Source organism: Bidens hawaiensis, unplaced genomic scaffold (genome assembly GCF_021521415.1).
Source record: "Bidens hawaiensis isolate Kalapana, Puna unplaced genomic scaffold, B.hawaiensis_p1.1 tig00000636_1, whole genome shotgun sequence".
NCBI classification, from domain to species: domain Eukaryota; kingdom Viridiplantae; phylum Streptophyta; class Magnoliopsida; order Asterales; family Asteraceae; genus Bidens; species Bidens hawaiensis.
In genome coordinates this window covers 5565800-5637888 of record NW_027491038.1, presented here as the reverse complement: position 1 = coordinate 5637888, position 72089 = coordinate 5565800, and the positions used below count along the sequence as shown (strand labels likewise).

General features: G+C 34.9%; 2 protein-coding genes, 2 long non-coding RNA genes and 1 pseudogene across 4 annotated transcripts; 1 reads left to right on the top strand and 4 right to left on the bottom strand.

Annotated features, from left to right (window-relative positions):
• Positions 1-45474: 45474 nt before the first annotated feature.
• Positions 45475-47264, bottom strand: LOC143529590 (protein SHORT-ROOT pseudogene; annotated as a pseudogene).
• A 1313-nt stretch (positions 47265-48577) lies between these two features.
• On the bottom strand, positions 48578-51693 carry LOC143529587 (uncharacterized). The gene is made up of 4 exons (XR_013134688.1): positions 51570-51693; positions 50330-51430; positions 49964-50118; positions 48578-49365 (listed from the first exon to the last, which is right to left on the bottom strand). It is a non-coding gene; the product is annotated as an uncharacterized LOC143529587 (long non-coding RNA).
• An 88-nt stretch (positions 51694-51781) lies between these two features.
• Positions 51782-52602, bottom strand: LOC143529582 (uncharacterized). The gene is made up of 4 exons (XR_013134687.1): positions 52390-52602; positions 52109-52313; positions 51966-52020; positions 51782-51890 (listed from the first exon to the last, which is right to left on the bottom strand). It is a non-coding gene; the product is annotated as an uncharacterized LOC143529582 (long non-coding RNA).
• A 2897-nt stretch (positions 52603-55499) lies between these two features.
• LOC143529571 (uncharacterized) lies at positions 55500-59179 on the bottom strand. Its single transcript, XM_077025338.1, has 10 exons — positions 58818-59179; positions 58419-58522; positions 57768-57967; positions 57402-57683; positions 57135-57193; positions 56965-57001; positions 56816-56887; positions 56589-56739; positions 56240-56374; positions 55500-56114 (listed from the first exon to the last, which is right to left on the bottom strand). The coding sequence occupies exons 1-10, from the start codon at positions 58939-58941 to the stop codon at positions 55701-55703; spliced, it is 1578 nt and encodes a 525-aa protein (XP_076881453.1). The 5' UTR covers positions 58942-59179; the 3' UTR covers positions 55500-55700.
• Positions 59180-65856: 6677 nt separating this feature from the next.
• On the top strand, positions 65857-66435 carry LOC143529843 (uncharacterized). The gene has a single exon (XM_077025549.1). It carries the CDS (start codon positions 65857-65859, stop codon positions 66433-66435), a length of 579 nt encoding a protein of 192 aa, XP_076881664.1.
• The last annotated feature ends 5654 nt before the right edge of the window (positions 66436-72089 follow it).

Here is a 72089-nt window from a genome sequence, read left to right as displayed (position 1 = left end):
TAAATATTACATTAAAATAATCAAATAAACATTAATGATAATTACAAAGACTCTAGACGCAAAACCGTGCACTAACAGACACCCCCTCGTCTTGAGCTCTTTGTCTTTAACTTATTTGAAACGCTTTGTCTGCCAATCTCTGCAACTATGAATCCCATGTTCATGGCATACACGAACGACACGTTGGAATTGCATAGCCAGGTCGTAATCTTCTTAGCGTTCAAACAAAATCTGCTTCCTGTGTAGCACGTCATTGTCTGTCTCTGATAAATTAACCAACCACATCGGATCGATTATCTTGATGAGCTCAGTCTGTAGTCCTCGACCACGAACAATAACGGCCTCGCCAGTATGATTGTCATAGTACCAACGGTTGAAAGACAGATAAATATCTTGAGGCATTGTCTTCACAGGAACCCTTCTCATTGTCTTTGGTGGCTTCACTTTCAAGACAAGTTTCTTCCAGCCGGTCCTTGGATCAATCTCATTAGTACGTTTACGTCTAGGAACCTGGGGCTTGAAGAACTTGAAGCCATATTTGACCTCGAACAGTAAGTGTTGATGAAACCACTCAGCAGTTCGGTTGCCCCCACGATTGATAAATGGACGTCTCGCGAGGGTGCGTACATCCCAAAGCGGTAGTGTTAGAACATCCATTATCCTCTCGTAATATTGCACACCTTTTGCCCATTTAACAATACATACCTTAAGTTCTGAATCATAGAGCCAGGAGACAATATCACCATGTACCTTAGAAACAGTCTTGAAGGTAGTCATCTGATTTGCCTCAATCCAATCAGCAGCGGTATCCTTTCTTTCTTTATCTACATACCGAAAAGCGCTGATGATCTTACCCACTTTCTGGCGTTTAAACCATCTTTCAATGTCATCATCAGTCACTTCTTTGAGTGAAGGAACCGTTCACTGCACAATCTTCTCCAAATCATCCTCAGTCTCTTTAATTACGTCTTCATGAAATACCGGAGCACCTTGATCAACATTTGCGTGTTGATACAAGTCCGGGTACTCTTCAGCTGTAACATCCTCCATCTCAATCTCCTCGTTCTCATAAATAAAATCTGTATCCATAAATAACGGATCATCTTCCATTTCATCCTCATTGATCACTTCGACATCGGGCTCAGTCACTAATACAGTCAGCTGATCGTCATTTAGCCCAAGTAGAATCGAGATATGCTCCCTTGTCAAAGATCTAACCACAAACTCACCGATCTGTATCTCATCTCTGTTCACCACACTTCTAACCATCCCCAATTCATCAATAAATATTACCGTGTTAGCCTCAATCATTTCTATCGGCTTGGAAGCTGTTGGATCTTGATATGAAATTATCTACTTGTTCGAATTATCAGCGCCACTTACACCTGCACCAGAGGATGAACCGTGTGATTGTTTAGACTCAACTCCTGCATCAGACTCGTCAGGATCATCATCATCATTTTTTAGTTTCTTGAGGGCATCTTCTTTACAAGTTAATTGTAAAATTAACTCATCTTGTTCTTTTAATTTCACCCCCTGAGACTCAACAATCGCACGCAACGACTTGGTCTCCTTCTGACAGAACGAAATGTAACTCATCATTTTTCGTTGATTCTCCATGAGTCGTTCTTGATTGAGTCGGTCAGCTGCCATTTGATTTTCATATAAGTGTAACAGATTAAGCAGCATTTCCGTTTGACGTCCAGGTGACAAATTGTATACAGATGGATGAACTGGTTGAATAGGTCCCTGAGGCCGAGTGATTCTCATGAAAGAGACATCACTAGGCAGAGGCGGAGGAAAAGTAGTTGTTGGCAGAGGAGGAGGTCCTATTGTAGTGGTGGAAGAAACAGTTGACAGCACAGCAGGAGGCCTCGGCATCTCGGTCAACGCCGTTTGAGGAATCAAGCCGAGCCTCTCATGTGACACCATCGTCGTTGTCAAGGTGAGCATCGGAGTGCTAGTAGTTAGCGGCACCACCGAGCTTTGAGTAGTTGATTGACGAGGTGGTGGTGCACCAATAATTACACCAGCCCCAGAGGACACACGGGCCTTCTTTGGTGGCTCATCAGTAGCTACAGCCTTACCTTTTCGTTTTCTTTCTTGCTGAGCTTTCATGGTGGCAGCTAGAGCAGCATCAACTGCATCTTGTTGTTCTTTCAGAGCTCGCTCACCAGCTCCATCATCACCATCACCATCGTTACCATCATCATCCCCACAATCATTGTTCCCACCTTCACGCTCGGAATCCGAATCATCATGGATCCAGCGCTCATTAGGATGACATACATAATCTGGATTGATTATATGACCAATCATCCTTTTGTCCTGTGGCTTATCCTTTCGATAAATCAAAATCCGATGCACCGTTTCAGCTTTCATATGTTCCATATCAAGAACATCGTTCACCAACGATCGATCAATCACCAAATCCGGTATTAAATCTTGAATAATTAATTGTAGAAAGCGTGGATACATCAAGAACTTCTTTGTCGGTAGAGTTTGCTGAACTTGCTCTTTCAAATGATCAAAGATGAGTTCTGAATAACAGAATGGCTTGTTCAGGATTAAAGAAACAAATGCCGATTGTAAGCTCAGTCTACATTCATCGAAACCACCGCGACGTCCACTCAAGCAATGAAGCAAGACATGCAGCAAATACTTGTAAGGTGGACACAACCCATTCTTATTCAACATTGATCGACGAATATCACCCCCATAATTTAATCTTGTGAATAACCCCCTAACCAGCGTCCTGTCAAATTCACTCGGGTAATCGTCACTGTCGTCAAACTGAAGTACCCGACGAATGACCTCAACATCAATCGTGATCGGAAGCTGATTAGTTGTAGCTTGAACCCAATTACTTTCCTCAACATAAATTGCCGTGTTCCAGAACTGCCTGATTATACTAAGATACACCTTAGGTTTAGCAGTGATTGCATAATGTATCTTCGAACAGCGTAAGAAATTCAACATAGCTCTGAACGTCCTTAAATCAGCCACATCATGATCGACATAAGCACATATGTTGTGCTTCTTATCGAACGGTAATAGAATCATTTCGACTTGTTGAGCTTGTTGTGGTGGTTGTCCTTGTGGTTGTTCATGTGACGGTTGTTCTTGTGGCGGTTGAATTTGTTGTTCTTGATCAGCCATTGTTACTATATAAATTTAAAAACCGTATATAAGAATAGATAACACGCAATATATAAAAAAAATATATGTATTTAATCTAGTTACGCGTATTAGACGAGGTAAATCCTTTAATTAAATTAATTGAATATTCAATTTAGTTAATTAATAAATTTTTTTTAAATGTCATTCGTTAACAATCACACTGATTCGTTATACAAAGATAACGAATCAGGCGATCCGCTATCAAGTAAATAACATAACGAACTGGACCTAGCGAATCACTAATTAAGTTAACGAACTAAACTCTAGTTCGTTATATTTTAAGCGAATCAAACTCTGATTCGTGTGACATCTTATTCGCTAAGCTAGTTCGTGAAAAATCTTAACGAATTGGACACGAAACAGTTCCAATTCGCTAAGACTAACGAATGGTCAAAATTAAGACTTTTTCTTTGACTTCACAAAGTCAAGGTCAAAATTAACATGAACAACAATAGTCAATCATCTTAAACTCAGGTTCAATTAGGCCATAACTATCTTTGAACCAACACGATAATCAACTCGTTGAGCTCGGAAACACATTGGTGAAGGTAGGTGAATGAGATTGTGACTCATTACCTAAGTGTACTAAGGATCAACGAACCAACAGTAACCATCAAGAACACACAACAATAATTAACCCAACAAACAATATTCAAAAGATGATTAGAGTCCACCAAGGGTATCAGAAAGTTATTCCGATCAAAATGATATCAAAATCAGACAAGTAAAAACACAAATTATACACAAATGAGTTTCAAAGGTTCAAAACCTTTAAACCTCTGAAATTTCATAATTTAACAGTCAATACATGACCATTGTTGACGAAATTGATATAGCCTAGATCAGTTATACCTTAGTCACTCAAATTGATCTTTGAAATGTTCAAACTTAAAGATCGAAAATATCAGAGAGAATTTGAACAGTTTCTTAAAGATGAAGAAAGAAGACGAACAGTGGAATCCTATTCGTTATCTTGTCTTATATAGCGATACACGAAACCCTAGGCACAACTTGCACGAATCAGACGATTCGTTTAACTTAAAGTTAGCGAATTAGCTCATTCGCTAACTCAATTCGTTACCTTATGTTAGCGAATCACAACATGATTCGTTAAAATTAAAGATAGCGAATCAAGACACGATTCGTGTCATGATTCGTTAAATATGTATAACGAAGGGATGATTCGTTACAGAGTGCGGAAGCGAATTAGGTTAGCGAACCAGAAGCTAGTTCGCTAACGAATCATCAAGTTCGTTAACCATACATAACGAATTGGATTTTAGCGAATTAAACCCTTTTATTTAATTTTAAATTAAATAATTAAATGAATAAATTAAAGAAATAAATAAAAAATTAAATTAAATCAATAAGTTAAATTATCGAGAAACCTTTATATCCCGACAACCTAATACGTTAAAATTGTTTTAGATTTCCAAACCTTAACTTAAAAATTATTTAAGTATTTGGTATAAAGAAGACGAAAATATTTTTGTTATTTTGTAAAAATTAAAGAATTAAAGAATGTATTTACAGAAAAATATCCGAACTATTAAAGAATAGACAATCTTTTTGTATTTTTCAAAGATTTTTTCAAAACAAGTACATATTTTTGTAATTTTATCGAGTTTGAGCAGAGAATCATATTGACCAAATTGCCTTTCCATCACAGTTTTATATTTCAGCGATATTATGACTGGCGATAAGTCGGTCATTGGTATTGTTGTCCACATAAATCTAATAACACACATTCAAGTATTTTTGTGATATGATTAAATAGTTCAACTAGAGCACAGAATATCAGAAATTATCAGCCTCTAATCTCGGTTCAAGCTTAATTTGATTTTTGCCAAATCACCCCAACTTGACTTAAACCATTATATTGTTGATCAAAACTTTTGATACCAATTGAGAAATTTTAAGCAATGCATCACGTTTCCTTTACTGTGAGTGAGTATGCACGAGTCCATCTGTCGGCTTACATACATTGTATCCCCTGGGGTCCGTTTCTTAATGGTATTAAGACGCACACAAGGGAGGAACAATTGTATGACTAACATCGGATTTTGATCAAGTCAGTAATTTAAATTGTACGAGGTACAGCGGTGATTAAGTTTAATGACTTTGTGTTTGCTCTAGAAAGTGAGTGAAATATTCATGCATATGAATACCTAGATGGTTAAGCCGCATAAAGACTCACAGTGTCCAAAATCTTAACGCTTGTTATTTGCTTTATTTGATTTGTGGGTGATCAACATATATAAGGCTTGAGTATGACTGGTTATTACGTTTCTGCCATCCTCACCAAGACTTTTGCCAGAGACTAACACCCCTTTCAATTTGGCGTTTCTTTATGTTTATATCACATACTTTACTCTACTGGGTTGTTTTAAGACCTACCAATGCACCAATGCAATTAAGCACGCAGTCTTTTAAGCTTACTTTTTACTGAACTTGGGGTCAAGATAATCAATGTACTATCATGTTCCCTTTTTGCTTCAAAAAACTCAAAATTTTGAGGAGCATAAAAACAAAATAAAGATAAATTTAATCGCCCCAGTTAACTTAAGAGAATAAATTAATGGCTAACCTTCAATTCACAAGTGAATCATAGGACCAAGACATGCAAGCACGCTTCACAAACTTAAATAACCAACATAATTTTCAGCGAGAGAATAATCTAAAAATCTTTTTGGTTTTTCTCTGTACAAAACATAAATCACATTCTTTTTGGATTTTCAAAATTTTAAAATGTTTTTGATTTTTCTAAATTTTAAAGGAAAAGACAATTTAAGAACAGAAATCACAATATTTTTTGAATTTTGAAAAAAAAAATTTTAATGTTTTTGGATTTTATCTATTCAAACGAAAACACATTCTTTTTGTATTTTCTATACTTTTCACCCCCTAAAATCTAAAACATAAAAAAATAAGACTAAATCTATAAAGCAATTAAAAGATAATTATCCTAATTTTAGGATCTCAGCAAGGGTCTTCAATCCATTTAAACCAAGCAAAAGAGTAAAACGTGTTTTATCAAACGCTTTGGTAAACAGATCGGCTTTTTGAAAATCAGTGTGTACTTTCTCAAGATCAATTAATTTCTTTTCATAACAATCCCGTATAAAATGATATCGAATCTCGATATGTTTCGTTTTAGAATGTTGTACGGGATTCTTGGTGATACTAATCGCAGTAGAATTATCAATCAAGATGGGAGTAGTAAGAAACTTCAAACCGTAGTCGCGAAGATGTTGTTGTATCCACAGAACCTGGGAACAGCAACTCGAGGCTGCAACATATTCAGCTTCGGCGGTTGAAGTGGAGACCGTTGTCTGCTTCTTACACTGCCAGGAAACAAGCCGGTTTCCTAAGAATTGACATCCAGCAGTCTTTGATTTGAAGTTGATCTTGCATCCTCCATAATCTGAGTCTGAATAGTCGGTAAAATCGAAAGTATTATCTTTGGGGTACCATAACCCGATGTCAGGATTTCCCCGAAGATATTGCAAAATACGCTTGACCGCTGCCAGGTGAGTCACTCGGGGACTTGCTTGGTACCTAGCACACACACAAACAACAAACATTATGTTGGGTCGAGAAGCAGTTAAATACATTAGAGAACCAATCATAGCACGATAAAGGGTCGGATCAACGGTATCCTCCAATTCATCCGGTGATAAATTGTGACCCGCTGGAAGAAGAGTTGAAGGGATTTTTCCGGCAGTTATCTTGAATCGGCTCAAGACATCGTTCACATATTTAGTCTGATGAATGAAGATTCCCTTATCAGATTGATGAACCTGCAGCCCTAAAAAGAAATTCATCTCTCCCATCGAGCTCATTTCGAACTTTGTTTGCATGGATTTCTCGAACTCCTTACATAAAGTGTCGTTTGTAGACCCAAAAATAATATCATCAACATAAATCTGGACAAGAAGAAGATCATCACCAACAGTTTTATGAAATAAAGTGCAGTCAACAGTTCCTCGTTTGAAGCCATTATCAGTCAGATGGTCGGCGAGCGTGCCATACCAAGCTCTCGGGGCTTGATGTAGACCATACAGGGCCTTGTTTAAACGGTAAACACGGTCTGGATAATCAGGATCTTCAAAACCAGGTGGTTGTTGAACAAACACTTCCTCATGTAGTTCACCATTGAGAAAAGCACTTTTAACATCCATTTGATAGACCTTGATATTCTTGTAAGTAGCATAAGCCAGGAAGATTCGAATCGACTCTAATCTTGCAACTGGAGCATATACCTCAGTATAATCAATACCCTCTTGCTGATGAAAACCTTGCACCACTAGACGTGCTTTGTTTCTGACAATCACCCCTCGATCGTCCTTTTTACATTTAAATACCCACTTGGTTGGAATAGCTTTCTTGACCCTAGCAGGCTTGTCTATTAAATCCCAAACACCCAATCGTGCAAACTGCTGTAATTCCTCTTGCATAGCTTCTACCCAAGAAGGATCTTCAAGTGCCTTACGAGCTTTCGTTGGCTCAACTTGAGATAGAAAGCAATTGAATTTAGCAATATTCACAATCCCCGAAGAGTGTAAATTAGTGTAAGCACACAATACGTTATTGTCGCTTGACGAAGCAACTTGATGACGTGTACGAACGCCCACATCAAGTTCACCAATGATATTGTCCTGTGGATGATATCCATGAATCCGAAGAGTAGGATTTTCAGGAACAACAACTTTATCAAATAAATTAGTGTAATGTTCACCCAACTCGGGAGATGAAGCATTATCACTATCAAGATCAATAACTTGAATCTCAGCATGATCATCATCGGAAGAAGTAGAAACACTGTCAATAACAACTGGAGGAACAACATGTGAGTCTTCAGTTGGAGCATCTGGTTGAACGTCAACTGCATTTGAAATTGAAGAGTTTGGAATGTTCAAGTGTTCTTCAAAGTATCCTCTAACCAGATCTTCATCGATGTGATCAGTCGAAGGAGTAAAAGAATTAAATAAACTATCGTAGTCAAACATCCAGTCTGGACCTTTCCCTTGAGAAGAAGTTGTGTACTTTTGAAAGTCCACATGGTACCATTCTTCAACACAGCCAGATGTAAAATTAAATACTCTTTTCTTTGGAGACGCATATCCCAAGAAATATCCTTCAATAGTCTTTTCATCGAATTTACCTGAATCCTTCTTCAATATTGTACATGGACACCCAAATGGTTCCAGGTACTTTAAATTAGGTTTTCTGTTATTCAAAATTTCATAGCTTGTCTTCTTGAGTCGTTTTACTGTTAGAACCCGATTAAGTGTATAACAAGCTGTGTTCACTGCTTCATTCCAAAATTGAATAGGAAGCTTTGAATCAGCAAGCATTGTACGTGCAGCTTCAATCAGAGTTCTATTTTTCCTTTCAGAAACAACGTGTTGTTGTGGTACATAAGGTGCACTATATTCTCGGTGAATTCCCTTTTGAATACAAAAGAAATCCAAAATAGTGTTTTTGAATTCAATACCATTATCACTCCGGATTCTCCTCACCTTTTGTTTGTACAGTGATCTGATCCTAGTAATAAGGTTTTGTACCAAAACAGGTGTTTGATCTTTTGAACTCATAAATAACACCCATGAATATCTTGAATAATCATCTGTCACTACAAGACAATACCAGTCACCAGAAATACTCGCACAATTCACTGGACCAAACAAATCCATATGAAGTCGTTCAAGAGGAGTATTAATGGAATTCAATAACTTAGAAGGATGTGTCTTCTTCTTCTGTTTGCCCTTCTTGCATGCAACACAGTGATCAAATAACTTAAAGTTCTTTAACGAGACACCCTCAACGAAATTATTTGCCATTAAATAATTCATCTTTCTAACATGAATGTGACCCATTCTTCGATGCCATAGAATCGAGTCTTTCTCGGTTGCTTTCGAGACAAAGCATGTTTCGATCGATGTTGATATCTTAGAACTCATGTTTAAGACATAAATATCATTTGATCGTGGTGATCGCATGACAACCATGTCCTCGGGAATAATAAAACCCGGTTTCAAGATAAGACACTCTTTGTCAGTAAATATTGTAGTGTACTTTTTATCACAAATCTGCGATACACTCAATAAGTTATGATCAACCTTGTCACAATAATTTACTTTTTCAAATGTAATATGACCATTTGAAACGTCACCCTCTTGTGTGATCATGCCCCCTGAATTCCCAGCAAACGCTACATAACCCCCTTGAATATTTCTTACATTGGTTAATAGGTCGAGATTTCCGGTGATATGACGAGAACATCCGCTATCCATGATCCAGTTTTCACCAGAAATGGTCTTGGATGAACCCTACACATAAACAAAAGTGATTAGTTCAAAAAGGCAGCCCAGGCCACAGTCTTGGGCATCTTTTGGTTTTCTCTTTGATCATTAACTTTAACAGTTTTCAATTGTTGTTCAGCCACTTGTGAATAAGTTACAGGCTTCCTAGACTTTCGTCTTAAGTACGCTGCTTGAACAATGTTTGAATTTCTGTTTTGACATATAGGTTCAGTTGGAATGAATTTTGGTTGCACTTGACCGTGTGTCTCATTGATCTGAAACACCTTCCGAGGATTCACATCAGAGAATAAAATATGAGTATCATCAGCAAACGACACTGGTCGTTTCAGAATCTCCTTAACCATTGGAATTGACTTAGATTTGTCCTTGATAAAAGGATGAAGATTCTGATAGTTCTGTTGACTGCAATTTCTCACAACATGACCTTGTTGACCGCATAAAAAACACGTTCGCATGTCTACATGATGATGTTTAGAAGAAATTGGAATAAATGATGCAGATGATTGATGATGACTCACATTTTTAGTCATGCTCTTAGCAAACTCATCAGATAATTCATATTTCTTCTTTAAATAAAAATCTAAATTAGAACTGTTTGAAAAACTTTTTAGTGTATCTGTTCCAGTTGACTTAACAAAATTAATCTTCTTAGCTTGTTTTAAAAATTGTTTTGCCTTAGTCAATGGATCACACTGAACTGATGTTTTCGTTTGAGCATACACACGTTCAAGTTCTTGAATTTTTGAACTTTCATTGACAAAAACACTCTCAATAAGTTCAGGTTTGATAATACTTATTGGAATGTCTTTTTCAGTGAACATTGTGTCCATTCCTTTTAACTTAAAAACTCTAGCAGCAGATGGCTTAGAACTAGAAGGATTAATGAAACGCATTAAACCCTCATCAGAAATTTTCGGTTTAACTGACTTCTTTGCCTTCATAGAGTTCACTTTCTTTGAATTTTCCTTTGTTTCTTGAGGTTTGTGTGAACCATACACTGCTTCCTCAAATTCGTGAGGTTCGCACAGAATATGATTAGAACTGGGAATGTTCTTATTCTTATGTATAATCTCTGGTTCAAACACATCCTCGATAATGACCTCGTCATTGTGTTCAACAAACACCTTTTTACTTTGGACATGAGATTTTTTAGGAGCAACTTGGGGTTTAACAATTTCAGGTTTAACTACTTTAGGTTTTTCAGAAATCACAGATTCCTTTTGAATCAAATCTTCTTCTTTTCTTGCAAAATGATTAATTTTATAATCATTATGAAAAGGTGGTGGAATTTCAACAAAACCAATACCTTTCTTAGAATCTTTTTGTTTTCCGGAAACTTCAATAATTTCATTCAATAAAAATGAAGAATTTCGAAATTTACCCAACTTGTTCTTCAACTCAAGTACCTCATTCTCAAGCTCAATTATCTTAGAACGATGTTTCAAGATTTCCTGAAACTTTTGGTCATTAATGGTCATTTTCACAGATAACTCGGCTTTGAGATCATGATTACTTGTCGACAATGCTTCAATCTTTTCTCGAGATTTCGTTTGAGACTCAAGAGATTGTCGATAAGTGTCCTTAAGAGAAGCAATTTCTCTTATAAGATTATCATTTTGATTTTTCAAAGCTTCTAACTTAGAGTTGTTAGATTCACAATCAACACATGATGCTTTAACAAATGAAGTAGAAGAAATATAATTACTAACCTCATTGATCTTAGCCATGCAAGCAAACATTGATTCAGAAGACTTGTCGCAATAATCGTCAGAATCAGATCCAGAATCATTATCTGAAGACATCACACTAGCAGTAGCATCTTGACAATCTTCATGTAGCCCAAACATAGCTAAATTTGCTTGAACATCATTGCATAGTAGCCGTTGTGACCAATCAGTCCCGTCTGCTAACATTGCTTGTGTTGTTGAAGAAGATGGTTTATTTTCAGCATCACTTCCCCGTGGTGAAGAAGCATTTTGACTTTGACCACGAGGTCCAGTGTATTCTTTTCTTGGTTTGTCACATTCCTTTGCGAAATGCCCGAATTCTTGACAATTATAACACTTCACCTTCAATTTGTCAAAACCCAACTTCTTGTTTAACGCTGGAAGATCTTTTCCAGTTTTCTGCATGAATCTTTTAACTTTACGAACGATCATGGCCATATTCCATTTCAAATCCATGATCTCTAGATCATCCGGATCTATCTGATCATAATCCTCATCTGTTAACTCACTCGTGGCAATTTTACTACTCACCAAGTTTTCATATGAGGACATAAATGTCGTCAGAAAAGCAAAGTTTTGCTCAGCTTCCTTCATATTCACACTAGGTGGTGTAGCAAATGGATTGGTACTAGTAGAACTTCCAGAACCACCTGAATTACCAGCAGAATAGAAACAAACTTTTGGATAATTAAATATAGCAGATTCTTTTTCACTTGCGGCATGAGTAAGAAAATCAGTGATAGGTGAAATCGTTGAACTCAGAGGCATACTAACACCATAGAAAGCCGGATCTTGATTTTCTTTGGAAGATTTTTGACACTTAAGATCATATTCTCTAGCTTCGATCTTTTGTAGAAATTCAAGTGCTGTCAAATCTTCATTCAGAAAATAATCATTCTCTTTCAAAACCATGAGAAATGTTGAATAGAAACTAGGAAGCACACTCTTGATAGTGTCAATTTTATCTCTTTCAGAAATTTCCATTTTCATTTTATCCATTTCAGCAATTAAGTGACTAAATCTTGTAGTCATCTCTTCAACTGTTTCTCCTTTCAATAAATTAAAGTTTCGAAATTGAAACTTGAGCATCACTTTCTTACTCTCAGCTGTGTTTCCCATGCTTCTCATCCGCAGATGTTGAAACAAAGATGCACATCTCTTGATACTTCCAACTTGATGAAAAATATTCTCTGGTAAAGCCATAGTCAATGTAGAATATGCTTTTATCTCGATTTCTAAAGCTTTCTTCTCTTCTTGTGAGTATTGAGAGACAGCTTTAGGAGTATATCCAATAGTATCATCACCAATCATTGGTGCAACATAAACCTCATCAAGACAATATGAACAGTCAGGATGAACAGATCCCAAATGTGAACGAAACCGAGGTTCCCATTTGGCAAAGTCACTGAAATTCATCAATCTTGGACATTTAGAATGTGAACCTATCTCGGTATCAAGTTGCAGCATTTGTTGCATCAACATATTTTGAGACGCCAATGCATACATACCAGCCATCTTTGAAAATTAATCAAATAATAAAATAACTTAACGAATCAGTGAATCAGCAATAGCGAACTGTGAAAAGTTGTAGCGAACTGTGAACAGTTGTAACGAATCAATCCTTAACGAAGTTAAGCCTTTAACGAATCAAAAGTCAACTTAACGAGTCAACTTTAACGAATCACAAATAAGTTTAACGAATCACCCAAATAGCGAAACAGATAACGAATGTGATGAAAGTTTAACGAATCACAAGTCAACTTAGCGAATTGACCAAATGAATTGACCAAGTCAACTTAACTAATTGATCAAACGAATTGACCAAGTCAACTTAACGAATTGATCAAGCGAATTGACCAAGTCAACTTAACGAATTACTAAGGAGAGCTTAGCGAATTAACTATAACGAATTATAGCGAATTAAGATAACGAATCAGCTACAGTGTATTAGCGAATCACACTATAACGAATTATACTATAACGAATCAGGTTGTTGCAACCGTTTGTAACAAACTTGATTCATTTCTGCCACGTGGCAAAAAGTTGTTATGACACAAATTCCAAGATAAAAACGTGTCAAACGAATCAGTTATCTAGTTAACGAACTAGATAACACGAATTGATTAACTCACACGAATCAGTTAGCGAACTGATTAGCGAATGGCAAGAACTGATAGCGAATCAAGTTAAAGACATAGCGAATCGCATGAAACTTTATAACGAATCGCATTCATCTTCAAATCTTCAAACATTCAAGAACAATTTTCCAGAAATAAGAAGATCAAACCCAGAAACTTATCAATTCCAGATCTGTAATACACACTCAATTCTTAACCAAACTTAACAAATAATATACCAAACTCTTCGTAATCACAACGTGATTTCAACTCAACACATCTCGTAACCGATTATCACACTATACGAACCAATTTCAATCAAAATCAAACCCATGTTTACGGACTCAAACTGAAAACCCAATAAACATCACAAATCCAATTCACAATCCAATTCCACTCAATTGAACATCAATAATACCTTAACTAAACCAAAATCACTCTAATCCATCCAGATTCAATCCAAATCAACTCAAATTGATTCAAACTCAAACTAAACAGAAAATAAACACAAAAATTATAACAATAACAATCAAACCAAGCGAATTGAGCCCCGAAAGCTCTGATACCACTTGTTTAATCCCATGTGTTATCACTCGTTCTAATCAATATCTTAGATCTGATCCAGATCTATATGTTAATATTAATTATACGGATCTAACTCTTTAATACCTTAGTTTGATTGTTAGGTAATATATATTATCAATAAGATTAACGTGAAGCTTGAGAGAGAGAGAATACTTTAAAAACTTTCTAAATCATGTTAATTCTCTCAGAACTTTAACTATTTACAAGTGAACAGTGGTTCACTATTTATAGAAGACGATCTGGTTCGCTAACATCCCCTAGCGAACCAGCATCCCCTTCGTCAAATAAATTAACTTAACGAACCACCCCAAGATTCGTTAACATCCCCTAACGAATCAGGAGGGAATACATTATAAAGTCCTAGTTCGCTAACATCCCTAGCGAACTAGACTTAACCTTAACGAACTAGTCTTAGTTCGCTAACATTCCTAGCGAACTAGACTAAACATAACGAATTAGATAAATAAACATTAAATATTACATTAAAATAATCAAATAAACATTAATGATAATTACAAAGACTCTAGACGCAAAACCGTGCACTAACAGAGCACAATCTATTAAAACAATATTAGATTATTATTATTATTATTATTATTATTATTATTATTATTATTATTATATATTCAATAATTATTTAATATAATTTATCCATAAAGAAGTTATAAAAAATGTATGAGAAAGCTTTGCTTAATTTCCTAAATGATATATATTAGGAATCAACTATATGTCAACTATACCTGAAAGAAAATTTATTGTTATTGAATATCGATTAAGACTTTATTTTGAATATCAGTTAATTATAGTATTATGAAAGACTAAATTTAGGTTTTAGATTGTCATAATAGTTTGTTTTGTAACATAAATTTAAAATATACTTATCAAACGAAATATCTTAGATATTGTTCATCTTTTAACATTGATGCGCAACAAATATTTAAATTGATGTGTAAATAAACACGGGTACTATCTTCAAGTAATAAACATTATGGTTATTGATGTGTAATAAATGTCTTAGATAAAGTTCATCTTTTGAATCAACATTGAGATAGAAGTTTTGTTGAATCAAAATTGAAAAATCGTTTTGTTGATTTGTAGACTAATTTCTTTGTTTGCTTATTATTGTACTCATGATATAAGTTATAAAATATTTTAATTTTTCATTTATCTTTTTTAGTCTTTGTTTGTTTTCGTATTTGATTCAAATAAGTTATAATGTCTTATAATTCATGTAAAATTATCATTTGTTTATAAATACAACATTTGCATTTCATTATTTATGAATACAACAACGCCATTATAGATATACCAGATGATTTCTTGATTGGAGATTCATCCGATCCTATTTCTGATTTGGTTGATTTTGTATATCCAGCATTATTGGAAAATTTTAATGATATTTCATATTTTTAAGAAAGGGCCATACTTGCACCTTTAAATGAGGTTGTCCAATATATTAATGACAAATTTTTGTCTTTGTTTTCCAGAGAATAAGTTGAATATCTCAGTTCTGATAGTATAGACAAGTATGATAGTGTTGGTCCTGGTTTCGATCCAGCATTACACTCACCGGATTTTCTAAATGGTTTTGAGATGTCTGGTATGCCTAATCGTAGATTGGTTCTAAAAGTTGGTGTGCCAATAATGCTACGTACTAAGGAATATTGATCAGAAGAACGGTTTATGCAACGGAACCAGATTACAAGTAATTAACTTGGGGATGCATTTTATCAACGTAAAGGTTATTTCAGGTACTAGCATTGAGTTTCGCACTTATATAACTCGTAGTGGTCTAACTCCTTCATATAAAAAACTGCCATTCATATTGAAATGAAGACAATTTCCTGTTGCGGTTTGTTTTGCAATAACCATTAATAAAAGTCAAGGCCAATGACTAGCAAGAGTTGGCATATACCTGCGATAACCGGTGTCTACACATGGTCAACTATATATGGCTTTATCACGAGTGAAGAGTAGAGATGGAGTTAAAATGCTTATATTAGACAAGGAAGTTAAAGTTACAAATAAAACTACAAATGTGGTTTATAAGAAACTATTTACTAATTTATAATTGTAAAATGGATGTTATTTTAGTTGAATTTTATGTTTTTACATGATTTATAAACCAGTTGATGCTAGAAACGTGTGGATGTTACATGATTTATATTTTTTCACCCGCGACGCCCACGGGTCAATAACCTAATGTGTGTGTGTATATATAAACACACAAACTCTCTCTCTCACACTCTCTCTCTCTCTCTCTCTTCTACATTTTGAAACCCACCTCCACCTTCAACTTACCGGAAATTAGTCTCCCCCCCACCCAACAAACATCACGACATAGATCTGACAATGGCGGAAATCAAACTGTTGCCACCAGGCCCGTCGGAACCCATCACCTCCACATTCACTTTCACCGAAAATCAAACCGCTGCCACCAGGCCCCATCAGAACCCACCACCTCCACCTTCACTTTCGCCGGAAATCAAACCGCTTCCACCATACCCCATCGGAACCCTAACCCCATACAAATCTGAGACGGGTTCTTGGATTGAGTTTATAGATCTGACAACGACGGCGCTAGTTTCTTAAGGTGGATGAAGTGATAGTGGTGGAGGGTGATGCTGACAGTGGGGAACCATCATCCGATTACATCAACAACCATCGCTGGAAAAGAAAAACGTCGTTCGGAAACATGATATATAGTTTTCGGCAACCCTAATTCAGGTTCGATTTGGTCCATCGCCTTTGATTTGATTATATTCAGGTGTGATTCAAGTTCAGCTGATGCTTTAATTTGAGGTGCATTTCGCTAAGATGATGAGGGTGATGGTTACAGTGATGGTGCTGATAGTGGTGGAGAGTGTTAGCGTTAACAGTAGGTGGTGGTTATGGTGGTCGATGACGGTAAGTTAAAGGTGGAGGTGGTGGGTTGTTGATGGTGGTGGTGGGATTGTAGAATGTAGGAGAGAGAGAGAGAGAGAGAGAGGAGTGTGTGTGTTTATATATATATATGTATAATCTTTTAGTTAATTATTAGTATAATTTAAAATGATTGATAAAAAGACTAATTTTCCCTCATGTGCAAGGCATGTGACCCGAGTTAACGAGAAAAACTAACTGGGTTAGGCTCAAAGGACAAACGATGTAACATTTGGAAACGTAAAGTACAAATTATGTTACTTTTAAAGATAAATGACAACCACTGAAATTTGGTATAAACATAAAGGACAATTTCTATAATTCTGTCTTTTTATATATTTATAATTATTTTTATATATTTTTTTTATTTTACTTTTATATATAACTTGATATATATGTTTTAGTTAGTTTTTCATAACATATACTAAATAATTATATACTATAAAATATAAAATAGCCTTGTTTAGGCTTACGAGCCAGCTCAATAAAAATAAGTGAAGCTCGAGCTCGTTTATTAAATGAGTTTACTTTTAGGCTCGATCTCATTTAAGCCCGACTTGATTAAGTTTTTTCACAAGCCAGTCTCGAGTAGCTCACGAGCGGCTCGACTCCTTTGTACTTCTACATGGAACAGAATAGAGGGGAACGGTGTTCCATTCCCACCATTTCACCATTCGCACGTACATAGGACCATTCTATCCCACCTTTTGATCATACTCCATAGCCTAACATCGGTGATAACTATATACCTATGATCAGAAGTTATACGTTATGATCAAGTATCATCTTTAGAGAAAGATAATTAAGATGTGTGTTTGAAAGCACTCTGTATTGGTATGTTGACTCCCAAGTAGGGATGATATTGATACCGTATCCGTATACGTACCCGTACTCAAAAGTATACGTTTGGGTACGAGTACGGGTACTTTAGGTACGATACTCGCTTTGGTACCACTTTTCTCTCTCTTTTTTTTAAATATCCACTAAACGTGGTATCAATACCGATGCAACACCGACAATCAATTATCAATAATATCAAAACTGTAATACCACAACCAAAACTAAAAATGAAACAAATCAACCATAATTGGTGGTTGTTACCAGTTATTGATTGGAAGAAGAGAAGAGAACTATGGATTGATTAGGTTTTTTAGTACTTAATACTTTGATTATCAATGGTTTTGAAAAGCCCGTTTGAAGCCTTGAGGATATCCCAATAAGAACATTGTTAGAGTTATGAGTTTTGGAAATCCTAATAAAAACCTTTACATATTCCAAATTGTTACCTAGTACCCGTAATACCCGTACATATACCCGAAAATACTCGTACCCTAAATTTAATAAATCTGGGTACCCGTATCGAACAGACAGACATGGATACATGTACGGGTACGGTATGAGTATTCAGGAAAAAAATCTTATCCCTACTTCCAAGCCACGTTTGGCCTTCCCGGGTTAATTTTTTGGACTCTTCTCATTCTTATTCAGGTTTGGACAAGGTAATGTTTTATCTATTTAACGTTACGGTCAAGTCTCCAAATTGTCTAAGGTGTAAATTTCGAGATTATATAAGTCTCAATGAAATATACTCTCATAACATACAAACATAAATAATATCAAAATAAATATCCTAAAATAAAAATTTCTTTTATACATAATGAATCTACTAGAATTGAACATTAAAAGAAAAACCTTTTTTTGGTATATGATTCCGGTAAACGTGTATAGTTTCGGGTAATCAGTATGTTTTGAATGTTTCAGGTATTCCTGTCGGACTAGTTTGTTTATTTATTTATTATGCCATTCATATTCGTGTTATATATAAATTCTTTACCCAAATCTTTATAAGAATAAGTCATTCTGGTACGCATTCATTACAAAATCAATTTTAAATCGAAAATTGTGAGAACCACGTATATATGTTACATATAGTGTTTTATATATAACACAAATTAGAAAAGAATAGAGCAGATATTTACATACCACTTTATTCGTTACAATTAAAGCAAGAAGTACAAGTGTTTATAAAGGTTATTGCAGTTCTCTACTTGTGGTCACGTAATGTAGGGATGTGTTTTTTAACCGTACCCGAATAACGAACCCGACCCGAAGCGACCCGAGACCCGAATAACCCGAACCGATTATACTCCTAACCTGAACCCGAGATAAAATATCCGGGTCAATAATTGGGTTGAAATACCCAAATTCGGCTAGACCCGAATAACCCGAAGTATAATACATCAATTTATGTATCCCTAGTTTTTATACGGTAGTTTAATGGTGAAGTAACATGGACCTTATGTATTCTTGTTTGGTTGTTCTCAAGGCTCCAATTAATATTGGATCTATCACATTCTAATGTATTAATTACAAGAAAACATGTTGAGAATGTATCTTCGATTCAAAACTTAAATAGTATAGTATTTAATTTGAACCAATATGTATTGAGCATGTTTTTTCAATCTACACAAGTATTGATCCATATGCTACAACATTCCTTCATCTCGTCTAATGCGTGTTTGTATGATAAATTTCATGTTGTGCTGAATAATATATGTTATTGTTGAATATGGCTGTATATTATGGTTTTATAACGGCTTAAAATATGGTTTTTTAGTTTATGATATTGTTAAAGGTGGATAATTATTTTTTAATTTGTTAAACCCGAACCCGACCCGAATTTACCCGACCCGTCTAATCCGAAACCCAAACAAACATTTGGTTCGGTTCTTGGGTCAATTTGTTTTGAGCTCAAAACCGAACAACCCGAAACCCGAATAAATAACCGAAGAACACCCCTAACGTAATGTATGTACCCTAAGTAATAAAGATGTTTTATGTAATTGAATTTATAAATAAACCATGTAATATATATGTTGCACATAGTGCTTTATATATAACGCGAATTAAGACGAGGGGTAGATATTTACATACCGCTTTATTCGTCACATTTAAACCAAGAGGTACATTTTTAAATCGAACATTGTGAGAACCATGTAATATATATGTTGCACATAACGTGAATTAGAGAAGAGTGAGGTAAATATTTGCATACAACTTTATTTGTCATATTTAAAGCAAAAGGTACAAGTGTTTATACGCTTCTTATATTTCCCTCTACTTATGGTCATGTAATGTATGTGTCCTAAGCAATAAAGATGTTTTATGTATTTGAATTTGTAAACAAAATAAATCTTAAATGAATTCGTAAACAAAATAAATCTTAAATATATATAAATGAAACCTTCTTACATTCTCTCAAGTCATCAGATTGGTTTATTTTTAAATCGAGGTTTCTCATGCATTTTACCCGACTTCATGGGTATGGGTCTTACCAAACCCTGATAGCATTTAAACGGGTTATAACATCTCATTAAATTAACAAATAATCTCATCAAATATTTGATATGAAAATCCAATGAAATAGGGATATACTAAAAATTAATCTTCGGTTTTTTTATAAAAAAGATATTATTTATTATTAAGAAACAATTTTATAGTTAAAAAAATATGCGGGTCACGAGTCTCACCAAACCCAGATAGCCTTTAAACCGGGTTATATCATCTCATTTATTTATGAAACTCTTTAATCAACAAACCGTAAGTATATTATTAACTTATTTACAAAAAATAAAATTTAAATCCAAATATATATATATATATGTAAGGCCTCGTTACCGGTACCCTACATTGGACATTGAATTTACTCATAATCACAGTTCTAGAAATTAGAGCTAATTAAAACTTGACGCAGAATATAAAACTTGCATAAACAATTCATAGAAATCCATATTTCAACTTAAAACATCATCTTGTCTTTCAAAATAAACTAAACATCAAACATGAACGTCTTGAGCTTTTCCGACGCCAGTCTCTTATTCAATGACACACGTTCCCCTCAAGCGAGCTGCCTCATCCTACTTACCTGCGTGCATACTAAAAGTCAACTACGCTGAGTGAGTTCTAGTTAATCATACATAATACAATACATATACTTACCTTCCATTATGCATCCGAAGATACATAATAATTACTTTACTAATTTACTTTCACTACATAATATCATACATATTTTCATACTACATAATTACTGTCCATTCTATCTCAGATATTAAAAGGGTATATTCCCTCTGTCCTTGTCTATCTCATATACTATTAGGGTTTGATCCCTTTCTTGTCTATCTTAGATATTATTAGGGTCTGATCCCTTTCTTGTCTATCTCCGATATTATTAGGGTCTGATCCCTATTTACTTCTCTATCTCAAATATTATCAGGGTCTGATCCCTTTCTTCTCTATCTCAGATATTATTAGGGTCCGATCCCTTTCTTCTCTATCTCAGATATTATTAGGGTCTGATCCCTTATTTCATCATCTTCGCACATACTATCTTTACATACCCGTAACATACATATACTTTCTGTAATCATTTACATATACTCATATGTTGTACATATATCTACCATGCACATTCATTTTTCATATACATACCTCCCTTATCAATACGTGCAATATCCGAAGATCGTTCCCGTTATGACAAGCTTTCCTCCACATTCATAACATAATAACTAATACATACCTCCCCTATCAATACGTTCAATATCCGAAGATCGTTTACGTACCGACAAGCTTTCCTTCACATTCATAACATATAACTATCACATAAATCATACATGGCATACACTCGCCATTTAAGGTAAGTGTATTAACTATCACATCTAGTATGCACACAGCCCCGAAAACATAGCAAGGAAATGGGGCTAGAAACTCACCTGAATTCTGTTTTATTATCTGTTTATCGTAATTCCCTTCTTTAATTGTGCCCTGCTAACTGTATATAGGGTACATGTATCAATACTCGTCTAATCTAATTTAGTGGTCTAGTATTAGCTTGCTTAGCATTTTTATGGTTTTACTTTATTTTAACGTTCTAGTATTATATCCATACAATGCATGCTATCAAGTGTATACACGTATATGTATACGTATACGAATCGCCATGTATTCGGGTCTCAATGTATGCGAACTTGCTGACATGTATAAGCGAACTTTCATGTAGGCAAACTTACTATAGCGTACTTGTGCGGCGAAGTTTAAACATTAAGCGAACATATCTGTAGACGAACTTATATGGCGAACATGCTTGGCGAACATGCTGCAGGGAACTTACTGCGGGTGAAGTTACCCAGCAGCAGCTAAGGTTTGTTCTTAACCCCCATAATCATCTCTGTTTCAACGTGTAACCCTTTGATATGATACTAACCAATCCCACGAACATTCCCCTGATCATTTTCGGTTACAACTCGGCCCGGAAAAGCATAAAGTTTGGACCTTTAAGCTTAAAAACGTTTAAAGCTAGATCTAGGGTCTTTCTTTAACGAGCCGTTCATAACCGTAGGTTCGTTAAGCTCATTTTAACATCAAGTTTGCTACTTTAATGCTCTTTTATCCGTTCTACTCTAGGTTTACGTTTCGAGACTAACCGTTTATAAGAATGTAACCTTTAAGTTCAAGAACATACCTTTATGCGTTCTTTAGGTCTTGGTTATCTTGGTTATGAACTTTAAATCGTGTATCTACTTGAATATCAAAGATCTATCTATAACCGACGCTTGATCTCGTTTCTCTTTTCCTCTCTCTCTCTCGCGGCCGCGTATGGTATGGGTGTAGGTGTGTGTTTAAGAGTGCGTGTAGAGATTATGAAGGATGAAAATGAGAGTTAGGGTTTTAGGATGGTTTAAGAGGGGTATTTATATCCCCTAAAGCCCATGGACCTAAGGCCAATTACCCTTTAATCCACCTTAATTAATCCAAGTCCATGACCTTTCTTTATTTAATATTAATCATTAACACACGACAACTTAACACAACTTTATTTATTAAATGCTTAAATATTTAGGATGTTACAAGTCTTCCTTCCTTAAAGAGGTTTCGTCCCTGAAACCTAACTATCTACTTAAACAAATTAGGGTAGAACTTGCGCATCTCCTCCTCAGCTTCCCAAGTAGCATCTGATCCCTTGCGATGCTTCCATATCACTTTCACCAAAGGTATAACCTTGCGACGAAGATGCTTCTCCTTGCGATCGATGATCTCTATCGGTTGTTCAATGTAGTTTAGCTGTTCATCGACCTCGATGTCCATCAATGACACGTGGGACGTGTCATCAGCTAGACACTTCCTCAGATGAGAAACATGGAAGGTTGAATGAATTTCCTCTAACTCATCGGGTAAATCCAGCTTGTAAGATACTTCACCCACATGATCTGAAATCTTAAACGGTCCAATGTACCTTGAACTCAACTTTCCTCTCTTTCTGAATCGAATGATTCCCTTCCATGGCGAGACCTTGAGCATCACGTTGTCGCCAACGTTAAACTCAATCGGTCGTCGCCGCTTATCAGCATACGATTTTTGTCTGTCCTGAGCAGCTTTCATTCTTGCCTTAATCTGATCGAACTTTAAAGACGTTTCTTGAACAACCTCTAAGCTTTCCATCTCTTTCTGACCGATCTCTCCCCAACATACTGGGATTCTACATCGTCTACCATAAAGCATTTCAAATGGTGGCATACCAATACTCGAATGGTAGCTGTTGTTATAGGAGAATTCTGCTAGATGTAGATGATTATGCCAACTTCCACCAAAATCTAAAACACAAGCACGTAGCATATCCTCAAGGGTCTGGATCGTCCTTTTAGACTGTCCATCTGTTTGAGGATGATACACCGTACTGATGTTCAGTCTCGTTCCCATAGCTTCATGGAACTTCTTCCAAAACCTCGAAGTAAACCAAGTATCCCTATCAGAGACGATCGATAACGGCACTCCATGCTTAGTCACAACCTATTTTATGAACAAGATTGCTAGCGTTTCTGATGAGATAGCCTCTCGTATAGGCAGAAAGTGAGCAATCTTGGTCAAACGTCCACAATAACCCAGATGGTATCACGATGCTTAGTTGTACGAGGTAGCTTAGTTATGAAATCCATGGTTATGTGTTCCCATTTCCATTCGGGTATTTCCAGCGGTTGCATTTTCCCATAAGGCTTCTGATATTTGGCTTTGACTTGTAAACAAGTTAAGCACTTACTAACATAATCCACCACGTCTTTTTTCATTCCTGGCCACCATTAGTCTCTTTTCAAATCTTGGTACATCTTCGAAGCTCCTGGATGAATCGAGTATCTTGACTTATGAGCTTCATCTAAGATTCGACCTCTAAGATCTCCATGGCGTGGGATCCACATACGGTTGAACCTAGTCTTAACACCATGAGTGTTTTCCATCAACTCATTTTACTAGCCGTAAATTCTTTCTTCCTTCACTAACCCTTCATCTACTAACACCTCTGACTGTACTTTGATGATCTCCTCAAAAAGGCTTGAATTCATAATCAGCTGGTACGACTTCACTGTAGCAATGCCTTCCTCATTCTTACGACTTAGTGCGTCAGCGACCACGTTAGCTTTACCAGGATAGTACTTGATGTCGCAGTCGTAATCTATTATCAACTCCAACCATCTCCTCTATCTCATATTCAGTTCCTTTTGCTCGAAGAAGTACTTTAAACTCTTATGATCTGTGTAAATGGTACACTTAGTACCATACAGATAATGCCTCCATATCTTGAGAGCATGCACTACTGCTGCTAGCTCTAAATCATGCGTCCGATGTCACACCCCAACCTATAGCGGAACATGTCGAGGCGCAACATTGATTGTATCATAGCTCAGAAGACACTAGGTAAAATACACGTGTCAATATCTAAATTATTCATTCATATATCAATTTTTTTTGACAGAGTTACAAATTTTGTCCTTTAAACATTCGCAATTTATGGATCCGGTCCTTTAAAATGTTTTTTTGCAGGTGGTGTCCTTTATGAGACTTGTTTATTTAATTTTCGTCCTTTTAACTAACTGTCATCCAAAATTCCAGTTAAGAAACAACATGTGCATGACATGTGATGGGTAAAATGGTCATTACACTTTTACTCTTACTTAAACAATAAAATAAAAAAAATATTAATTTAAAGTGGGTCCAGCACTCCATCATCTTCATCTCATCAGATTACCTGGTCACCACACCAGCCACCAAACCACCACCACTCCGGCCACCATTACCACCACCTGCAACCACCGCTTGCAATCGCCAGGAAAAACTAGTGGCTGCCAAACTTGCTTTCTTTCCCCCTTTCTCATTTTCCGGTGGCCAAGGGAAAACCATTACCGCCACCCCTTTCGATTTCCTCACATCTCATGTCGATTTGGCTGCCTGACCCTTACCGACACCGCGTTGCAGAGAAGCTTTCAAAAAGTTCAAACCCCCTAACCTAACCTCACCCACATCCTTAGCCAAATATGCCCCAAACTGGCATCAAACCTAAGGCTGATAATTAACGAACGTTTCTGGAATTTGATCAATCTAAAGACAGGGTACACACAGGAACCACATACTCCGGCCACCAATCACCACCGCCAACGTCTTCCAACCGTACGGATTTTAAGATGAATCTGATGTTTGTGGTGGCGAAAAAGAGGAGACGAATCATACATCGATCTTTGACGGATATGGATGATGCAAATAACGGTTTTCCAGCGACCTTGAGTGTTTGCCGGCGAGCCAAGGTAGTTTCCGGTGGATTTGGCTGGCGATTATGGTGATGGTGATGTAGATTGATGATGCTTGTACGACGATGATAACAGTTTGGTGGTGCTTGGCCGGTGGCGAGTGGCGATAATGAATTGATGATGGTGCTTGCCACCGATTATGTTGGGTTGGCCATTCATCTTCTCATCTTCTCTGACTTTTGGCTGGAGAGAAAGAATGGGGTTGGTTAGTGGGTCCCAGCATTCAGAATATTATCAATTTGTTATCTAGTTTTTTTATTTTATTTAGTTATTGTTTTGTATTACAAATAAATTACAATTCTTTAATTTAATTAATAGAAGAAAACTTGAATTTACCTTCATACCCTCATGTGCAGGGCACATGTGGTTATCTAACTGAGATATTTAACATCCATTAGTCTAAAGGACAAAAAGTATGGATACATGTCTCATAAATGACACCGCCTGCAAAAAAAACATTTTAAAGGATCGGATCCATAAAATGCAAATGTTTAAAGGACAAAATTTGTAATTCTGTCTTTTTTTTTAAAGCACAAACATTGTCTTAACAATAACGTTACAAATCGATAATAAATAATTTAAAACAAGAAAAAGTATTCTTCAATCATCAAGCAACCTAAGGTCTCATCTACTTCCAATACTTGATTCATCCGATAAAGCTACCTGAGCCATGCGTGAAAATATATATTTTGTCAACATAAAGTTGAGCAAGTAAACCACGATTTTGAGTATATATAATAATAAAATGACAATTCCGTGCGATAATTGTAAATCATAGCAACTAGCATAACAATAAATAAAAGTTGTCTTTTCACTCGAATCATTTTGATAACGAGCTAATTCGACGGCATATGATAAAACTAATGAGGATGAGGATGAGGATACCAACCAACATAAAGTAAACACATAGTCACATTTACACATATCAACTAATCGAGCAATTTCAATTGCGCATATAGTGGAATCGTAGTGAAAACAATAATTTAATTGTGAACACATAATGTCCCCAAAATTGTAAAGCGGTAAAAAGGGGGATGTGAGTTTACTTATCTTATCAAGTGGATAAACGAGAATGAGATAATAAAAGAAAAGGCTTGGAAGGAAAACGATCAAGCTTCTCGAGGTTCACCGACAAATATTCCTAGTTGTTAATGATAAAGTGAGTTAAATATAAAAGATAAAATAATATGACGGATCTTGGGTCTCGATGAGGTTATTAATGTGTAATTAGTCTTATTAGCATCATTTTACGATTGTTGTATTTTATTAACATTTTAATTATTACTATTATGATTATTAGTATTTAATTATCATTTTTATTAATTATTTTTGATAACTAAGATAAATTTTATGTAATATATATAAATTAACGTGGAGTTTTAAAAGAAGATTTAATAGGAATAATTTAAGTTCGGTTTATCAAAATATTGTAATGTAAAAATTTGATTAAAAAGGTTTAAAGAGATAAAGCTATAAGAACCGGGTTTCGTGAGACTTAGAGGTTCGGTTTTAAGAAAAATAACATTTATTACTTAATATATATGTTTCTTTATAAGCAATATTGGGTATATTAAAAGGTAATATAAAAATAATAAATAAATAAAATAAAACCGGTTTTTAGGATGACGGGAAAACGACAAGACTAGAGGTTCGGTATATTAAATTTACGTTTATTAAATGTTAAAAACATTTAATAAGCATTTAATATAAAAGAAAAGTTATTTATTTATGTTAAAAATAATAATAAAACAAAACCGGGTCCAGGGGGCTCGAACCTGCGCCTGGACCGGTTCTAGTGACTTATCATCCTACGCACCAGCCATTGGGCTGGTGTGTTAATTTGTTGGTTTGTATCGGTTTGTTTTAACATAACCAGTTACACCCAAAACCCTTATTCAACAAACAAGCCCTAGATCTTAAATCGATTCAAATGTTTAATGTTTGTTAAAACTGGCTTAGGGTTATCGATTCTGGGTTAAAAACGAACTGTAAGCATGAATTAATTACCTGAGACAGTAGTGGATTAAACGACACCTTAAGGTTACGGCTCAAACTTGATTATCGAATATGATATTAACGAACTTGTATGATGTAATTAGGTTAGGGTTATGATTTGCGTTGGTTTAAGAAGTGTGTGTGCAGCTTTAATTGTATTTTAGGTGTGTATTTATAGTGTTTAAGGGATTGAACGAGCCGCGGCTTTGATAGACGAGTATAGCTGTCCATTGCCAATTGTTTTCTATAATTAGGGTGTCGGTAGGATCGAATTTAGGTAAGGAATAATATGGTAGTATCAATTTTGTCAATAAATCCGTAAATTTTGGTTCAAGAAAGGTGGGGGGGGTATGTCGGCTGATCGCAAGGAAGAAGAAAGAAAGAAATTTGAATAATATTTTGCAATTTGGTCCCTGAGGTTTATAAGTGGAACGAGAATGAATTAAGATTAGAGTTTGGGTGAAGATTGCAAATTCTTGAAAGCTTAAACATTCAAACTATTAAACAATAAAACTAAAACATATAAAATACTTAGTAAATTTGTCGATATTTATTAATTGTGTGACCCGAACCCTTAAACGGGTCGGGTATAAATACAAGGATATATAAACGAAAACCTGAAATGTTACATCCGGTAAGTACTCTCATGGACTTTTAACTGTCTTGACGCGTAAGCTATTGCCTTTCCTCGTTGCATCAACACACAACCTAACCCACGATACGAAGCATCAGTACAAACAACCAAATTCTCGTCACCATCGGGTAAAGCAAAGATTGGAGCTTGCGTTAGTCTCTTCTTTAATTCCTCAAAAGCTTCTTCTTGAAACTTACCCCAACTGAATACTATCTACTTTCGGGTCATACCGGTCAACGGTGCGGCTATCTTGGAGAAACATTCGATGAATCTCCTATAGTAGCCAGCTAACCCTAGGAAGTTTCGTATATCATTCGGATTCTGTGGAGTCTTCCAATTCGTTATTGCTTCAATCTTAGCTGGGTCCACGGTAATCCCTTCAAGATTTATCACGTGACCCAAGAATTGCACTTCTCGTAACCAGAACGCGCATTTCGAAAACTTAGCGTACAAATTTTCTTTCTTCAGCGTCTCCAATACCTCTCTCAGATGCTCAGCATGATTAGTCTCACTCTTTGAATAAATCAATATGTCATTGATGAAGAGGATAACTGACTTATCCAACTTCGGCCGACACACCCTGTTCATCATATCCATAAATGCTGCCAGAGCATTCGTTAGACCGAATGACATCACGAGGAACTCGTAGTGTCCATACCGCGTTCGAAACGCTGTTTTAGGGATGTCTGCCTCTTTCACTTCCAGCTGATGATAACCTGATCTGAGATCTATTTTGGAGAACCAACTTGAACCTTGCAGTTGGTCAAACAGATCATCAATCCTTGGCAAAGGATATCTATTCTTTACCGTAAGCTTGTTCAGCTCGCGATAATCTATGCACATTCTCATACTTCCATCCTTCTTTTTCACGAACAACACCGTTGCGCACCACGGGGAAACACTTGGTCTAATAAAACCCTTGTCGAGGAGTTCTTGCAGTTGGGACATTAATTATTTCATCTCGGACGGCGCTAGGTGCTTTCACGACGGGCTGGGCTGCTGGTACTAAAACTATCTGAAATTTTATCTCTCGCTCCGGTGGCAACCCCGGAAGATCCTCAGGGAATACTTCTTGGTAGTCTTACACGATAGGAACATCTTTCAATTCTTTCGTCTCGGTCGTAGCGTTGACAACATACGCCAGGTAGGCACCGCACCCTCGCCTTAACAAACCCTCTGCTTTTATCGTCGAAATGACGTTAAGCCCAGAACTTTCCTTATCACCATAAACCGTCACCGCACTACCATCCAAGGACTTTAACCTTATTATCCTACTCTTACACACTATCTGAGCTTCATACTCAGACAACCAATCCATTCCCAAAACCACATCGAACCCTCCTAAGGTCATAACATACAAAGTAAAATGGAACTTGTGTCCCTCTAACTCTATCTTACAGTTCTTAACCATTCTCATTATTTTAACCGAAGTGTCACTAGCGGTTTCTACTATAAAGGTTTCAGACACTCGGCAACATTTCATTTTAGATAGTTTACTAAATGGCGTGGTTACAAAACTTTTTTTCGCACCTGAATCGAATAGTATTGAAGTGGAAATACCGTTTACTAGAAATGTACCTGTCACAACATCTGGGATCTGCTTGGCCTGTTCTTGAGTCAACATGTAGGCCCTTGTCTTTGACCTCGATGGCTCAGCATCCTTCTTCTCGCTCCCTCCAGTTCCACCGTCAGTGCATTCCTTAGCAAAATGCCCCAGCTTACCGCACTTGTAACATGCGGGTTTTGCAGTACAATCGGGAGCATAATGTCCCACTTTTCCACACTTATAACAGGCATTCGGTCCCAGCCTACATTCCCTACCATGAGCCTTACCACACTTATAACAAACATCTGATCCTTTACTCCACTTACACTCACCCCCCATGCATCTTTCCACACGTCTTGCATGATCTTTTCTCCCAAACCCTCGGCTGCTTGTTCTTAGGGTTCCACAACTGAGTACCGGGTCGCTTAGCATGATTGACCCACTTCTTATCTTTCTTCTCTTCTTCCACCACCACATCGTCAATGGCTAGGTCTTCATAAACCATCTCTGCGAGTTCGACAACAGAGTCGAAAGTAGAAGGTTTATTTACCCTGACTAACGTGCGGACTTTCTGTGGCAATCCCCTCACATAGCACTTGATTCTCTTAGCCTCGGTGTTAACCATATCGGGTACCAACCTAGACATTCGGGTGAACTCTGTGGTGTACTCACGATGCATCATCGTTCTAGCTTTCAAGTTCAGGAACTTCATCACCGCTTTCTCAACTTCTGTGTCAGCACAGAACCTCTTCATTACCAACTCTTTCAGATCCTCCCACTTCATTGCCTTGATCTCCTCTAGACTCTTCCTCTGCTCAACCGATTCCCACCAATACATTGCTTCTTCTCCGAAATATTGGGTAGCATAACCCACAGCTTGGTCGGGACGGCGCTAATGCGGATAACCTTGTTCATAGTGGTTATCCATTGGAGAGTAGCGATTGAGTCTCTCAAACCAGTTAGCTTCGGTGGGTCACAGCCTTTGAATGACTTGTAGTTGCACCCACGCCGGCCTCTCCTCCTATCATCCACCTTCACCGACTTAACCACACTAGAGGCCTCCTTCTCTCCTTCATCATCCTTCTTACTCTTTTCCCCAGACTTCTTAGCAGTCTTTGCATGACTTCCAGCGGACTTTTCAGGATTCCAATTCTTCGCAGCAGCTGCTACCGCCTGAGCAATGGCAGCTTGAATAGCAGGGTCAAGTTGATACCCTTTGTTTTTACTCGGATTTCCACCGGCTGCATTTCCTTCTCCCTCGGCGTTAGTAGCTGATTCTACTGATGGTTCTTGGACAACGCGTGGCCTACCAAGACGTCCCGTATGTCCTCCTCTTCCAGCAACTTTCTTGGCTCCAGCCATCGTATTCTATAAGGAAACACAAACGTCATCACTTAAGGAACCATTTAGTACAAGGATATTAAGGCTAACATGTAATAACGGTGGCCAGTTGTGATTAGATGATTACGTTACTCTCCGTGTCCCATACACTTCCCATTGTGAGTCTACTTGTGCTGGTTCTACTTCTAACGGTTAAACAATCAAACAGTTCATATCATCATATACTCCTATCACTAGTATTAAGCTAGCATTCATACATTCTTTATTTAGCAATTGAGCAAACATTCATTCATCATTCTAATTTACACGTGAAATTAATCACATACTTTTCCTCCACTTAGCTTACTTGAGTGGCACATGGCATTCTCGTACTGGCATCTTCTTTCTTTTCTTACTTTAATCTCATTCTCTGTTCGAGTCTAAGCACGTAGGATGCTTAAATCTCTGGAACTTTGCTCTGATACCAACTTGTAAGGCCCCGTTACCGGTACCCTACATTGGACGTTGGATTTACTCATAATCACAATTCTAGAAATCAGAGTTAATTAAAACTTTACGCGGAATATAAAACTTTCATAAAACAATTCATAGAAATCCATATAACTTAAAACATCATCTTGTTTTTCAAAATAAACTAAACATCAAACATGAATGTCTTGAGCTTTTACGATGCCAGTCTCTTATTCAATGCCACGCGTTCCCCTTAAGCGAGCTGCCTCATCCTACTTACCTGCGTGCATACTAAAAGCCAGCTACGCTGAGTGAGTTCTAGTTAATCATACATCATACAATACATATACTTACCTTCCATTATGCATCCGAAGATACATAATATTTACTTTACTAATTTACTTTCAATACATAATATCATACACACTTTCATACTACATAATTACTGTCCATTCTATCTCAGATATTATTAGGGTCTGATCCGTCTGTCCTTGTCTATATCAGATATTATTAGGGTCTAATTCCTTTCTTATCTATCTCAGATATTATTAGGGTCTGATCCCTTTCTTGTCTATCTCAGATATTATTAGTGTCTGATCCCTATTTACTTCTCTATCTCAAATATTATCAGGGTTTGATCCCTTTCTTCTCTATCTCAGATATTATTAGGGTCTGATCCCTTTCTTCTCTATCTCAGATTTTATTAGGGTCTAATCCCTTACTTCATCATCTTCGCACATACTATCTTTACATACCCGTAACATACATATACTTTCTGTAATCATTTACACATACACATATGTTGTACATATATCTACCATGCACGTTCATTTTTCATATACATACCTCCCTTATCAATACGTGAAATATCCGAAGATCGTTCCCGTACTGACAAGCTTTCCTTCACATTCATAACATAATAACTAATACATACCTCCCCTATCAATACGTTCAATATCCGAAGATCGTTCACGTACCGACAAGATTTCCTTCAAATTCATAACATATAACTATCACATAAATCATACATGGCATACACTCGCCATTTAAGGTAAGTGTATTAACTATCACATCGAGTATGCACACAGCCCCGAAAACATAGCAAGGAAATGGGGCTAGAAACTCACCTGAATTCTGTTTCTTTCTCCGTTTATCGTAATTCCCTTCTTTAATTGTGCCCTGCTAACTGTATTTAGGGTATATGTATCAATACTTGTCTGATCTAATCTAGTGGTATAGTATTAGCTTGCTTAGCATTTTTATGGTTTTACTTTATTTTAACGTTCTAGTATTATATCCATACAATGCTTGCTATCAAGTGTATACACGTATATGTATACATATACGAATCGCCATGCATTCGGGTCTCAGTGTAAACGAACTTACATGTAAAAGCGAACTTACTATAGTGTACTTGTGCGGTGAAGTTTAAACATTAAGCGAACATATCCGTAGACGAACTTCTATGGCGAACATGCTTGGCGAACATGCTTGGAGAATTTACTGCGGGCGAAGTTACCCAGCAGCAGCTACAGTTTGTTCTTAACCCCCATAATCATCTCCGTTTCAACATGTAACCCTTTGATATGATACTAACCAATCCCGCGAACATTCCCCTGATCATTTTCTGTTACAACTCGGCCCGGAAAAGCATAAATTTTGGACCTTTAAGCTTAAAAACGTTTAAAACTAGATCTAGGGTCTTTCTTTAACGAGATGTTCATAACCGCAGGTTCTTTAAGTTCATTTTAACATCAAGTTTGCTACTTTAATGCTCGTTTATACCCGATCTACTCTAGGTTTACGTTTCAAGACTAACCGTTTATAAAAATGTCAACTTTAAGATCAAGAACATACCTTTATGCGTTCTTTAGGTCTCGGTTATCTTGGTTATGAAATTTAAATCTTGTATCTACTTGAATATAAAAGATCTATCTATAACCGACGCTTGATCTCGTTTCTCTTTTCTTCTCTCTCTCGCGGCCGCGTATGGTATGGGTGTAGGTGTGTGTTTAAGAGTGTGTGTAGAGATTATGAAGGATGAAAATGAGAGTTAGGATTTTAGGATGATTTAAGGGGGTATTTATATCCCCTAAAGCCCATGGACCTAAGGCCCATTACCCTTTAATCCACCTTAGTTAATCCAAGTCCATGACCTTTTCTTTATTTAATATTAATCATTAACACACGACAACTTAACACAACTTTCTTTATTAAATGATTAAATATTTAGGATGTTATAATATATATATATATTAGAAATGAATAATATAAAACAACCCCGTAATACGGGAATACAAATTAATTATTAATAAATAAGTTCATTTGTAATGTTTGAATGTAAAAGCAATTTGAAATAATGAACTTTGTTTTAACTTTATTTATAAACTCTAAGTATTTTACGAGTTAAATAAATGAAGTATTAAATGGTTATTAATAAAAAAATTATGATTTATGTACAAACACTTTATGTAAGATATGATTTGATTAAATTGTGTAATTTGTATAAGTTACCAACTAATTATAAGTAAATTAGTTTGAGGTCTGTGTATTACACGTGTATTTCTTGAAAATACAATATTTAATAAATAATCAGTATATAGGAAACAAAAAACCCCTTAAACACTATTAATACAACCGTTGTACAATAGTTATTAAAACAATTTTAAAATAAAAAATAGTTATAAATATCAAATGTTTAAAAAAATAGTTTGTAAATATTAAATTAACAAATTTTGAATCATAAATTTTAAGAATGGTAACTATTATTTTACTATTATAAATTTGTTAAAAAAGTTAAGGTTTAATGTAGGAGTGACAAGTGTAAAAACTTGTAACTTTTTATTAGAGAGTATAGATTGCCAAATATCCGATATATATATATATATATATATATATATATATATATCCCATATAACTAATTAAAGTCACTATATTAAAATCAAAATATTTAATATATATTATAACAAGGTTTTTGACCCCCGCGTTGCCGGGTAGATCGATTTAAATAGTCAACAATAGACAACAATTGGCCGGTAAAGCCACTACGACTCCAACGCCACCAAGTAGGGTTGTCACTTTTACCCGAACCTGACCCGATAAAACATGTACCCGAACCCGAACTAACCCGACCCCAAAATACCAAACCCGAGAAAAGACTAACCCGAACCCGAACCGAAGTAATTCGGGTTGGTTCTCGGGTTTGATTTATAAGTTTCGGGTCAACCCGAATAACTCGAATAAACTTTTAGTTTTGAAATTAAATATATTTTTAGGTATAACAGGCTTAGTCTTAGCCACTATCGTTATCAGAATTTGGTCCTAATTGATTGTTGTCATTACAACTATTATAGATCCATTTTTTATTGCTAATAGCAACCGTTATCGAGCAACCAAATCACGCCCGATAGAAAACGATTATGGTTCGAGTTAGTTTTACTCTTCTTTTGAATTGTTTTATCAAGTTATACTGGTTTATTATTTGATTGTTTGCTTACGAGCAAAGAATAATATGTTGTTTTAATTTTAGCATTTTTTTTTTTTTGTTTTTTGGTTTGTTTTCTAGGATACTCGAAACTCGATTAACCCAACCCGAAAAAACCCGAACCCGAAAAACCCGTGAGAGATTCGGGTTGGGTTTCGGGTCAAGATTTAAAACTTTGAACCCCGAAGAACCCGACCTGAAAAACCCGAAACCCGAAAAACGTACCCGAAGAACACCCCTACCACCAAGGACGAAATTCAACTACGATAAATGATCATACTGAAACTTAAATTAAAATATGCATGTCCTAACTGTGTATTCAAAATTTAAGAAAACATAGTATTTTAAAATTTGTAAGAAAAAATAATATATATTAAAAAGTAATTATGAAAAAAAAAGATATTAAAATCAAACTTGAAAATGAATGGAATTAATATTGAAAATGAATATTTTTTTTAGAGAGGTGTCTAACTTGAAAATTAGTTAACTACCATTGAAAAAAGCCTTACATATGTGTGAATAACTAATTGGTTTATTTTTTATACTTTTGCGTAAATAGTACTTATTGCGAGATCACTACCATTTGGTGATATATAAACATGATCAAATATATTTTATTTTTAACATGAAAATTGTGAGAACCAATTTGCTGTTATCATTTGGTTTATTTTTATAGGTGTTTGCAGTTATTTTTTGTTCGTATTCACTAATTTTCGATTATGAGACGTTATAAGTATTTGCTGATTTATAATTTGTTTTTATTATTAGATTTTTTTTCTTTTGCTGTTACAAGTATTTGTTGTTATTATTTTGTTCTTGATTTTGATTCTTTTGTTGTAATTTTTAGGTTTTTTTCTTTGTTATTATAAATCATTGTTTATGTAGATTGGTATTGTAGTTGGTATTATTTCTTACGTTATCAGTTTTTTATAAATTAGTATTATTTCATACGTTCTCATGTTAATATTATAATGTACATGAACCTTCCCATATGTCACACCCCGACCAAAGGTTGCGGAACATGCCGGGATGTAACGATTGCTCATAAGCACATGACACTATTAAAGCGACAATATTTAATAAACTCATTTCATTTCACAAAATCGAAAATGTCACATAATAATATTCATAACAAGTCATACAAAATATAGCAAATCAAATATTGTTCATTTTTGCTAATATCCTAATGGTATTTGTGACGTTTTCTTCAAGCATCCAAAATCAACCAAGATGTAAACCTGTAACATTTCATAAAATAAAGTTTGTCAACACAAAGGTTGGTGAGCAATTCATAAGTTTGAACATATAGATATATAGTAAGAAAGATCCACAAAACTAGTATACGAAACAATAAATAAAAGTCATAATTTGGATAAAATCGCTAATAGAATTACGCTAGCGACATCTAACTATAAGGGAATACCAAATAGTCTAGGATTTAATAGATTATCGTTAAATTCATTACGTTAATGATACCTTGCTACAAGGGGATGCCAAGTAGTCTAGGATTTATAGATTCAACCAATCGAAAGCGATAAACACATAGGCATATATGCATAGAACACCAAATCGAGCAAGTATTTAAGTAAATTATACAATAACGTTTGTGGTTTAAGACCCAAGTATAAAACATTTAGTTTAGATAAGATGAAATGTCAACCCCAAAACAAAATATAGAAAACGGGGTATGAAAGTACTCACGTTCAAGTAATAAACTTGAAAAGTTGGTAATTTGGAGATTTGTCGGAACGACGGGTTTAACGTATGAAGCCTAAATAAAAGAAAGTCTTGGATTTAGAATGGTTGTCTTGAATATCTTTAAATAAAATAATTGTTGCAAAAAGTAAACAATTATAGTTCAAGGTTTAAAATGTAACTATTTAAAAATTTATATTAATAACCCTTTAAAATGTAAGTTTGCTCGAAACCGGGTTAAAGTATCTAACCTTAATATTTACTTAACCAATGTTAAGTAATAAGGTGGGAAAAATGCTAAAATGCAAGTTCCATTGGGCTAAAGATACTAAAACGGGTCTTTAACGAGTATTCGGGTTGTTGGTTCGGGACTTGATAATTGGTCAAACCCAAAGTCAACTTTCCAAAATAATGAATGTTATGAGATAACTCAATAAAACTTATTAAGACTTAACCAAGTATTTAGATATATTAATTTAGAACTAACAACGTACGTTAAGCGAGTGTTCGGTTTTGTCGGTCCAAACTATGTTATGAGACCAAGTTGGATCCAACATTTCCAAGTACTTAAGAAAATAATTAAAATCAGTTTGTAAACTATGTTTAAAGAAATATACAAGTCTTGATAACTAAAAGCACACTTGTGTGTCTTAAGCGAATAAAAATCGGATTGGTTCGGTTTCCATCTCACAACAAGTTCATTGATGGATTCCACATACCCATATATCATAGATCTTGTATAATAACGTACAAATGAAAATATTTAAGTTCTACAACTAAAAAGTCAACAACAAGTCTTTTTAACAAAAGTTCAGCTTGGTTCGGTTTCCATCTCACAATGAGTTCATAGATGGTCTCCACATACCCAGACTTGTACATGTGACTAACAACTAAAATGAGTAGAAGTTAAACATAAATAATATGTGCAAACAAGTTATGTGAGTGTATATATATCAAGAACACGAAGTCCTCTATAAAGCCTTGCCTTACGAGGTCTGAAACTTAACCAACCGGAGTCGGAGAAGTAACTACCAAAGGTAACAAGGGGTGTGTATTATATATATGTTGTACCACCATAAACAAGTATTAGTAAGACTACATAAGCTAATTAAAATGAAAGAAACAACTCAGTTTGACTTTGGAAGTCAAACCTTCAAGAAAACTAATAAAACAACCTTTAGATCTTTGAATTTGAGAGAGTTTTTGGTGTTGTAGCATATTAATGGGTGGAAATGATGGTGTATATATAGGGTAAGTTGAAAGGGTCAAGCATAAAGGGTTTTGCATGAAAATGAGGTGTTTTGGTCACATGTTTGCGTAAAAATGAGCAAAAACGTGCAGCTGTGCAGACTGCCTTTAGCGCGGCGCTAAGGTATCTGCCCTTTGACCTTAGCGCGGCGCTAAAGTCACCAGGTGGAAATTATGAACTTTCAAAATTGACAGTTTTGGCCCCCGGAGTTGTTTTTAAGCGTTTTAAGGCCATTTTAGGGACCAAAAAGGGTGTTTTCAATACCCAACAAATGTAAACAATATTGTAACATAAAATCCATCATTTTTATTATATCGAAGGTTTCGGTTTACAAAACGGGTCGGTTTACATAATAAACAATTTCAAAATGAATATAAATCAAGACCCGAAATTGACGAATGTCACACCATATATATATATATATATAACTAGATTTAGAGCTCGTATAACACACGATGATCCAAATGATAAAGTTATAAATAAAGCAAATAACTACATAATGTATATGGAAAATGCATTACATTTATACTTGTATCAATATTATGTGTGCATAAACTAATATTATTTATATCACGAAATGACTTTTTTTAAAAATAAAATGAACTTAATAAAAAATAATAATATTGCAAGTGCAAAAACATACCCTTGAACACTTCATCAATTGAAAATTTCATTCTTAGTATCATATATTGAAAGAAATTTGGTTATGAATCAATTTCTAATACTTCTCATAAAATAATAGTTCTAAGCTACACAATAAAAAAGATTTTGATAAGTTTGAGGGGACTTCTCTACTTTTCCATAATGGCAACACATTTAAATAATACGTTAACCCGTTCAATTTTGTAAATATCATGCTTCACTTGAGAATAATTTTGTATGACATGTTTCACGTACAACATTATAATCACAAATGTTTCAAAATTGATAAAAGTTAGAAGTATTGATAGGCCTGTAGGTGTCATATCGGAAGTCTTCGCCGTTATTTTAAAAAATGTCATTAGAAATAATTTGACACCCAAATCATGTTTAAAATTCTAACTTTTATTTTGATATTTTCAAGTCAACACTTTGAACATGTAACAAATTAGACGACAAATCTATATGCATTCTCAAACGTTTAAAAATACTCAGATTACTCATTTTTTATCCGTAACAAATTTTGAGCCAAATATAGTTAACTTGTACCAAACAATGTATTTACAAGCTTTTGAGCTGTAACAATCAAATTTAAGTTTTACAAAAACCCGAAACAATCATCGATAAAAAAGATTTTTAAAAAATGGATAAACTATTAAGCATATATTTGTAATTTAGTGACTAAAAAAATTTCTTCGTAAAATGAAGCATATTCGAATTTTTTTTAATATACAATCTTCAACGATATACATAGTATAATAAGTTAATTATAATATTTGAAATTATATTTTTTTCAGTATTTAACAAACACGATTTGTTGATTTTTGAATTTCACCAAGTATGTGCCGGAATATATTCTAACAACGCATAGTAGTATAATATGTAAATATCTATTTTTATAAAAATGTATATATATATAATATAAATAGAGTTTAAAAGAAAATGAATAATTAATCATGTTATAGATATAATATAAATGAAGTGTAAAATAAAAATGAATAATTATTTATCTATGACGTGTATTAGTTGTTAGAAAAAAGTTTGTAAGGATTAACCACAAATCAATACGTGTTCATAATTATTTTATCTTATTAGAATGGATAGATATGAATGGGTGAAATAATAAAAGCGAACAAAAAAAAATTAGTGCACCATCAAGACATGCAATAAAACTTAAGTAAATACAAGGAATGGAAAATATTTACCTAAGTTTAGATAATATTATAAAATTAGTCTTACAATAATTGTTTAACCGACGTCATATCATCATATGAAAAATAATTTGTCCTAAATTATTGCTTTATAATTTAGAGAGCAACTAGTGATATACCATTTCTGTCATCAAAATGTCTATTTCTCGTTACTCCACTTTCTGAAAGATATTATTTCACTATCTTTTGAACAACCTATATATACAACATTATTTTTTCGGTGAAGGTTCGTGGAGAAACTAGACATGGGCAAAGACTTTACCGACGACCATCTACAATCACGATCAATGAATCATTGTTGAATATTTAACTGACGGATCAATGACAACTACTTCACCGGCGGATACATAGAAACTAGAAAGCCACAAGGGTCTTTTTGTCAGGCTTAAATTGTTCGATTGGGTTGCATGAACAAAGTTTTTAAGTGTTATAATCGAAAGCAAACCATTAAGGATTAAAGCTGGTAAGAATTGAACCTAGAAGAGCTTTCCTAGTGACTCATCCATCCACTCACACATTTCAGTTGTTTATATATTAAGTGAACACTTTAGGTCGATCTTTTTTTTTCTTAGTCCCTTTTTTGTTTCCTTTCGAATTTGTAAATAAACCGAACAAACATAAACATGTAATTTTTGCATTCGTTAGTTTAACTTCAATCGAACAAACAATCACACACGAATATTAAATAAACAGAGTCTTCTTGTTTGTGTGTGTTTGTTAAAAAAATTAACATGTTCTTGTTGATCATTAAAATATTAATGGGATATAAACGAACGAATAAATCTGAACATAGATGAATGAATGAATTAAGTTGAGAACAAATTAATTAAAATTTTTAAGTGAGGGGGACAACATTGTGTCACGACTAAGTTGTTATTGGCCTAAACAATCTAAATGGATATATTATAACTTAATTATAAGCAAATGAACTTAAACAAATGTAGAGTAACAAACATAAATAAATACCAAAGAATATTTGGTCTAGCGGTATCAAGAAGTTGAATAAGCTTTAGTCTTTCCAAGGGATGTGAGTTCGAGTCTTGTGGTTGTCAAACAATGTGTAATTTAAGATTAGAGTTAGAGAGTATATGAGTTGCCATAAAAAGGATAAATAAATTCAACGAAGAATGAATGTATATAAACATTTAAGGACGAGTCATTTGCTCATATTCGTTTGTTTAACCATGAACAAAAACTTTTGTTCATATTCGTTTATTTATTATATAAACAAATTTACCGATGTACGGTTCACGTAGTGAGTGTTCGGTTTGTTTATGTGTTTGTTTCATGTAAAAATCATACTAACAAATTAGTTTCCAAAACACTGGGACAGATCGTTAAATGATATCGGTGATCGTTAAGTATGTTTCATGTAAAAATCCATTTGTACTTGATGTGTATTGTGTACCTAGCTCCTCCATCCTAGGGGTTTTTCTGAATGAAATTAATATAAACATTTGGTGAAGAACATAGAAAATTATTTTCACCACTAGAACATTTATTTCAAATATTATTTTTCAAGTACACTTTTCTTATACAAAACCATAAATAAGTGATAAAGAAGATCGCCGGTTAAAGTCTTAAAGTCTCTCAGTAACACATCATTGATGATATGTCGGTGATCTCTATCAGTGATCCATGGTTGAAGTTATTAATTATCTTTGCTTCGTTTCCAATATATAAACCTAGCTCCATTGATAAATTACCAACGGATATTATAACCTATATATATCAAAGGATTAAATTAGGGTAGTGAATTGATATCATATAAAAAAATTAAGGGAAAAGGATTAAAAGGATAAAAAATATTTTATTAATAAAATGGATAGTGGATTGATTTTACTTTAGAAAAAGTTATGTTCTCCACTAGATAATGTTGGGAGTGAAAGATACCTGCCTACATCTGCATCCATGTACGTCTGCTTGAGAAAAAGGGCAAATATATGCTGTTCAAGTCACAAGACAAACAGGCCGGCCAGCAAGCAACCATGGGCTCTGGTTGGTATCATATCCTACGTACCCCCACCATCCTATTCTTTTCTAGCTTCACAGATCTTCTTTCATTTTCTTGCAACATGTGAATCTCCCTTAAGTAGAAAATGCTACACTTGAAAGGCAAACTTTATATATGGTCCAAATATATTAACTTGATACTTTCATTGTCTAATGTAATATTATTGCTCTAACCATATGATCATCAATACATACATAATTGGAAAGATGCTACAGAAAGATACAGCCACCTAGGTCACAATTCATATCGACGTATGATCATCCTTCTATTTTTCTTAGTGTTTTCTCCAAGTGACAATGCTGTCTCCGAGAATCGTTAACATTTTTTGACCGAATGAGAAAGAAAATTTGGGCCTTAAGTAAGGGTTTTTTATTCAGTTTAAATTATTACATTTTTAAATAGACTTACTTGGTTATTAATTAGGTTGTGAGACATTTTTTTATATATAAAATAGACTTAAATAGGTTGAGTAACTGATTTTAAATATTAAGAATACATATTTTTAAAAAAAATATATATATATATAATTAAAAAAAGGCATTTGGGTCTACCGAGGTGATCGTGCTGGGTACGATCAACCTCCCCGCCCCCTTCATAGCCGGCCCTGACTAATGAGGCTATAATGTACAAGCAAGACACATTCGCTCTCGTCTAGTATTTCTAAGGGCATGGAGTTTCTTTCTCGTGTTTAACACCATTTATCTAGGAAATGATGCTAATTCAGGGAGCAAGAAGACTATTCACCTATTTCTCATCACATTCCCACCATTCCAGAGCATGTCGCGTAAAAGAACTAATTGGGCGTAGAAAGCTCTTTTAAATTTTTATAAAAACTTCAAAAAATTTTACATAAACCTTATATTTTAAGTCTTATTAGAATGACTTGTAATTCCTATCCACTGTACCAACCAATATTGCTTATTATACTGAAATAAGTTTGCGGATTTGTTTTTTGTTTTTCGAGTGGAGACTTCCCATATATAGGTCACTCATCCAGTAATCATTCCCACCAAAGTATGTTTATATGTGAAGATCTCTTCCCATTCATTGTTAGTGTGTTTATATGACACATGACATTTTGTGCAAAACAAATCTCTCATATCTACCGTTGATATGTGATTTGTCTATGGATGAAAAGTAGTTATTCAAATCTGATTCGTGTATACTTGATTATATATATTAAACAGATGAAAAGATATTTTTGGGATATGCGAGTACGAAAAACAAATACGCAAATCTAGCTAATTCGTATATCTTTTATTACGTGCACACAAAATGACATTCCATGTCTATAATGTGAACCTGAATAAAAAGGTAAATCGCCCCCAACTTATTATAAAGCTTGATTCATATTGTGGAAAACGACTTTAATCTGAAAACATACCAGTACGTACCAATAAACATAAAATACAAAGCACAAATGCAGAACACTTTATGACATCAAGAAAGGCTCAAAAAACTTTATAGATTTATAGAAACCACCCACATTTATATTGCCATGGTCGCAACTCCTTTTATCGTAGCCTTGTTGAAATGTCTCTTGCTACGTTGTCACTGTGATCTTAGATCAGTTGGTGTTGTTTTTCTTCCACGCATTTTTCTTATTGTTTAAAGTTTACGTTTTTTTCTTATTTTTGCCAATATTGTATGTTTACATATTCATTGTTATCGCTCCTTACCAAAGGTCTGATTTCTTCTTATTTTAGCGCGTGGAGTATTATACAAACTATATTAGTTATGTCTTATTGTAATAATCTTTATCGTAGTTATAATATATGATTTAATTATCCCTTATATTACCTTTATAAATAGCTTACTAATAAGGTACAATGTCTTGCCGTTTTACCTTTGTGATCTTTACCTATGACAAAGGTCAATTCGAGCGAGTTCAAAAATTACATTAGATATCAAGATACATAGGTGTCCCAACTATTTGTAAAATTTTAACTTTTAAATGATAACTAATACACTCTTTAATTCTACTTCTAAATTATACAAATTTTTTTGTCAACCAAAGAACTAATTACAACCATCATCATTTAAAAATACAAAGTTTTATCCAACACATTGTTACTGGTAGATTAAAGGCACGCCGGCAATATAATTTTCATGCATCTATAGGTTTTTATTAGTACGCTTTTCTGACTTTAGTTTGTTTAACAACAAATAACATATATAACAAGTTCTCCCCTTTTTAAAATCCAAGGATTCCACTTGTAGACCTAAACTATCATTTTCTTGAGTGTGATATACCTTCACAATAATATCTGACAAAAGCTTCAAAATAGGTGACTTTATTGTCATGTATATGCATTTATTCACATATCATTTTACTATTCAAATTACACATAAATCTTGAGTTACGTGAGTATCTAATCCGTGATGCACATGTGTAAAAAGTGGACATACTCGAATCTAATTTGTGTAACATTTATTTTAGTTAAGGGAAAAGACATTTTTGGGACATGCAAGCATACATCATACATGATTACATGGCATATATATACTCGCGTTTAGTTCGCATATCATAATTTATTATGGACGGTCAAAAAGATATTGCATTTCTATATATCAACTGGTTTCCCTTATCCTTTAAATTCAAGCGTTACACTTAAGTAGAAAACCACGTATATGTGTAATTTGTATATATATAATTGAAGAAACACATAGCCATAGCCAAACCCAATTACATTAGATCTATATTTCCATCGGGTATGGGCTATGAAATGGATATTAGATTAACTAGAGTCTAAAACCAATCAATTCTGACGATGATGACCTGCAAAACAGAACCACCGTGAGCTCGTTACGGAAAGGACAAGAGTGTGATCTTCCCGTAACCACCCTCCGGCGTGAGAAAACGTACAGCTCTTGAGAAATAAATAAAAAACTAAGTAATTGATGTAATAGATGGAGAGTGAATGAATACCTCATGATAATAAGTTGAGTATTTATAGCCGATGGTTAGGGGAATGTGATTGGTGCAGATGTCATTATCTAGAAGATGCTCATTCTACTTGAATGGACATGTGGTGAAGTTTAATAAGAGGTGACAGCTAGCCATGTTTGTTGTTATAACAAAATGTCCAGTTGTCCTTCTCTGATTGGTTGCACTGTCACGTGCTCTTTACGAAGGAGGAAATGTCTCTTTTAGGGAATATTTCAATCAATCTTCTAAAAGGAAGTTGATTCCAACTGACTTTACTAATGTCATCCAATTCCTCTCCTGCATTTGCAAGGCTTTCGCATCTACGAGAAGTTTTCTTATCCCTTGGGATCACTATTTGAACTTGTGTCCTTTTGGTGAGTACCTTCCATATATCATGCGTTTGCAAGGCTTCCGTATCTGCATTTTGTTACCCTACCTCTATGGTAATTTTATCGGAATCTTAATTAATGACTAATGAGTTAGTCGTGAAACTCGAGCTAGTTTTGTTCTAATAACTTAGTCATTTAAAAACTCGAGCAACTTATATATCTTAATTAGAACTATGTATAAGATGCATATTTGTTAATCAACAAATTTAATTTCGATTTATGCCGTACTGAATTAAAAAAACATTAATATATATGATAATAAAATTTATAATTCATCAACTTATAGTGTGAACCTTTCAATCTTTGCTTACCTTAAAACAAGAAGAAAAAAGTGAACAAACCACGCCAACTTTTTAGAACAACAATGAATGAATGCATATATGGAAAAGGACTTGAATCTAAAAACACAAAATACAAAGCACAAATGAAAAACACTTTAGGACATCAAGAAAAGCTAAAAAAAAACATTATAGAAACCACCCACACTTAAAGTGCCTGCAAATATACTCATCTCGTCATCTTCATGAATCATCACCTTGATCTTTACTATTTCCTATATATAAAAAGACTATATCTTCTAACTTCTAGCTTCTATCTATCTTCAATCTTCAAACCCTAATAAAATCCACCATAGTTTTAATGAACCCAAAAATTAGGGTTTGCTTAATATATATAGATATGAGTGGATCATGTTGATACCCTTTTAGTTTGTGTCATGTTGCCACCAACTTAAATACTACAATTTTGAGCAACAAGATTTGAAGCTAATTGAGTACCAACATCATCTACACATTTGAGAATATTAATGCATGCAAGTTGAGTCCTTTCTTGATTAGGGTTTCCAAGCCGAAGCCCAAACAACCGGTTCATCTTTCCAAGCTAACAAGATTCCTGAACCTTTATTCGAATTCAGGTTGGTTTGATCGAGTGCCATAGACCACCCGGTTCGGTAGCGCTTTAGCAAGGCCTTTACATCATCCACCACATCATCACTAAACCCTAGAGGTGAAAAATGCTCATTGAGCCTCTCACACCATTGATTTCCTTTCTCCCTTCTTTCACAATCTCCTAAACCGATATTATGGTTGTCATCACACGACAAAACCCTAACGATGCTCCTTGAACACTCTCGTTCCAACGTTAATCTTTCGTTACTTGTGGGACTAAAGCTTTCTTCCAACATCTCAAAGTACAAAGTGTAAAACCTTAAAGACTCCTCAAAACATTTGACAAAATCATTTCTTGAGGTTGTGAAATCGGCTTCTTCTTCAACCACGGTCACCACTCGAGGGTTTAACGAGCTAAAAAGCCGAATAACATCCCCCCTTTCTTCAACTTCAACTCTTCTTAAAGCTCCAATACAATTAACCGCAATTGCTTCATCATCTTCAACACCTAACTCTTCTTTAGTAAGTTTCCCTAACGGTCTATCCGAACCGTTAATCACATTAAACGCAAACGGAACTCCCATCAACCGTGCGAATTTCTCCATTCTTGAAGTGATCTCTGTCATAACCGATCGCACCATGGCCGCGGTGACAACCACATTTAACTTCAAACTCGGTGTCTCATCGCTACGTGTGGCTAAAGCCTCTAGCAAAGTTGGCCACTGGGTGCAAAGGGTGTTGCTAATATCAATAATATGAAGTTTAGTCTCACCATCAAAGGCTTCCAAAATGGTACCATTAGATGCAACATGACCAAAAGTTGTCCAAGGTGAAACCTCTTGGAACTTAAGTATTAACTTTCTAGCAGAGTCAAAACAATGGCTTTTATCAGCAACGTTGACCAAAGTTTTGTAGCATCGTTGACCAGAGTCAGTAGCTTTACAAAAGAGTGCTTGCAAGAAATAATAAGCAAGTTTCTGATCACAATCACCATAGGGTGAGGACAACTCATTTAACATCCACAAAAGGTGGTTGATCTTGCCTGAGTCTTTATCCGAGATGGCTTGTGCACACTCTCTAAGAAGCCTTGAAGCCCATTTATCGTCGTCCGGGCACGTTTCGGTGGCACCGGAGTCGGAGTATGGGTGGTGTTTGGTGGTGGTTGGTGTAAGGAGAGAGGTGGGTTCTCTCCATTGATGATTTGTGTGTGAATGATGAGTTGTATAATATTGTTGTGATAAGCTTTCAAACGCTTTTTCATGTATTCTATTTGGCCGTCTCCTAAGTGCTAACATAAAAAACGACAAAACATGTAGGTTTTAAATATTTTTTTAAAGTTGTTGGATTTGTATTGATTGATTGTTTCTCTTTAATAATTTATTATGTGATGTGCTAAACTCCTAATCATTAGTTTCAATATTTTTGGGATACATTTTATTAAACTACCTTATAATAATTTAGTTATAGTTACATAAATAATTAAATATGATATTATGATCTCAAGTTGATATATAATATATCTTTTTTCTTTTATTTGTATTTTGTAGTTGCCTCTTTGCTTGGTTGAATGGGGCCGATTCCTTTTTAAAATGTTACGTGACAACACCACTTTAACAAATGCAAGCTTTATTATGCATGTCACATCCCATTATAATAAATAATAATAAACAATAAGTTTTAAATTAATGGAATAGTATTCAAAGATTATTTAAAATTGATATTTAAAGTAGGAATATTCTATGTTTTAGTCATACTTTATTTGAATAACTATTGCAAATGTTTGAATAACTATCGTCATGACTCTATGCATATAAAAATAAGCTCTCTTTTCTCATAAACGGCAACTTTTTATTCATTTTTTGTTTTAAATCCACACCATTTTGTCCGTCACATGACTTAAACTCTCACCATTTGTAAAGAAACATCTTATCCCATTAATAACTACATAACCGTTATAAAAATTTGGAAGTTTATTATTAGCTAGATTTTGAATTCATATGTATGACTATCCTTTTAAATTTTCATACTATGACCCCATAATTAAGTACTATAGATTTACAAGTTATCCCGTCATGTTAAGTTTTAAATATAAGTATTGATAATTATTGATAATTATTCAAGTGCCTTATATTATTGTAAAAACCATAGCTTTCACATAATGTTAGATAATTTTAGAAGGGGTTTTCTAGGAACATCAACCCCCCCCCCCCCAATACGCCTCTTATAGCCCTATACGGGGGCGTATAGGGGGTTGTTTGGGGTGTCCATAATAGAATCCTTTTAGAAACAACGGGAGTATGTGCTAGAATTAGATTTCATGGATTTCAAAAGACTTCCTCTGTAAATAAAATAAGGGACAACCGGGTGTAACTTTAACCATTTGAAGTTAGATGGATAAAAGCACATGGTACTATGAAAATTTATAAGGTAAAAAATGGATCGGAAATTCCTACACATTAGAATTTCATCGAGTTCAATTATCTATGTAGATTGACCTCCCTTCCTTTGAATAATCATCAATGCATGCACTATACTATTACAGTTTCACTTATATAAAATAGTACCACCACATCATTTTTCTGTTTTCTGGGCAATTAACTTGCACACAATATTTCACCTTACAAAAACGTCACAATGTGAACTTTTTATCCGGATAAACAAACCCTCCCTATGTGGTTCTAAACTACCCTCAAATTTCACAAATTTTCATTTAACTTTGCAAATCTTTATAGGTAGCTTTAAACTTCGATTATACAAGAACCTTTCCCTACTACGCTTTTAAATAATTATTAAAGTAGTGCATCCAACTTTACATGTTCTAATTAGAAAACAAACTATGTACTTAAATCGTTTCAAGTACGTTTTCCTCTAGGATTCACACACAACCGTGTCGTAGTATAAAACACACACACAACACACCAATAGAATAAAAAACCATTAAAAAACCAAAGTATCTGAAAAAAATCTAAGGGTAGAAACAAAGCTGAAAAGTTCAAAGTTGTTTAATCCCAGAAATCAATATAGAAGTCTTCATGGCTGCATTGGGGGTCTCTACAGAATACATACTTGTCCTACATGGTTGTTGCACCCTACTTATACGGCCCTTACAGAATCTTATGAACTTGTCATTCCAAAAACATCACAACATTAACTAGCTAACTCGTCCTCAAACAAGACATTTTGACTCATCAAATGATACATTTTTCCTTGTTTTATTGGCCTGTCTTTGACCATAGAGTGACTAGGTAAACCTGTTCAGTCAACAACATCATGACGGCTAAACAAAATATGGCCGCCCTTGATTTACCACCACCACTATCACCATCATTAACAGCCAGTTTGGAACGACGCTCTAATGTTTCCATCCCCTTGCATAACCATCCTCCATATACGATTCGAAAAATCCAATAAACTGTAAAATATATCATATATACAAATGAAAATTTTGAAAAGGAAATGGTAAGCCTGCAGGAATACTGTCCACCAAATTAGCTGGCATGCTTTTTGAGTTTCTCATGTTTAAAATATGTACTTATTTAGTTCTGTAAACAGCTACCAGTTTGGATCCATTTCCAAACCGGCCGAGCCGACTATTTGGACACCTAATATACACAAAGAGAGGTGCACAAATGGGCTCAAGTCCAAAATAATCCTGGACCTAAGCCATGTCCAGGTCTGTAAGTCCTAACTCCTAAGCATGCGCAATGGAGGTGCACAAATCGAGTTCTAGGCCCAAACCGGTTCAGGTTTGGTCATACCTAGTCAACAATGGGTTTTGGCTCAAACTGGTTCAGATTGAAAATGGATTATAAGGAGGAAAGAATCGGGTTTGAGCGAGTTGAAACCAGGTTTTAACTGGTTCTGTTTGAGATTGACCAGTTTCGGTTCAGGTTCAGGCCGGTTTCAAAATCAGGATCGTTTCGGGTTCAAAACAGGGCTGAACAGCTGAACCCAACTAGTCTATATAGAAATACTAAAAGTCACTAAAGTAAAGTGTGCATGAATAATACCTTGGTTGTGTTTAAGGACCATCTTGCACCATAACCATCTTGAACCCGGATCTCAAAAACGGGCCCATGTGGCGGAACAATATGCACATTAAGCCAGCAACAATGGGCTATCAAGTGGTTAATCACCTTCAAGGCTAGCATATTCTTATGAGAGTCTGGACACCATGAAAGTGAGAACAATGGCATTGATCAAAAATATATTCTAAAAAATTAAATGAACTAATTTAGAGGTTGAAAATATTTAGTGCATTTTTAACGAATGCAACATCCTGTTTGATTCAAAGATTTGGATTACTATCCTAATAAAGCTGTTTCAGTATTCATAACCGAACACACAAAAAAAATGACAAAGACAGAAATACTAACCATTTCCAGAAAAAGAACCCCAAAATTTCCCGTTGCTCCTGCTGACATGCTTGTCCAAAGCCCGAGCTCCATCACTCAAAACCGAACTTTTAACCTCAAACCAAGGGACATTAAGTTGTCACTAAGCATTATTTATGATTGTTTAGTTGCTATGTTAACAAAATAATGAAAGGATGATATTTATTTTACCCATTTTGACCAGTTATCCTACCACGTCTAGTGCCTTGTTCCCCTGTGAATTTTTTTTTAGATCCGCCACTATGTGATTAAAATTAAATCAATCAAAAACGATCACAGGATCACATTTAGGCCTATAAATGAACTGAACGAAAACAAATGAAAAATGCTCATGTTCGTTTATAGTTTAGCCAAACAAACAATCAAACACAAAGTTAAACAAACGAGTTTTCTTGTTCGTGTTCGTACGTTAAGAAAATGAGGTGCATTCGTGTCCGTTTATGTTTGTTAGTATAAACAAATAGTTCACGGACATTGACAGGTGAACATAACTAAATATAGAAGAAAGGACATAACTAAGCAAACACTAATTAAAAGTAAATATAAACAAAATCTGGTGTGCCTGAAAACTTATTAAAACTAGACTAAATTGTAATGAGCTTTGAAAATTCAAATAACTAAGTAAATTACGAATATCTAGCAAAGATAAATGGACATAAATGAATAAATATAAATGAACGCTCATGAACATAAATGAACGAAAGAGACATGTATTCATGTTCGCTCGTTTAACTAAATGAACAAAAAACTTATAATGTTAGGTTGCTTATTTAATAAATGAACTTCCCACTGAACGGTTCACGAACAGTTCGCTGAACTGTTGGTTCGGTTACAGGCAAAATTACATATACTTTTTAATAATCATGTCTTAATATTTCAAAAATAGTTTATACGCACTCAACATGCATAATTATAAGAAAACTTTCAACAACATCTAATCTAATCATAACTTCATACTTCTGGATTATGTGGCAATGAAAAAGCAGAAAGTAATATTGATCTGGGCAGTGGAAGTGCATCAGGAACCGTTCCTACAGTGTGTGAAATACCAAGAAGCCTTTGAATGCCATCATAACACAGTGCCTACAAAAAGTGGTAAAATTACATAACATCAGCAGTAAATATAATTTATAACTGAAACAAGAAACATTTACTTTGGTCAAACATGCTGAAAAAAAAAATATGAGTCTGGATCAAAATTGTAACTTTTGAAGCAACTAACCGCAAGAATTGCTGCCAAATGATCATAAAGCTGTGATGTTTGTTTTATACGTATAGCAAGAACACCATTTGACTTTTCCCTCTCTTCAGTGTAAAACTTCCTATAAATTAGTACCCCTGAAAATTTAAAATTATATATATATATAAATATATATATATATATATATATATTCTAGAATCATTGTAATTCTTTTTTAACTTTGTCTAATAATAATATCAATAAAAGAGCATTGCCTTCTTTGATGGTTTCGACACCTGGTAAAACTTTATCAAGACCCTCGGCTGCTAACATGTCAGAAAACGAAGCATACCGATGAACATCCTGTAATATTTTAACTAATTAAAAAAAATGATAGTGGGTAAGGTGTAGAAAAACTGCAGATGCGTGGTGACACACCTCAACTTGAAGCAACAAACATTTGTTGAATAGAATCAAAGATCCTGCTTCAAAACTGACAGTTGAATATGCAACTGCAAATTAGTCTACTAAAAAAAATATGGACTCAAGTAAGCTAGTAATTCAGTTTTGTACTGTCATACCGATTTGCACCACCAGCACACCTTCCCTCAATAGTTTTATGCCCATCTGTAATTATGAAAATAGAAAAATAATTAAGTTTTGTGCCAGACTTCTTATATACGATAGTAATAACTAATAATCAGAACAAAATTTTATGCTGGGACCTTTGATCTGAGAGAAAAAGGGTTCCTGAACATGAAGTTCAAAGTCCACTGTCTCCAGCATCTGGTTATGACACACAATTTTAAAACAGTATATAGAACAACATTACAGTATTACACATTAAAAGTTAAAAAGATACTTTCATCAGATCAGATCCTTTTTCTCTAATAATATTGTTCCACTCGCATTCTTTCTGTTTCAATGAAGAATCTTCATGGATCAAAGGCGTATCGGTGTGCATTTTATGAATGGCTCCAGATAATATTGACTTGAGTAAAGCTGATGCTAAGTGTTTGTATAAAGGATATGAAGGAACACCTTCAAAATGATCTGCAATATCTTAAAACATGTACCTTTTCTCAGAGTTCAAATTTAATAGACATTTAACCTAGAATTTATCCTAATTTGAATTTGAGCATAAATACTTTAAGCATGCTCCAATTTGATCACTTTAAGTTTTACAGTTTAACAATTAACGTTTTCATGAAATCCAAAGTAATAGCAAACGGAGCTTTGTTCATGTTTGTTCGTTTAGCATTGACCTTGTTCACAAACGCATCACGAATACATAACCGAACAAAACTTCTTGTTTGTTTTCGTTCATTAAGGAAATTGAGCTTGTTCACGAACACAAACGAGCATATACCATTTTTAAAAATTAAAGAAAAAAATGCTTGATCCCAAACGTTAGACATAACCATAATGAAGGGGCTTAACGAACATATTCCCGAACGTTCACGCCCTTTTTTCATGTTCGTTCGGTTACTTAATCAAACAAAATTTCTTGTTCATCTTGATCCAATTATTAAACAAACGAACGTAAACGACCTCCCCGTCACGTCACGTCACGTCACGTCACGTCACGTTCAGTTCATTTACAGACCTTTTAATAGCTACATATATAAGAAGCAACTAACACAGCTTTAGTCAACATAAGTAAAAGAGTACAAACTATCCAAATTCCTTGTTGAAGCCCTAAAAACTAACTATATGCGAATTATGAATAGCCGAAATGAGATTCAATTGAATGATGAAGTTTGAGATTGATACCAGTAGATGGAGTCCGTACGATTATGATGCTCGTCTTCCTTGAGGAGAAGATTAGAGCAGAAATCATTAGATAAACCTGCATCAATTGATCCTTCCATCGATAAAGCAAGAGTCAAGTTTAATAGCGGCTCTTTCAGTTCAACCTTCGACAGTGACGCCGTCGTTCAGGTATAGTAAGTTAAACCCAAGGATTAGGCACACAAAAATTATATTAATAATAATAGCAACAAAAACAAAACTTTTGAATACACTGAAGATGGATGCTTCAAGATGACTACTCATCCTAATAAAGTGAAAATAATTAATGTAATTATTTCTAGAAAAAGTTTAACACCTAAACCTTTAAAACCCACTTGTTTTTACAAATAAGTATTCATCATTATATTGCCTTAGAAATAATATAACTTTTTAAAAGATTTTTGATTGTTTAGTATAACCTTGTTTCCGGTATTTAGATATTGTTTGATTTGGATACAAAAATATAATTGATCTTGACACAAGTTAGGTGATGTCTTTTTTACTTAGAAATATGGAAGGAAAATGTAGCCATGTATGTTGTAAGTTGTAACTAATAATAAGAATGGTTTGTGTGAACACTATTAATTTAAATGGACACGAATAAAATATTAGAGATTATATTGGTAGGGTCAAGTTATTCTACAAAGGGTAATAAAAATAAGAAGTGTAAGAAGCCATAAATAATGGACATGTGTTGAGTGAGGAACAAAGGAAAAATGGTATAAAGGTAATTGTACCCATTTTTTCTACCCACATGCAAGACACATGTTAATACCCCCATCATTTTAGAACGTTTATAACTTTTTCGTATGATATTTTTTTTAAAAAAAAAATCATCATAATAACAAGCGTTTTTTATCTTTAATATGTGTATGATTTTTGTTATATAAAATTTAAAACAAAAATCACGTCATTGTGTCTTTTTGCACACCATTGTGTCTTTTTCGTTTATCATTGTGTCTTTTTTCGTCATTGTGTCTTTTCGCACACCATTGTGTCTTTTCGCTTATTATTGTGTCTTTCTTCGTCATTGTGTCTTTTCACATGCCATTGTTTCGTCGTTGTATCTTTTTTCGTCATTGTGTCTTTTCGCTTATAATTGTGTCTTTTTTCGCACACCATTGTGTTTTTTCGCTTATCATTGTGTCTTTTTTCGTCATTGAGTCTTTTTTCGTCATTGTGTCATTTCGCACACCATTGTGTCTTTTCGCTTATCATTGTGTCTTTTTTCGTCATTGTGTCTTTTCGCACACCATTGTGTCTTTTCGCTTATCATTGTGTCTTTTTTCGTCATTGTGTCTTTTCGCACATCATTGTGTCGTTTTTCGCCATTGTGTCTTTTCGCACACCATTGTGTCTTTTTTCGTCATTAATACATGTTACGCAATAACTTGAAACGTAAAACACAATGGTAAATACGTATAACACAATGGCCTAAAACGTAACACACAATGGTGAATATATATAACACAATGACTTGAAATGTAAAACACAATGGAAACAACATATTACACAATGACACAATGAACAACAAAAAAACACAATTAAAAAACCCATTAATTTTTTTTTATTTTTGTATAACAATATGATATTCTTTTTTAAGATAAAAAAACGCTTATTATTATGGTGAATTTTTTTAAAAAAAATGTCGAATGAAAAAGTTATTGATATTTTAAAATGATAGAGGAATTGACATGTGCCTTGCATGTGGAGAGAGAAAGTCAACAAATGTGGGTTATTACCTTAATGTCCTTTTCATCAATTTTTATTTATTAAATTAATCTCAGTCATTCAAATCTAAGATCAATTGACTGGATTCCTTCTCACCTTTTTCATTTTTGTTGTCCTTTGTATTTTAACTTTACCCTATATTGGTAAACTTACGAATATAATCTTTGAAGTGTCACAAGAAACGTCTAATATAGAACCAACTTTGAGTAAATGACTATGAATCATATAAACACTTTTTATCAATTGCTTTAAGTGATACATTAGATTGTTATATAACCGTTTATTTCATCCTCTTTCTCTTAGTTTGTTACACATGATACACACCATATCCAAATGGATACAGTACTTCAAGTTCTCTACTTCAAATTGGTTTTGAGTACAACGTACATGAACACCCAATATTTATAGTACAAAAAATAATTAATGTTAAAAAATAAATAATATATATTCTAAATTTCATTAGTTGGATCACTGTATACAAGACTTATGTGGGGTTTGTCCCCATTCTGCTTCGCTGATTTGTTTCAAACTAAAGAACAAATAAATAAACTCTTGAACAAACCTTCTTTCTTTAATTTTCTATATGTTTCCTCTCATCATCTCTTGATTAGCTACCATTATCATAGCTTTCAAGGATGCATAAATCATCTCTTACTTGCTATCTACTTCATCTTTTCCTATATCTTCTGCTCTTCCAAGTTCAATAACATCATCTGCATGATGAGGCTTTACCGATCCATCCGAAAACCGATGGTTGCGTGCATGGTACGCTTCAACGACCCATGTAAGAATCAAGAACACCATTACAATCGATAGAAACACTAGCCCTGCCCACACGATTTTTACGTCTCTTTTTACTGGCTTGCAGTGGTGTTCAAGAATTTCAGCAAATGCATCCTTCACTGTTTGACAATGAAGGAGGCTTTCCATTCCGGGGTAGGAATTTAGAAGTATTTGAATTGAACTTGTGTATGCGACTGCGGTTCTGAAATCGTTTCCTGATATGGGAATCCCTCCGTTGCAAACTCCGTCCACGGGATCAACACAAGTAATCAGCCTCAAAAGCTTCACGAAAGAAAAGTTTAAAATGTTAATACGTACTTTCTATATATATTAGTGGGACCCATGAGATTCTAGTAACAGGTTCTCACGGTTAAAAAAACGCTGTAAACATGGAGGTATAGACATACCTCAGGGATGTCGCCTATACGAATATCGTTCTCTGAGCAATTGTTTGGCTGGTAATTGTACTCTGGGGGCCCGGAGAACGGGTTGCATACTCCAAAAGACGAATCTTGTTGTATTCGCGAGATGTTTGCATTCACCTGCAGTATTTCCAGCAATTGTTTTGTTAATAACTTTATGGCTCACTATTTACTGGTGTAAGGTTTAGTTTCTGATCATAGCCTAATTTTATCCATTAATTTATAAACATATCATTTTTTGTGTTTTTAATCCTAATTAACATCTTAACCATTTATATCATATGGTCCAAAAAGTGTTAACCAGTTGTAATAAACGATAAAATGGTATGCATACCTCATTTACTAGGTCGTAAACTCCTGCACTAACGTCGGTAAGGGCTGATTCGGCTGAAAGCAATTGATCACAAGGAAGGATTGAGCTCAAGCTGTTATTGTAAGGATCTTTTTGAAATCCCTCAATTGCTGTGCATGTATCGCCCGCGAATCTAAATAAAATAAGTCATTCATTATTCACATATATAGTTTGTGCAAAGTGAAAGGGGATTATAAACAAAAACATACCGCGATAAGAAGAAGTACGCCCCAAAGAATACCCAACATAGAACAGTGATTAACCAACAAAACACGATTAATCTGCAACGCACCGTTACACTTAGAAACTGGGCACAATATCGATAAATGATCAAAATGAGTCATCTTGGTGGACTTACATGTGAAGAATTCGCCTTTTTTTCATGACTCCAACAGCTGCATACCATACAGAATTGTCTTAACTTAGTATGAGAACAAGAACATTTTATACATAAAGAGTTTGTGTATAGACTGACTATAAACTTTATTCTGTAAGTCAAACTGGACTTAAGTAGATGAAAAAAAGCACCTGCTAGTGCGATAACAGCAACCAAATTCAACGAGAAAATAACTGTACTTACGATGTACCTACAATCAAAAGCCGAAAGTTGTTTAGCAACGTTAAACAAAGCATTTAGGTTATGTTTTATCTTAATCGATATTAACGATAATTTGATAAATAATACTTCCTAAATCATTTATCCATGAAAATAAGTTATTATTTGATACAACAGCTGACAGACTTTTAATAAATATAAATTTTGGATGTGGGTGTTTCATGTCGAAAGAAACTTACAGAACACGAAGGATTACATCAATCCTATGCCGATTTGTTCTCGCTTCTCGTTCTATATCATCAGCAGTCGAGTCAAGCCGCCTCGAAGTGGATTCAAGGAACCGTGTGGTGCTTACATCAACATTTGTACCTTGTAAATTCATTCGTGTCACTTTCATTGCTTCAGTTGTATTATATATCGTCTTTGATGCATCATCAGCCGTATCGATTATTATATCGATTATCTTATCCGCCCTCGAATGGAATTTTGCATTCCCTCCAAGTACTAATCCAGTTCCAGTTCTGTAAGTAACATAAATGGTTTTGGTTATTGCATGTACAACTCTATAATGCATGTGTGAATACTGAATAGAATTGAAGGCTTACATGGCCAAAATTGTGAAGAAAGCTGCAAGAATAATGTGCCAAAGATAATATTGTTTGTGGGATGTTGGTCTCTTGTGTTTCTTCAGTTTCCTGCTTCTTTTGCAACAAGTGGTTGCTATAAGATATATTCCAAAAACGACGCCGCATAAGAGCCATAGTGCTCCAAGCACATATCCTGCTATTCCTGTGTATGCAGTTGACTGCGACAATATTTTATAAATTATTTATAGCACAATCTAGCTTTTGAACCGGATCAGGAACCGTCTACACAAATGGTTCGGTCCATTAATATGATACCAACAGGTGAACCCGAATACCAATAGATGGTTCAACGGATTTTCAAATCTTTTATTTTTTATTTTTTTTTACAAAGTATAATTTAGTGACTCTTTAGTACTTTTTACCTCATATTCTGCTTCTTTCAGACTGCATAGTTTATAAATTTTGCGAATTTACATATGAAAATAAAATATTTTATAAGTTTTTAAGTTAATTAACTATGTATATTGAAGTTATAAATTATTTATGATGTAATCTAGTTTTTGAAACTGGTCCAACACAGACGTGTAAGATGTCGAATTCGATAACTGGTCTGATTGTATAAAAAGATAGTAAACTTCTAGAATATAATAAAGGTCAAAATAAACATACACTCCAATAATGGACGTTGGTAATGTCATATCCTCCCTTGTATTTTCTCAAGTTTTCCAGAGGATCCCGCCTAGCTGTGTCATCTAATATTTGGTTTTCTTCGGCTGCATAAACAGATTTTACATAAATATGATGATAATAACGTATAAAATGGACGGTCTATACAAAATCAGTATCAAACTGAAACTGTGAGAAACGTTTAATTAAACACTTATGCATATTGTTTTAAATTTGATACAATTATATTATGTTTTAGCCGGTGTCTCTTTAACTCTTTCACTACATACGATTATCTTCCATTTACAAATATATATACGATTCTCATAGTTTTCCAGCTAAATTTGGTTTTGTATAAACGTGATAATAGTTTAATAAAATTTATAGAATACAATCATTTACCTGGTTGAGTAGTGGTAGTAGATTGTCCTTGAATACGAGATAAGCTTAAACACAAAAGCAATATCATGACAAGCCATTTTGTGTTCCGTCTTAATCCCATTTTTGTCCTGCGTTTTTGTAACATTCATATATACATTAAAATATAACTATAAGTATTATTTTAATACTAATTATTATAAGCACATATATATTATTATAAAGATAACATGATCGTTATGTTCACTTTCTCTATATAAGATAATATGATCGTTAAGTTTACTTTTTCTATCACCAACAATGAAATAATATTTTAATAATCAAAAAATCCAAAATGTTTTTACAATTAGTAGAAGAAAATGCTATTTTTTAGTCAATAATAGAAAATTTTTATTTCTCATTTTATTTTTATCCATATGATATCATTAAAAAATGCAAAATTATATTGTTCCAATAAACATAAGCATTATTTTCTCGAATTTTCTTTTAAAACCAATTCAATCATTTATTTTATTTTTTTTGAACAACCGAGATAGTATAACATAAAAAACATGGTCGAGCAAGATACTGGTGCCAATGAAAACCTTTAACGTAGTATATATAACATAATAATCATTTAAACAATTACAATAACATAATATGTATTTTTTTAAATGAAATTTACACCAACAATTAAGCCGTTTAATTGATAATAGAATGCTATTAACCTACACATTAACATAAAAAATCAATTAGATGCAGGCCATAAAAGCGTAAAGCAATAAAAGGCTAAAAGTGGTGATTTTTGAAGGTACGAAAGTCGTGATAATGCCTCCCAACTTTGACAAAAGCCTTGCTTTATGTTTTGGCCCTTTAATAAACTTATCATTCCGTGTGAACAATTGTTTTAACATGAGGTAACAAAAATAAAAAGCATCACAATATTAAAAAAAATATTTACAATTGAAATTAAAAAAAAAAATTAGTGTTAATAAAATTATGTCTACATGAAAACGATAACTAAAGGTCATGCCTAACTTGAAAAATCCAATTCGGCCTGATTTTCAAAATTTGAGTAATTATAATTTTATAAGTTAATTTTGTTTTCATTGTTCTTTTGTAGGGTAGGCTGCGGGTAGTGCTATCGGGTATGGTGGAAACACCGCCACCACCCTTATTGTTACTGTTACTTGTTTGCTTTTTTACCAACAACGTCTTATACAAATAAAATTAACTCATTAAATATATACGTATAAATAACTTAAGTAATTATTATTATTATTAGTCATTTTTGAATTAGAGTAATTACACATAAAAATAAGATATAATATAAAATAATAATTACTCTACTGTTACTATAATTATTCTATTTATTTGTACGTTTCCACACGTAAAGTTTTTTTATTTGATTTAACACACATATTTATAATCATAATTATTAACTTTATAACCCGTATTTAAAATCAAACTCGTAACACCTTTCCCAGCCACCCGAAACAGATGCAGCAGTAAAGAACAGAAGAAGGAGAAAGAAAAAAAAACTCACCGGAATATATGAAATTTTCCGGCAGTCGTGGAAGTGTTAGCCGGAGAAGAAGCTCTTTAACTGGTTGTTGTATAAAGTATAAACCTCAGTCTCTAGCCGACATAGATTATTATCCAAAACACTAGCTCGTTTAACTTTCAAAACGTGTCCCAGAAGTGATTACTTTTCTTGTAAATATTAATCCCCTTTTATATACAAATTATGTGTTCTATCAAGGGATTATTATGCATGTATGTATATGTGTGTATATATAGGCACCTAGAAGGTTTCAAGGAAAGTGTAATTTTATTTTAGTCAAATTTATGCCTTAAAAGATATTTAATTTTCAACAAAATACAAAGGTGGAATTAAAACTTGACCCACGTTGTCTAGTGAATTTATAATAATATTATATATTATTATATTGAATAAAAATGAATGGGGGTAAGCAAGAGGTGTTAGGGGATATAGGTATCCAAGTCGATCTTGATTTCGTAAGGCCGTCACTCCTCGTCAACCCCCCATCTTATACGATAGACCAAATTAATTGTTTTTTCACCAGTCTTTTATTCATTTTGAAAAATAAAAATATTAAGTGTCTCCTACGTATTTTTAAGAATTACTCAACAGATAAATGCTATAATACTAAAAACTATCATTTTAATTCCGAGTATTTAGGTCGGTTAGCTTATGGTTTCCTGACCCGTTGAGTCAGGACTATGCCAGAGGTCTATTAATGATGTTTTGCTTATATGACAAGTTGTGTGGATTGCATGTTAAGAAATGATTATTAATAACATCTTTAGGAGTTATTATAAAAGTCATAACGTTGTTCCGGGCACACTATCATTTGACAATGAAATGAAACAATATCTAGTATATATCTATGTGAGAGTGGAGAATTAGCATGTACTCTTGTTACAAAATTTATTCACTTTCTCTTACCATTCGTTCTTAGACAAATAATTACTCTAAAGTTTGAGGGTGGTCACCGAAAAAAACCCTTCCTAAGACGTGACTAGCGATGCGTTGTTCTACAATTACCTAATGAATGATGTTCATAGACTCCTTTCCATTTTCCATGAGAGGTTCATTAGAAAATATTGAATTATTTTAAGAACAAAAAAAATCAATCTAAGTCCTTATTATTTTTATCAGTGGTTCATATTAAAAAACGTTAATTTCTTGCATACGATGTTATATTATATATAATAAAAAGAAAGTTTCGTGCCGCTAGACTATGATTAATCCATTTGGCGGCGCCAGACTGTCCAAGTATTATATATATTTTTTTCGTTTTTGTTTCAAGTTTGATGATTAAACGGTTATTTGTGTCGATTCACCACTACAACGTCTGGAATAGACAACACACATGATTTACCAACGACTGGATTTTACAAACATTTTTGTTTTAGTTCTGAAACCATATAGAGTGTAACTGAAACCAACCGAATTGATGTCGACTCACCACCGTAACGCCAGGACCAACAATGCTTGAGTTTTAATAACGTCCGGGTTTTATCGACCGAATAAACGCCATTTTAAATCTTTTTTTTATATATGTTAATTTGACGAATTTATTTTTTGGGTTTTTAACGCTTACGTTTTACCAATATTGTTTATATTGCCCCTTAAAAAACACAACTGAAACTGACCAAATTCGTGTCGACTCACCGCCACGACACCGGGTACCGACAATGCTCAGGTTGTTTACCAGCATTGTTTAGACTGTATAGTAACTGAAACCGACCAAATTCGTGTCGACACACCGCCACAACGAAGGGTACCGACAATGCTCGGATTTACTAACGTTCGGGTTTTAACGGCCAAATAAACATCGTCTTAAATATTTTATTTGTATTAACGCTTGCCTCTTAGAATTTAGAGTAGCATGACAAGTATATAAGCATATCTGAAAGTATATAAGCATATCTGACCGGTTCCGGCGCAACGCGCCGGTAATTTACTAGTTGTGTATATTATATAAAGCATTAAACTAATTTGTTCAAATGCTTTTTTAGGTGTTTACCTACACTTGTATTGTGAAAACCTATTCATGGAATCATGGTTTATACGTTTGTAAATTCCATAAATAAACGAATTATATTTATATATATTTTCACAATATCGAAGAGAAGCATAAAATTCTATTTCAATCATTTTATTGCATTCTAAAACTTTTCAAAATTAAAAAGAAAAAATAAATAACTTATTTGTTCTTTCTGCTCTAGTAAAATGTATTCCACTTTGGTTAATTAAACAATTTTTACTTCTGTTAATAACTTTATTTTGCATTTTTTTTTCTTTTTCGCTTTTGTCATTTTCATTTTGATGAGGTGACAAGATTTATATGCTAGAAGTAAAAATGGAATTATCTATTTTTGTAAATTAGAAATAAACACTTCCACATATACTGCTAAAATAAGCCGGGCCAAATTGAAACAACAGAAGAACTATCAAATTGACTATTAACAACTTGATGAACAGACATGTGTAACTAGGACAAGAACAACAATAAAACAAAATACATAAAATCCTAAAAACAACATAATCATTATATGCTTGCTATTATTATGATAGTGTAGTTTATTGGACACATGTATATGTTGAGATCACATATTGCAATCTTGAACAACACTACGGAAACCCCATTAAATACGTATATACATTTATTGTGTTCCAGATTCAGTTGGCAGTAACTTGCATTATGAAATTATTAAAAGACTCTTGTGAATTTATAACAGGTCGATTGAGTAAGGCCGCGTTTGTTTTTTTTAGAGATTTAAGTCTGAATCTGAATACCACATCTGAATGTTAAGAGGTGGTTCAAATGTCTGAAATCTGAATCATTAAGAGGTGGAGGCTAGAGACGAACCTCTAGTCGTCGGAGATGGAGCCTAGTCTCCGGGTTAGAAGTTAATGGAGGCCGGAGACAAACGTATGTTTTTTTTGGGTTAAGAGGTTTTCAGACCCACTAAAAGCTCTTACTGGTTCAGATGCTATTAAGACGCTGAACCTCTTAATGCCAGAAAAAAACAAACAGCCCCACGTCTGATTACGTCTGACCGAATCAGACGTTTTCCTCTATTCAGAGCAAAGAGGCAAAACAAACAGGGCCTAAGTATGGCCCATTCGCCTAAGCAACGTGGCAAGTAACATGGTGGGCAACATAAAAGCATGGGGGGTATTTAGGGTGTGGAATAGATCGAAAATGAAGGATATAACATGGGAGAACTTAAGGTCGTTTATATTCCAAGACAAATAAGTTTGCAATGTCGTAATACATTTTGGTGCATCTGTTGTAATTTAAAATTCGAGGGGGGGGGGGTTACTGCCCCGATTATTATCTTGCTAGACCGCCTATAATACCTATTTTTTTCCTTGATAGTTCAAAAAAAAAATAGTTCGACTAAGTACGGCCAATAACAAGTCGGTAAAAATAATTACCTAAAATAAGATCATCAAAGTTGTTTGTGTGTGCCATTTGATTAATTACAACCACCTCATATGGCCACTACCACCCAAATAATGCCACCGTCCTAGCTATAGGTTTCGTGTTTCCTAAATTGTTCTAGACAACTTTCTTAATAATATAGAACTTACCTTCAGTTTAAAGTATTTATGTTTAATAGAATAATTAATTCAATAAGAATCTTAATAGAATAATTCAGGAAGTTCAATAATAATGATTAATGTAATTTGTGTAAAAATTTTGTGTTGTCATAAAATGACTATTAACATCTCTTTAATAGACAGAGAATCATCACAAATTTAGTTGGAAAGACAATAGTTAACCATTATCATCAATAGCATATGCGTTAGCAAAAAAACCCCATATCGATAATTCCTCCATAAGTAATTCAACAATTGATGATATGATTGATTGATCGACAAAGTTAATGATGGTGGACACTTAATCTCATAGAAATTGCTATTAAGAGCATTCTCACAGCCTATTTCCTATATTTGTGTGATAGGGTTTTGAAAATTATATGATATGGTTACGAGTGGTTGTGAGTAGAGGAGAGAGAAAATATTATATGGGAAAGTTAAACTTGGGGTTTCACTTTTCATACCGTATAATATGTAATATTTTTAAAAGGTAGTTGTGAATGAAAGAGAGAAAAAAGATAATGATAAAGGTATAAAAAATATTATTTAATTAAACAGGAGAAGAAAAATACAGTGATATTTGATGTAATTATATGATATATATGGATATATGGTAAGAAATGGGCCAGAAATGCTCTAATAGAACAAGTCAACAAATTGTTGATCACAGTTACTACTAACAAAAGTCATTTTCTGTTGATAGTCAGTTCTCATATAACTTTTAAACGGCTCTCCCCCTTAAACCCATCCGTTTGTGCTTGATATTATAATTTCACTTTAGTTAAATAGAATTGAACAAAAAATAATATTGATGACAAAATCACTAATAACATAAATTCACCATAACTATCGCTGTCGATGTCACTCCCACTTGTTAGTTGTTAACTTCCAACCACCATCACCACCGGAAATCAAATAACATAAAGCGACCAAACAACATAATTGCTATAGAGGTGGTAGCCATTAACTATGGTGCAATTGTGAGAGACCATTTTAATTTACTCTTTATATTCTAAACTTATATTTTTTTAGAATACGTTGTCAAAAAAAAGTAAAGAATGTTGGGAATTTCGGTTAAAGGTCGTTACTTGGCGTGCAATGTTAAGTAACGAGATTTAAGGAGTGGATAATTATAGATTATTAAATGTGCTTAGATTTAATTGTTAGTATAATTATCATGTCCTATTATTTAGCAATCCTAGTTGTAGTCTAATCGTGATAGGTTAGTTTATAAATACCCGTGCTCAGAGATTGTAATTGGTTAATTGAGTTTTGTGTCTCAATAATAATATTCGTGTTTGGGTGTTAGCCAAATTAACAAGTTCGTGTGGTACCAATTCCATTAATTGGTATCAGAGCATACGAGGGGACGAGGGTCAATACTGGTGTTGAAGACCTCGCACAGGGTCAGATATCAACACGCGAAAAATTGAATCTCGGTTTGTCGGCAAAGAGGGGTCGGCACTCTCAAACCTGTGTCAAAATACTTACAATCGGCAAAGATTATTACAATCACCTGTGACTCGTGTTTGGCGTTTCGTTCAAGACCTCCGAAGTTTAATCGGTGGAGCGATTGAATAACTTTTCGATCGGTGGACGTCGACTTGATTTCAAGTGGTTAACAGAACTTGTTTTTGTTAAGGTGCTTAGGAGTACGGTTATCGAAGTGAGGTGAGGTGAGGTGAGGTGAGGTGATCAAGCCTTTCACGTGATTGTGTGTTGGTTTGACTTTACCAACTTTGGTTTTAGCTTTAAAAGTTGGCAGAATTATTTTTTTGTCAATTGTGTTTAAATTGGTGAAAGGTCGTGGTGATAAAAAGAATTGAATAAAGACTTATTCAATATTTTATTAAGGTGATTTGGTTGTGTAGATAAATTAAATCACGTGTTGAAACCATTGAATCAAGGTCACGGGATTTTTCAAAATCTTATAGTCGTAGAACCAAGATGGGTGACGCGAACCAAGCGAAAAAGGAGACGAACTCCGGGTCGTTTCAGTGTCCGCGTTTGACGAAAACAAACTACACGATTTGGAGTATGCATATGGAGGTTATTTTTGGGATTCATGGAGTTTGGGATGTGATTGACCCGGGCTCTAATGACGCGAAGCAAAATAACATCGCGAAGGCGCTTTTGTTCCAGTCGATTCCCGAGGAACAGATACTTCAAATCGGTAATTTTAAATTAGCAAAAGAGATGTGGAATGCCATAAAGTCAAGAAATATGGGCGCGGGACGTGTGAAGGATGCTAGACTTCATACGCTAATACGTGAATTTGACGGTTTGATGATGAAAGAAACCGAAACTATTGACGAGTATACCTCGAGAATAACCTCGATCTCTTCTAGAGCAGCCACACTTGGACAACCGTATGAAGAAAGGAAGCTAGTCCAGAAATTCTTCACAAGCCTGCCGAGTCGGTTTATCCAAGTTGTAGCATCCCTCGAGCAAGTGTTATACCTTAAAACAGTTGGTTTTGAGGATGTTGTCGGGAGGTTAAAGACTTATGAGGAGCGTATCAAATGACACATGTTGCGTTCTGAAGAAGGTAAACTTTTGTTTAATAATTCTGAATCCTCTTCAAGTTCGAATCAGTTTTCACTCGAATCGAGTAGGGGGCGCGGGAAAGGTTCGAATCGAGGACGTGGTAGTGGACGTGGTGGTGGACGTGGGAGTCAGAACCGTGGTTCACAAGGTGGGTCTAACGAAGGGGATAAACAAAAGGGTAAAAAGGATTACTCGGAAGTTCAATGCTTTCGTTGTGATGAATTTGGTCACTTCGTTTCGAGGTGTCCGTTACAAAGGAAAGAGAGGCAAGCACATTTGGCCGAAGCAAAAGAAAAAGACCTGTCCCTCTATATGATGCAGCGTGTTCAAGAAAAAGTGTACTTGAATGAACAGAAGGTTATACCAAAAGATTACGAGAGTGGTTCCAACGAACAAGACTTGTTGTATTTGGATAACGGTGCGAGCAACCATATGACGGGTAATTTATCTTTTTTCTCTGAATTAAATAAGCGTGTTGGTGGCAAAGTTAAATTTGGAGATGGGTCTTATGTTGATATTTGCGGGAAAGGGTCGATATTGCTAGTCGGTAAAACGGGGGAGCAACAATTATTGACCGACATTTATTATATTCCTAGTTTACAAAGTAATATTATTAGTCTTGGGCAAGCAACGGAAAATAGTTGTGATATTCGTATGAAAGATGATTACTTGTTGATGTATGATGATTAAGGAAAATTGTTGATGCGGGTTACTCGATCCAAGAATCGTCTTTATACGATAAAATTAAAGACGGGGAAACCCGTGTGTTTACAAGCCCGGATTGATAACGAGAATTGGCTTTGGCACGCGAGACTAGGACACCTAAATTTCGAGTCTATGAAACCAATGGTGAAAAATAATATGTTCATTGGAATGCCAAAAGTTGATCAGGAAAATCAAATTTGTGACTCGTTCTTAGTCGGGAAGCAAACGAGGAAACCGTTTCCAAAGTCGGCGACTTTTAGAGCAACCCGAGCGTTGGAACTAATCCATGGAGATTTATGTGGTCCCATTACTCCTAGTACCATAGTCGGAAATAGGTACGTGTTCGTCTTGATAGATGATTTTTCTCATTTTATGTGGACTTTTCTTTTGAAGGAAAAAAGTGAACCTTTCGACACCTTCAAGCGATTTAAAGTCATGGTGGAAGCGGAAAATAGTGAGAAAATTAAGACGTTTCGAACCGATCGAGGGGGAGAATTTACTTCTCGTGAATTCAATCGGTTCTCTAAAAACGAGGGGTTTATTCGGCATTTAACCGCTCCATATACATCACAACAAAACGGTGTTGTGGAGAGGCGGAACCGCACAATATTGGATACAACTCGGAGCATATTAAAAGCGAGATTGGATCCGGGTATAAAAGTTTCTAGATTTGAAGACGAAGAAGATTTTGCTGCTACGAGATATCGAAAGATTGTCGGGTGTCTCCGATACCTATTACAAACGCGTCCCGACTTGGCGTATTCGGTCGGAGTCGTAAGCCGGTACATGCAAAGGCCGAAGCAATCTCATGCAACTCTTATAAAGCAAATTCTTCGTTATATTCAAGGTACTCTCGGTTTTGGTATTTCTTACACTCGTTGGAAAAACGTGTTACTTGGTTATAGTGATAGTAGCCATAACATTGACCAAGACGATGGCAGAAGCACTACGGGGCACGTGTTTTATCTTGGGTCTTCACCAATTACTTGGTGTTCTCAGAAACAATGTACAGTTGCACTCTCATCATGTGAAGCAGAGTACATGGCGGCAAGCGCAGCCGCGTGTCAGGCGGTTTGGCTAAGGAACTTGATAAGTGAGTTATTCGACAAGGAAATTCAAGCAGTGGTGTTACGTATAGATAATACATCAGCAATAGCACTCGTGAAGAATCCGGTTTTCCATGGAAGGACCGAACACATTAAATCTCGGTTTCACTACATTCGAGAATGTGTTGATCGTGAAGAAGTCGTCGAGCATGTTAGTGGTGTTAAGCAATGTGCCGATATCTTGACGAAGGCTCTTGGGAGAATCAAATTCAAGGAGATGCGGGAATTACTTGGAGTTGAAGACTTGTCGGTTTCGAGTTCGAAATTCCGGGGGTGATTGTTGGGAATTTCGGTTAAAGGCCGTTACTTGGCGTGCAAGGTTAAGTAACGAGATTTAAGGAGTGGATAATTATAGATAATTAAATGTGCTTAGATTTAATTGTTAGTATAATTATCATGTCATTTATTTAGCAATCCTAGTTGTAGTCTAATTGTGATAAGTTAGATTATAAATACCCGTGCTTTGAGGTTTAGAAATTGTAATTGGGTAATTGAGTTTTGTGAAGTTTCTCAATAATAATATTCGTGTTTGGGTGTTAGCCAAATTAACGAGTTCGTGTTCGATACCTGGTACCAATTCCATTAAAGAATTTGTATATGTGGTGACCCATGGGTTTTGTCACTTCACATATTCATGTTCTTAATTAGGGGTTGCTAAATAGGCTGTATTTCGTATTATAATTTGACGGTCAAGCCTAACGTGAACTCAAAAATCGCGCATATGAAACAAACTATGTCTAATCGTAGACTAACACGAAAATAATTAAAAATATATATTTGTTCATACTTTAATATTTATATACTATTTTTTTTTTCTGAAGCATCAGGTTTAGACTACGTCGATTTGTTTTTAATATTTGAATTTTGGCATAACAAAAATACTCAAATAGTTTAAATTATTGTTAGAAACTAAAAAACACACATACAGTTAAACGAGTCTACCAATCGGATAAGACACTAACACGACATGTTTAGCTAAAAGTGAATTCGATCCATATATGACCTAAACCCGTTTAGACTAAACCCAAATCAACGTTCAGTGTTAAGTTAGTATAGTATTTGAATTTCACAACCACATTCTCAATTGCAACGGAACTATCCAACCTATATGACGGCCAGGGTCAATTTATCTACAAAGGGAAACAAAAATGAGAAGGATTAGAATGATTTGTAGCCACACAAAAAAAATCCGTGAAAAAAATTTTAAAAAAAATAAATAAAAAAATCATAACTCAAAATTTAATAAAAATACGAAAAAAGTAAAAACACAAAAAATGTTTCCACCGTATTTCTCGTTCTCATATAAAAACACATTGGTAAGTGAAAAAAGTTTTGTCTTTTTGTTTATCATTATGTTTTGTATTTTTTTACGTCATTGATTGTCTTTTTTCCTTGAAATGTGTCTTTTTTTTTTCTTTATTTTGTGTTATATTACTCAACATTGTGCTATATTTTGTTTGCCATTGTGTTATATTTTGCAATCTATTGTGTTTACCTATAGTTATAGCCGTGCCTTTTGTTTATTTTCTTCATTGTGTCTTTGATCTTGACATTGTGTCTTTTCGTCAATATTAATTTTGAGTTATGATTTTATTATTTTTTTTTTCGAATTTATTTTTAAAAGGTTTTTTGTATGGTCACAAATCATTCTCACACTTCTCATTTTTATCTCTCTTTGTATTTTAACTTTACCCATGACGGTCATAGATACTTATGCTTTAAAGTTTGTTTTGGTGTAACCTTGTTAAAAATATAAGATTTAACCCCATGCAACTTGCGATTTAATCCCATTAAATTCTATATTTAACCACATGCATTGAAGAGGTAGGTCCCAGCAGAGCCCAGTTGGACCCGCAAGACTCACCTTAAACAGGGACCCCTGCGCAGAAACCAACTGGATCCGCAGGACCAACCATGCTCAGAGACGTGACGTCCTTACGCGCAGTACGCAAGCTGTTCCCGCAGGAAATGCCTCCCAATGGTGAAGGACTCCGCCTGTCCCCGCAGCCTCGGATACAAGCCATTAGGGAAGGCCACCCGCGCAGCAAGGCTACACGCACAAGGCACTTAGCTCTCAATCATTCAGTGTCACCTGAAGGAATGAGCGAAGCCGGGAACAATCCCGCACAAGGGCGGGAGGGGGAATACTCCCGCCCAAATAAGCCAGTCCGTACGATACGGGAAGATCTTCTGTACTGTACCTGACGAGGTATGGGAAAAAGATCTGACTAAAGATACGACAGCTTATGGACAACAGTATGGCGAGCAGCATGCTCCTACACTGTATCACTATTAGCCGCTGCCTAATCACCAACTCTTGTCATACCACGTGCGTAGCCGACAGTTGGTGGAAAAGGAATAGTATACAGCAGGCCTGGTCGCTATCAGCCGCTACCTACCCACCAACTACCAGCAGGGCACGTGCGTAGGCTACTGTTGGTGGAACAGGAACACTGTTGCAGCCGGCCATACCTCCTTGGAAACCTACCTTCGGCTATAAATACCCCAAATGGTATGACCATCATATCTTATCTTGTATCATCATGTTATACCTGATATCTGCTCTAGCAATCTCTTAATATACTTTTATATTTAAAGAGCAATCTAGTCTGATTCTCACGCCGGAGGGTGGTCACAAGGAGGAACCCCCCCTTCTCAGTGACGAGCTCACGGTGTCTGTTTTGCAGGTTATCAGAAGAACCATCTTCCAAGGGTCTAACCCCTCGTGGGAAACATCTCTCCAACCCCCAGGTTACCAGTAATCTGACCGGGGTCCGGTTAGTGTTTCTTCATTGGCGCCATCCGTGCATAAAGCTAGAACTTTATTTTTCTCCAGTTTTTTCAAACTTCTATAAAGATGGTTAGAGAAATTCCGGTAACCACAACCCCAGCTACTGGGGTGAATACCGGTAACACAGTTTTTACAAACACTACCCCGGTTACCCAAGCCGGGACAAGTGAAGTAAATTTTACGAACACTACCCCAGTTACTCAAGCTGGGGCAAGTGCAGTAAATGATCGCCTACTGGGATCCACTGATACCCAGCTTGAGAAACGAAGACTCCCCCGCCAAACTCTCGATGAAGTTAAGGCATGGGCGGAGGCACGACAAAAGGAATTCCAGGCTGAGTTGGACGAACGCTTGCGTTCCGTACAACAGGCCGACGAATTCGAATACTGGGAGGATGACTCGGAGGAATCCGACTCCGACGCGAACCCTCGCCATAGGGCAAAAGGGAAGCGTAAGGAAATGGAATCCCAACCGAAAAGGCATTTTGGACAAGCCTTCAAACCAAAAAGCACAGGTGGAAGTCCACGAGACTTCTCCAAAACGTTCAGACCAAACGTAGCAAATGCGGGAACGTCCAAATTTGCAAGGGACATTGCGGAAGCAATCGCCCCAAAGAGTGCCAAACAAATACCTAACATAGGCACATATGACGGTATATCTGATCCAGACGATCATTTGAACAGATTCATAGCGGGGGCAACCGTCAGCAATTGGACGGAACCCACGTGGTGCTACATGTTCCAAATGACGCTTGTTGGGGCTGCTAGAGCTTGGTTTGATCGTCTACCGGTCAACCACATCTACGACTGGGCAGACTTCCAGCAGAAGTTTAGCCAACACTTCAGCCAGCAACGGAAGTATACCGAGGAGCAATGGACAATCCTCAAATGCATACGAGAAGAAGATGAATCTCTGCCAAACTTCATCACTCGCTTCAACTCAAAGAAGCTAAGTTTGGGCAATATCAGCGAAGATCTTGTTCGCGCGGCCTTCATCCAGGGCGCGCATGACCCAGAGCTCATCCGCACCCT

Excerpts from the sequence above, each read along its gene's own strand:
- LOC143529571 (XM_077025338.1), bottom strand. The coding sequence starts at position 58,941 with ATGTTACAAAAACGCAGGACAAAAATGGGATTAAGACGGAACACAAAA. Across the intron at positions 57,194-57,401 it reads GATGTAATCCTTCGTGTTCT|GTACATCGTAAGTACAGTTA; the intron begins GTAAGTTTCTTT and ends TTTTGATTGTAG. Across the intron at positions 56,375-56,588 it reads TTTACGACCTAGTAAATGAG|GTGAATGCAAACATCTCGCG; the intron begins GTATGCATACCA and ends GAAATACTGCAG.
- LOC143529843 (XM_077025549.1), top strand. The coding sequence starts at position 65,857 with ATGGGTGACGCGAACCAAGCGAAAAAGGAGACGAACTCCGGGTCGTTT.